Source organism: Carlito syrichta, unplaced genomic scaffold (genome assembly GCF_000164805.1).
Source record: "Carlito syrichta isolate Samal-C Ts95f unplaced genomic scaffold, Tarsius_syrichta-2.0.1 Scaffold154493, whole genome shotgun sequence".
NCBI classification, from domain to species: domain Eukaryota; kingdom Metazoa; phylum Chordata; class Mammalia; order Primates; family Tarsiidae; genus Carlito; species Carlito syrichta.
The window spans coordinates 150,077-222,165 of record NW_007098589.1 but is presented as its reverse complement, the minus strand read 5'-3'; positions in this window follow the sequence as shown (position 1 = coordinate 222,165).

Sequence of the window (72,089 nt, the reverse complement as noted above, 5' to 3'; positions counted from 1 at the left end):
GACCTAGGAAACATTGATCCATATAGCTTCTCTACAATTGAAACTTTTTTTTTGAGTCAGAGTCTTGCTCTGTCATCCAGACTGGAGGGCAGTGGCACAATCATGGTTCACCACAGCCTCAACCTCCTGGGCTCAGGCAATCCTTCCACCTCCGCCTCCTGAGTAGCTGAGTAGTACGGGCAAGCCCATCACACCTGGCTAGTTTTTTTTGTTTTTTTTAATAGCGATGAGGTCTTGCTATGTTGCCCAGACTGGTCTTGAACTCAGGCTTAAAGAATCTCTGGCCTTGGCTTCCCAAAGTGCTAGGATTATAGGCGTGAGTCAATACACTTGGCCAGTTGCAACTTTTTTAATTGAGGAAAAAAATGTACATTGAGTAAAACGCACATATCTTACGTTTGCAATTTAATGAGTTTTGCTCAATGAATATACCTGTGCAATCACCACCTTCAAGATACAGAACATTTCCCTTACCCCAGAAAGTTTGCTTTTTTCCAGTTTTATTGAGGTTTACTTGACAAAAATTGCATAGATTTAAGGTGTACAACATGATGTTTCGATTACCTCAGAAAGTTCTTGTGTCTGCTTCCCAGTCATCCCCTACCCCATCCCCAAAGGCACCCACTGTTATGATTTCTTGCATCGTGTAATGTTTTGCCAGTACTTCAACTTTATAAAGTGGAATCATGCATGTGAATTCTGTCTAGCTTATTTTATCAGTACATGTTTGAGATCTACCTATGTTATATGTTTGCTCTTTTTTTTATTGCTGAGCAGTTTTCCATTGTATGACTATGCCACAATTTGTGAATCCATCTCCTGTTGACAGACATGTAGGCTGTCTTCAGATTTTGGTTATTATTAATAAAGATGCCATAAATATTCTTCTACAAATATTCTTATATTGTCTGTTATAAACTTATGATTTTATTTCTTTTGGGTAACTACCTAGGAGTGGAATTGCTGATTCATAGGGTAAGTATGTGTTTAACTTTTTAAGATACAGACAAAAAACTTTCCAAAGCTAATGCCACATGATATTTCCACTTGCATTTATAGTGTTACAATTATAATTCCAGTTGTTCTACATATTTTTCAACATTTATGTTGCCTTTAATTTTAGCCATCTAGTAATGTGATATCTCACTGTACTTTTAATTTGCATTTTGTGATGACTGATAATAATGAACATCTTTTCATGTGCTTAGTAGCCATTCTCATAAGCTTTTTTATGGAATGTCTGTTAAAGTCTTTTGCTTATTTTTATTGCATAATTTTTATTTTGTTGTGGATTTGAAAGATTTTTAAAATATCTGGATATATGTACTTTATCACATATATCTCCAGATCTTTTTATTTCTTCTTCTTCTTTTCTTTCTTTCTTTCTTTTTTTTTTTTTTTTTTTTTGCGTTGGAGTCCCACTCTGTCGCCCAGACCGGAGTGCAGTGGCTGCTCCCGGCCACCGCAGCCTCGACCTACTGGGCTCAGGCGATCCCTCCACTTCAGCCTTCCGAGTAGCTGGAACTACAGGTGCGTGCTACCACGCCCAGCTAATTTTTTTTTATTTATTGTAGAGATGAGGTCTTGCCAAGTTGCCCAGTCAGGTCTCGAACCCGCGGGCTCAGGCAATCCACTCACCTTGGCCTCCCCAAGCGAGGGATTACAGGCTGAGCCACCGAGCCCGGTTCTTTCTTTTTTTGTGTGAAGAAAAGGTCTCACTCTGTTGCCTAGGATGCAACAGATTCTGCTGTCTTGAATGCCTGGCTTCAAGCAATCCTCCCACTTCAGCCTCCCAAAGTACTAGGATTACAGGCATGAGCCACCAAGACCAGCCTGCTTTTCCTTTCCTTTTTTTTTTTTTGAGTTAGAGTCTCACTCTCTCGCCCTGGCCAGATGCAGCATCACGCTCACAGCCACCCCAGCATCAACCTGCAATCCTTCTGCCTCAGCCTTCCAAGTAGCTGGAACTATGCACCCGGCTAATTTTTTTTATTTATTTATTGTCGAGACAAGGTCTCGTCAAGTTGCCTGGGCTGGTCTCAAACCCGCAGGCTCAGGCAATCCACTCACCTTGACCTCCCAAAGTGCTGGGATTACAGGCCACCAAGCCCGGTCCCTTTCATTTTCTTAATGGTACTTTTACCAAGCAGAATTTGTAAAAATTTGATGCTCTCCAACACATCGAGTTTCTCTTTTATATTTGATGTTTTTTATGTTTTTTCTAAGAAATGTTTACCTACCCAAGTTTGAGAAGACCAATATTTTTTTTTTTTTTTTTGAGTTGGAGTCTCACTTTATCGCCCAGACTGGAGTGCAATGGCTGCTCCCGGCCACTGCAGCCTCAACCTGCTGGGCTCCAGTGATCCTTCCGCCTCAGCCTTCCAAGTAGCTGGAACTACAGGTGAGTGCTACCACGCCCAGCTAGTTTTTTTTTATTTATTGTAGAGATGAGGTCTTGCCAAGTTGCCCAGGCGGGTCTCGAACCCGCAGGCTCAGGCAATCCACTCACCTCAGCCTCCCAAAGGCACGGGATTACAGGCTGAGCCACCGAACCCGGCCTCCTATTTTTTAAACAAAAAACTTTATAGCTGTAGCATTTACAACTAGTCTCTTATTCATCTGGAATTTTTATGTGTAGTATGAGATGGGATTTGAGATGTATTTTTTAATACACTATCCTGTTGTTTGAACATCATTTGTTGAGAATATTATTCTTTCTTTACTGAACTATCTTGACACCTCTGTATTTATTTATTTGTCTATTTTTAGAGATAGGCTGGAGTGTGGTGACATGATCATAGCTCACAGCAGCCTCAAACTCCTGAGCTCCTGCAAGCCACTCACCTCAGCACCCTGATTAGCTGGGACTACACCATCTCTGGACAATTATTGATTTTTTTTTTTGTAAAGATAGGTTCTCACTGTATTGCCCAGGCTGGTCTTGAACTGCTGGCCTCAAGTGATCCTCCCACCCCAGCCTCCCAAAGTGCTGGAATTACAGGTGTGAGCCACTGTGCCCAGCCAGTTGGCACCTTTGTAAAACTCAATTAGCCACGTATGCATAGGTCTGTTTCCAAACTCTGTTCTGTTACATCGACCCATGTCTATTCTTATGCCAATACCACACAAAGTTAAAGAACACTTTCTAATCAGGTAGTGTGAGCCTTTCCACTCTTTTCTTTTTCTTTTTCAAGATTCTTTTTTTTTTGAGTTGGAGTCTCACTCTGTTGCCCAGACTGGAGTGCAGTGGCCGCTCCCGGCCACCGCAGCCTCGACCTGCTGGGCTCCGGTGATCCTTCCGCCTCAGCCTTCCAAGTAGCCGGAACTACAGGCGTGTGCTGCCACACCCAGCTGATTCTTTTTTTTTTTTTTTTTTTTTTATTGTAGAGATGAGGTCTCGCTGCCCAGGTGGGTCTCGAACCCGTGGGCTCAGGCAATCCACTCACCTCAGCCTCCCAAAGGCGCAGGATTACAGGCTGAGCCACCAAGCCTGGCTTCAAGATTCTTTAGGATATTCTAGGTCTTTAAATTTTCACCTCAATCTTAGAACATCACTTGCTGTATAGTATTAGTCAAAGCACCCACAAAGCCAGTCCAGATTCTAGGGGAAGAGAAACAAATTCACCTCTTACTGGAGGGATGGTAAGAACACAAAGGGAGAAAAGGAATTGATGGAAACTTTTTAAGACATTCAATCATTAGCCACAATAATTTGCATCACTGTTAAATGCAAAATCCACTCACCCCCTCCCAAGAGCTCCAAAATCTCATCTCATTATAGCACCCATTCAAAGTCCATGGCCTCATCACCTGACCCCAGACAAAGACAGGACTCCACAAGTGCAGCTCCTTGGATACAGTTCTTCTCTATCAGGGCCATGAGCCATGTGACAAGTTATCTGCTACTCAAACTCCAAACATACAATATCAGTGCAAGGATAAGATAACCACAACAGATACTAATGTTAAGAAAGAAGGGTGCTGGCGCGGTGGCTCAAGCCTGTAATCCCAGCATTTTGGGAGGCTGAGGTGAGGGGATTGCCTGAGCCCACGGGCTCGAAAATAGCCTGGGCAACTTGGCGAGACCTCATCTCTACAATAAATCAAAAAATTAGCCGGGCGTGGTAGTGCATGCCTGTAGTTATGGCTACCTGGAAGGCTGAGACGGAAGGATCGCCTGAGCCCAACAGGTCGATGCTGGGGTGGCCGTGAGCATGCCACTGCACTCCAGCCTGGGCGATGGAGTGAGCCGAGGGACTCCAACTCAAAAAAGAAAAGAAAGAAATAAGAGAAATGAGAAGCCCTTAGAGGTCATGGTTCACAGACATTAGCCCTATGCAATTCACTCTCTGTGCCCTCCTGTCCATTTCCCATCACACACTGTCCCCAAATGCTCATGGCCAACTTAGAGCAGAGCCTTACTACGGTGGGTGTGCCAAAGTGTGACCCATGACCGGGTCACGGTGTGCTGCTGGCCACCTCTGACTTGGGATGACCTGGTCTGGAGTCTAGAGCTTCTCAAGGGGCATCCCCAGGGGGTGTGGGCTCTGATACGGTAAAACAATGTGAGACAGAGACACCCAGACTCCTTCTTCCATTGTGAAAGGATGCAAGAGACCAGGAGTTGCCCCACCATCGGGCTATACCTGTCCTGTGTGTATATAGCACATTCCTGTAAACAGGGGCGCTGCAGCCGCTGGGGAAGAGGGAGTAGGTCTGGGAAGGCTGAGCTGAGGCTGCTGGCACAGTGTGGCCCAGTCTTTATCTTCACCTTTGTCCTGCACTTCTGCCCATTTGTGGCTACTGTGCCCTTTTCATGGTGTCCAAGCACTAACAAAGCTTCATCATTACCATGAAACATTTGCTTCTGTAGGACTGATACAGAGACCCTCTAATGTCTGTCCATATTGTCACAGTCCCTAGAGAAGGGCATGGCCAGGGTGCAAGCACTCCTGTACATTCCTGAATAATATTCCATGAGCTAATAAAAGGTGTGTTTCCCCTTATCTCCTATGCATTCCCAGTGAGTAGCTTCATAGTCTACGACCCATCAAGTGAAAGATGCAAATGTCCTTTTACTCCCTTTTTCTGAGTGGTTATAAGTTTGAATAATATAGTATCAAAGTAATTGAAAACCTTGTGAATGATATAACTTTTGTATCAATGTAATCTTAAGCTTTGTGTTTTGTGTAACTTTTGAGTAATGCATGATGTCTTAGACCCTTTACGGCAAACTTGATTGCTGCTTCTGCCGGCCCCTACTGATGAAAGCTATGAGATACCTCTGATACCTGGCACCAGGAAGTCTGGACAGAAAAATGTCACTATGGATAAATGCGACTGAAACGCAAGTTCTATACAATGCTCCCCTGGTCACATGGCTAATGTATAGGTACTGACAACTCTACTACAAAAGTGAACTGTAAAAGCCTAGAGGGTAAGCAGAATTGTTTTAGACAGGCCTCAAGTCTGGCTCTGCTCCCTGGATTTGAACTCAGAAATAAATTTCTTTCTACCAGTTCCCTGTCCCTTTAATTTATTGGTATCAAGGGAAGCAGCCGAGCGTTACTTGGACCATAACAGGACTTGAAATCTATTCACATTATCACAGGAATTTCCAATATCACATTTGTCAATAAGCAAAGAATGAGCTATTAGATTCTTTAAATAGAATTTTAATTGTAAATCTTAGAATGGCTTAAACATCAAGCCATTAGAGTAAGATAGATTCAAGATTTTTAATCCAAGGCTTGTACAAAGCACCAATGGCAACTACCAATATTTTGAAAAGACTGCCATTTAAAAAAATCTTGACCAGGATTTGCTCACAGACATTTTAAGTTTTTAAGTTAATATTACAAAGTTATATTCTTACTCAGCAATAACAAGAATGAAGTACTGACACATGTTACAACATGGATGAACCTTGAAAACATTATGCTAACTGAAAGAAGCCAAACACAAAAGACCATAGGATTCTATTTACATGAAATGCCCAGACAAGGCAAATCTAAAGAGATGAAAGTAGATTAGTGGTTGCCTTGGGTTTATGGGGTGGGGTGAGATGGAGGGAATAGGAGTGATACTAATAGATATATTTGGGGGGGTGATAAAATGTTTTAATATTGACTGTGGTGATGGATGCACAACTCTGTAAATATACTGAAAGCCTTTAAATTGTATGCTTTAAATGGGTGAATTGTACGGTATGTGTGTTAATTTCCTCCAGCTGCTGCAACAAATTACCACAAACCTGATGACTTAAAATAACAAAAATTTATTCTCTCACAGTTCTGGAAGCCAGAAATCCCAAGGCAACATCATTAGTTGAAATTAAGTTATTGGCAGGGCCACACTCCCTCTGAAGAATCCATTCCTGCCTCTTCCAGCTTCTGGTGTCTGCTGGCAATCCTCGGCTTTTGGCTACAACACCCCAGTCAGCCAGTATCCCCAACTCTCTCTCTGCTCCATGTCCTCATAGCCTTCAGTGTGTCAAATCTCCCTGTCTTCTCTGTCTTCTGGAAGGATACAAGTGACTGTATTTAGGGTCCAGTCTGATAACCCATAATCCTTCCCATCTCAAGATCCTTAACTTCGAAACATCTGTAAAGACTTTCAATATAAGGTAACATTTACAAATTCCAGGGATTAGGATCTGATATCTTGAGAGTGGGTTATTTTTCAGTCTAAGCATAGTTTGTGGAGTATATCTCCATAAAGCTGTTTATTTGTTTGTTTGTTTGTTTTGAGTCGGCGTCTCTGTCACCCAGGCTGGCATGCCTCATGGCCACCCCAGCGTCGACTTGCTAGGCTCCGGCAATCCTTTCCACCTCAGTCTTCCAAGTAGCCATAACTACAGGGGCACGCTACCACACCCAGCTAATTTTTTTTTTTTAATTTATTGTGGAGACAAACTCTCGCCAAGTTGCCCAGGCTGGTCTCGAACCTGTGGGCTCAGGCAATCCACTCGCCTCGGCCTCCCAAAGTGCTGGGATTACAGGCTGAGCCACCTAGCCAGGCCTAAAGCTATTTTTTTTTTAAATAGGCAGGGTACAACTTGTGAATACATAAAATTCAGTGTACATGTATAAAGTTATATACATGTTATACATTCAAGAAGGCTTAAAAGACATAGCAAGCAATCACAAACTTTGTTTTGATCTCAATTCAAATGGATCAACAATAAAAAGACATATTTGAGACAAATAAAGAAAATAATATTGGATGTTAGATAATACTGAGAAATTATTTTGAATTTATTGAAAATGATCATATTATTGTGAGTATTCTTAAGTTCTATCAGTTAGAGATTCATACTGAAGTATTTTCAGATGAAATAAAGTGATGCCTGGGATGTATATTTTAAAATTCGAGCCAAAAGGAAGAATGGATAAGATGAAATCTGAAAGGTAGATGTTGATAACTGTTTCATCTAGGTCCTAGGTATGTGAGAGAGGTAATTTGGTTATTATACCATTCTCTTTATCCATGTATGTTTGAAATTTTTCCATAATACAACTTACATTCATGGAAACAGCTCGATTTTCTCATTTAAAATTCTGAACAGATTTTATCTGGAAGTTTTAAAAAATACAAAGGCAAATATGTATAATGTTTTCTACATATTTTCCTATAATTCTATAACATTAAAATCCCGGATTTAATTTTTTTTATAACCCTCATAGAGACACTCTCAAACTCCCTCCGGTTTTACCCCCAAATGCTCTTCAAATAATGTCATTTTCTGTATGCCCTGACTTAAAAGGTCAGGAAGCCTTGCGTTAGAGAAATTAGTTTGTTTGCGAAAGGCGGATAAATACAGGCTTTCAAAATCCTCCATCTCCAGAAATGCTCAGGGTTCTCTCTCTCTCTCTCCCCCTCTCTCCTCAGCATCTTTTAAAGCACTCTCAGAAGATGAAATGCTGGAGACTGAAGCAGCCCCGCAGCTGCAGCAGGCTTTCAAACGCCCCACTATTTTGAGAGAAGACCCATACACATGCTCTTTGTGCTGTTTTTTCGTTGTTGCTGTTTCCCGAAGGAAAAGCTAAATCCACCCCAGTGTTTTCACAAACGTAAAATGAAAGACTCGAGGACCCGTCATGGAGCAGGACGGAAGAAGACATTTGGCAGAGCAGGCCTCTTGGGGGATCTAGTCCCCCCCCCCCCAGCTATCAGCACCCTGCTCAAAGGAAGCAGAACACTCTGGTCCAGGGGGAGCCCTGCCCTGGGCGCGAGGGGTGAAGCTGGGGCGCAGTGGAGGGGAGGAGTGTGGCTTCTTTGAGGCAACAAAACCAACTGGGGGCGGGTAGCTGCAGCCGGCTGGGATCACTCCCTCTCCAGCCTCTCCCCCGTCCCCACCACCCACCGGCTCACTTTCGTGGCCTGTCACTCTTCCCTAGTGTTGGAGTATTTGCTCATCTCTGAATTTGTCTGGTTGGCTGCCCGGTTGTTTGTTTATTTCACTCTGTAATACACAAGTAAAAAAAACAAAATTCAGAGAACAAAAATGTATTGGTGAAAAGACGGTCTCTCTAGGTCCCAAGGCTAATTCTCCCATAGAGGCAACCAGCGCTACTACATCCTTTTGCATCCTTCCAGAGACTTCTGTGCCCACACATATGTGCATACACGTGTGTTCAAGTGATCACATACATTCTGCCCTCTTTTTCCAAATGTCATACACCCTGTCCTCATTGTCTTGTGCTTCTTGCCTTGTTTTTTTACCCCAACTTTGTTTTGGAGATTATGTCCTATCAATAGAGAGATGCCTTGCACCGTCTTTTGTTTATTCAGTGTCGTTGTGACTTTTTTCGAGGCTCTGTATTCTTCAGTATGGATGTACAATAATTTATCTGAGCAATTCCATATTCCTGTGTATCTGGGTTGTTTCCAGGGTTGTGCTATTCCAAGCAAAGCCGCAATGGATTTTGCACGCCCTCCAAGATTTTATGCACGGCTACTCTGGTTTAAAAGAAAGACATACACACCATGTTGACATAAAAAGAGAAGGCGGTAACAAAAATGCCCGTTCCAAAACGGTTAGAAACTGACATTGTTTTAACAGAAGTAGCTGCTCCCCTGACAAAATCAAAACAACACAGGAAGATTTCTGGCTGTAGAGCTGGCTCTCTTCTCATAATTCCTACTCCCATCCCAACAGATGGCTCTGTGACAAACCACTGAGGCTCCAGGGTATAAGGATTTTGATCAAGGATATGTGTTCCCTTCACCTCCGACCCTGAGCCGGTCCATAGAAAACCCAGCTCCATTGTTGTTGCAACATTTCACCCCTCAACAAACACCAAGGCTTTGCCTCCATTCCAGGAGGGCATTTCTTCCAGCAAACTGCCCCAACATATCTCACACTTGCCTGGCAATGGATGCACGAGAAATTGCAAGCAAAGACCTCTTGACAGTAGAAACCAAGCTGCCAGGGGACAGAAGAACAGGAAAGAGACTACTCTCAAAGGAAGCAAAAGCTCTGGGCTGCGCATGTCCTTTGTCCAAATCACCTTTTGCCAATATTTGACCAAGCCAAAAGGAGTCATAAGTTTCTCTCAGCAACAACCCAAATAAACTTCTCTAACAATCATATTCCTCCAGCAGCAAGTAGGAATATCTCATGGTTTAAAAAAAAATGCTTAATTCATTTCGACAGATTTGGGAGAAAGCAACCTTAAATTAATCAAAAGTCAAGATGATAGACTACTTAAGGAATGTAAAATGCAATCCTGTGAGCACTGAACTAGGGCAAGTGTGCCATCCGCAGAGCTGACCTGAAGAAATTATGCTTCATATGAAAACTGACATGTCTAAGGTCTTTAAATAGTTTATCCTATCAAATGGATTGAACATCCCCATGTGAAGTCCTTTCTGTTCATTTGAACCACTCAACATACTTCCTGCCCAATTTTATATTAATTAACTTGTGTTTCAAATATGAAAATGCATGCAGTTTTATTTTAATAGTTCAATACAGCAGAAACCTTCAAGCTTCCTAGAAACAGTGTTTTACTTTTGGGGGGATGTTTTTGTGTGAAAAATAAGTACAGTCATGCGTTGTTTAACGATGGGACTAGGTGCTGAGAAATGCATTATTAAGCAATTTCGTTGTCATGGGAACATCACAGAGTGTACTTATACAGACCTAGATAATGTAGCCTACTACGCACCTAGGCTATTTGGTATAGCCTATTGGTTCTAGGCTACAAACCTGTACAGCGTGTTACTGTACTGAGTACTGCAGACAATTGTAATACAGTGGTATTTGTTTATCTAAATATATCTAAACATAGAAAAAGTAAACATAGAAACAATAAAAACACAGTATTATAATCTTATGAGCCCACTGTCATATATGTAGTCTGTCATTGACCAAAATGTCCTTTACCTAAAGGCTACTCAGGACAAGGGCTTTGTTTTTAGACAGTGCTGTCTAACTGGATGTACTTTTCCCAGATTGCTCAAGGCTTAATTCATAATAAGATGGTATACACTGGGCTCTCCAGAGTTTAGGGACATGGAATGATGTCATATCCTCAACACACTGTCCCTCTGCAGGTGTTCACACCAGCTTGCAGGGGAGGGCAGAGGGCAGCAGAGGTAAGGAGCTCAGGAACCTCAGAGGCCCTGAGACCCACACTTCTCAGAAGCCTTCTGAAATAGCAGAGCAAGTCTGGACCTGCCAAAGTAAGACTCAGAAATATAGCACCCCAGAACTGGCAAGAAACTTGTCACTAACCCACCAGCTCCCCCCAACCCATCCCCTGAAGCCCGGTGGTTTTTTTTTAGAGACAGGGTCTCACTGTGCTGCCCAGGCTGACATGCAGTGGCTATTCTCAGGCTTGGCCAAAGCACACTGCAGCCTCAAACTCCTGGCCTCAAGGGATTCTCCTGCCTTGGCCTCCCAAGAAGATGGGACTACAGTCATGCGCCAGCACACCCGGCTAAACTCAGGTATCTCGACCACCAGATTGGCAGTCTGTCTCTTACAGCAGTGGTCTCCAGTTTTAATGTGTTTACGAATCATCTGGGGAGCTTGTTAAATGTAATTCTGATTAAAATCTGGGGTAAGGAATGAATTTTGCATTTCTAATCAGCTTTCCTGTGATGCCAATGTGGCTAGACTAATTCTCTGAGATGCACATTATTACATCTCCGTTCTCAACGTCTCTCAATTACAGAAAAGTCCAGAAAAAAGTCCTTCCTGCACTGCTTGGAATCTGATGAAAAGGTCCCTTGCTTAATTTCCTCTTCATCAGACTTACCTCAAACAATTAAGGCCCAGTTTTCAGACTTCTGCTCCCCTGGAGACTTCCCTGAAGCACTGCCCAGTCACTTAGTGGGAAGGGAAAAGGATACCTTAAGTTCAGTGTTCCCATCTTTTCTATCAGGTGGGTTTTAGCTAAAGCAGTTGTTCTCAAAGTGGAGTTCCCCAGAACAACAGCATCAGCATTACCTGAAATCTTATTATAAATGGAATTTTAAAAACTTCAGGAGCAGGACCCAGCAATGGGGTTTTCACAAGCCCTCCAAGGCTCAAGTTCAAGATATAGACTCAAGTTCAGGAATTACTGAGGTTGGATGCATAGCCAACAGAAACCAATTGGCACTCGCCATCTGTATCAAGGAATGGCATTTTGTTCAAAAAGTGCCCAAAACACAATCATTTCCGGCTGTAAGACATGGATCACTTGTTGGAGCAAGAAATCATAATCATCGCTCGAACCAATGAATCTTCAGGGTTAAGGGGCCCATACATGGCATCTGTCTTCATGGAACTCAAAGAGAAGATTTCCTCAAGCAAGAGTCCCCTCAAACTTTCCTACCCTTTGTGACCACATGTGTGGTCACGGTCCTCTCTGCCTACACTCCTGAGTGAATGATCTGTATACCTGACTCTTTCGACCAGAAAAGAAGATGGCTTCTTGCCATATTCATCGTGTGTGTGTGCACGCCTGTGTGCTCGCACTCACGTAAACTCCTCAACTACATGTTCTGGAACAGAGACCACTTCCGTCCCGTCAAATGCTGGGACAGTAGCAGGCGAGGCTGAGGAAACAGACCTGTGCCCCATTATGCTAATATTATGGAAATGCTGGAGATATGAAAAGATAATCCACACTTGCTACCTTCCTATGCCCATCCCACATTTTTTAATGAGAAACAATCAGAAAGCCTCATTAAAATGTTTGCTGTAATTTTTAAGCTTAATAAAATCAGTCCTAATAGAAGAACATTTGCTTCTTTGTCTTGCATATAGTCATGATTCATCTGTATGCAATTTTGCCTTGTTTGTTACACTGTTGCCATGGCAACATTTTTCCTTTCAAGTATGAAGTACATTGTAGACGAGCACATACAAACAGCACGCTCCTATAGGTAAATACTTCATTACTGTCTACACAAACATTTCATTCACTGCTCTCACTCTCTCCTACCTCGATAAACCCAGCTCCATTAAAATCCAATTTTTGAATTCTTTCCTCCCAAGGACATATGAAAGCCTTGCCCCATCAGAAAAGATTCAAATCAAAGAGGATTTGGGTTTGAATATTTTAAAACATTTTTTCTTTTTCCACGATTCTTCTGGAAGGGCGATTGACATAATAGAAGTTTTTAGAAAGTCGAACCAAGAAGTTAATATCCAAATCCCTCCCCATCCCAAATAGCAGAAATCCCTGCCTATCATCTCCATGCAAGTAGCACAACTCCTGAACACCAGCGCTGGACTTGGAGCGTTGATGTCACGGCAGTTTATATCTTTGTTGAGCATTTATGTGCTCATCTGATAGCCTCACTAAGTCCCAAGTGGGCAGGATGTCTGTATCCTCTCTGAAGATGTGCTGAGATAGATGTCTGTAACTCATCCTCACCTGTCCTATATCAACCAGCACAATGGTTCCTGAATACCCAACTGTGCACAGATGCATTGGAGTCATCCTGGAGCTTTCAAAAAATACAGATTCCTGGGTGCTGTGCTTGAGAATTATGATTCTGAGTAGGTCTATAAAATGGCCATAAAAATAGTCTTAACTCAGAGGACTATTGTGAGAATTATAGGAGTTTAAAATGCACATAAAGTCTGTAGTCTACGGCCTGGCATTATAAGAATTAATAACTGGCAGCTATATATATTGACAATAAAACATTAATGATAATACTATGGAGGACTAGATGGACAGGATCATAATGATGTATGATGAATGGCCCCTGCTTGACTGTAAAAAACTCTCCAGAATACATACCCCAAACCAGGACACTTCTGAGAGTGAAAGGGAATGCTGTTAATAATTATATAGCAGGCATAAAGCAGAAGGTCCCTAGCAAACAGGATGTATGATGTTCCCACCACTAATCCTTCGTTACACTTAATATAACACAACTGGTTAGGTTTTCACTGATGAGGCTGGCTGCTTGTTTAGGCTAACACATGATCTTATTAGGTTAACACCCTTTGCATATGTTGATGCAAACATGAATTCCTGACATGAGCTTTTATACGTTGCAAAATGTATACACAGTCACCAACACAAGATGTTCAGACAGAACTGAGTTTATGGCTTACTGAGGTAAGAGGGAATGCCAGCTCTACATTACTTTATGTCAAGTTAGGAGACGGCAAGATTGGAATTACTGAAATTTGGCCCGGGTTGGGTCTTTTGACTGGCGAAGTGAAGACGGCATGACTAAGATTGGGTAAGGATCATGACACAACAGTCCAGGGTTGGTGGAAACAGCAAGGTGAGGCATTTTGAAGCAAGAAATTCTGGAATCTTAGGGTGCTTTCCATGGAAGAGTTGGTAAGTCTTTCAGGAAGTTCCTGTAATAAGCAATGAACTCTGCCTGGGAGTCTCTTGGAATTGTCAAAATCATGCTTATGACAGTAAGTATAAAAGGGAAGTTGATGAGATAGAAAGAGAGGCGTTTGATTTTTTTTAATGCTGTGAAATCTGTATTTTACAAACTGTGATTAAACAAGTTAAATTACTATGAAAAAATCATGCTAATGTTAGTAAAGTCATGCTCAGGTAGACAGTAAGTTGTTGGGAAATCATTTCAGTGTACACACTGTGTGTGGAGGGGGGAAGTAAATGGTTTTGGTTCTTGGCCTTTCTAGAGACAAATTTGGCAACTTATATAATGATTCTTAAAAACATCCCCACCTTTTTACATTGTAATTCTATTCCCAAGAATCTAAGTAAATAATCTGAAACATGTACAAAAATGTATGTGATGCTCATTATGTAAAACTGGCCTCAAAATGGAAATAAGCCACATTTCCAATAATGGGTAAATAAACTGTGGCATATCCAGGTGGCATAATTTTATGAAGCTATTAAAAGTTCATGAAAAAATATATTAGGAATGGAAAGTGCCTGTGCTATGTTTGATAAGGGAAAAAGCAGATTAGAGATCAAATAAACAAAGAAAAGAATTGCTGGAAGAAAATATGCCAAGCTTATCAAATATAGTACACCAAAATGATACTTCTGAGTAGTTTATTGACAGTTTCAGTGTTCTTCCTTATACTTTACAGTGTTTTATGTATATTTTAATAGAGACTGTATTACTTTTATATATATTGGAATTTTTTGCATAAGCAATAATATTATGATAGAAAAAACAGAAAATATTTTTCTCTGCTTTGTCAAAGATCAGTTTGCTGTAGGTATTTGGGTTTATTTTTGGAGTCTCTGTTCTGTTCCATTGGTCCATGTGTCTGCTCTGGCACCAGTATCATACTGTTTTGGTTATTACAGCCTCTCAGTATAATTTGAAGTCTGCCTCCAGCTTTGTTCTGTGTGCTTAGAATTGCTTTGGCTATTAGGCTTTTTTGGATCCACCTGAATTTAAAAATTTTTTTTCTAACTCTATGAAAAATGTCACTGGTAGTTTGACAAGGATTGCATTGAATCTATAGATTACTTTGGGTAATATGGTCACTTTAGTAATGTTGATTCTTCCAATCCATGAGTAGGGTATGTTTCCCCATTTGTTTGTGTCCTCTGCAGCTTCCTTCATCAGGGTTTTATAGTTCTCTTTGTAGAGATATTTCAACTCCTTGGTTAAGTATATCCCTAGGTATTTTAGCTTTTTGGATGCTTTTGTAAATGGGATTGATACAGACAAGCACAAAAGCAAAAAAATGTAAATGAAAATTCATTGTAATCTTACCTCTGAGCGGTAGTTATATCTAACCTTGTGATGTATAGTCTTTCAGATTTGTTTCTATGTGTTTGAGAAAGTGGCACTTTGCTATTAGGAGTTAATGTGGAGATGAAAAAAGCACTTTGCCCCTGAGATAAACAAATAATCAGAATCACTCTATCTAACAACAGTCTCCAAAATAGATAAAGTTTTTATTCCTTTCCTGTGTTCTGAATTCTTACAGTCCTAACTTTATTCCTGCCTTTTGTGATGCTGACATCTACAAATATACAATGTTCCTAGCAGATATGATAAATGTGTGAGAAGATTTTTTCTCACCATGACTAGACTATCTACAACTTTGGTCACCTTGTGGGGAATTTTCTTTCAATATCTAGCCTATTTTTTATTCAATAGGCCAATTTGTCTAAAGTCTGAACTCCTCTGCAAAAATTTTACAAATAAAAGTTACCTTTCTTTTTTTTCTGTTTTTTCATGTATACCTAATGCATGTAATTATTTAGAAAAAAAGGGATCTATTGTCACTACTTTTTATTTTTTAAACTTATTTTAGAGTTGTGGGATACATGCGAGGATTTGCTACATAAGTAAATTGCGTGAAGGTGAGGTGTTTGCGCTTCTTCTAGCAAGCCATCTCCTCGCTAGTGGACATGGTACCCGGTGGGCAGCTGTGTGCCCCTTACTTCCCCCCTCGTTTCCTCCCCCACTGGCAGTGCCCAGTGTTTGTTGTTCCCACCTTCATGCTCATGTACCCAGTGTTTAGGACCCACTTATGAGTGAGAACATGCAGTATTCAGTTTTTCGTCTCTGTGATAGTTCGCTTGGAATGATGGTGTCCAGCTACATTGATGTTGCTGCAAAAGACATGAATTTGCTTTTCTTTATGGCTGCGTAGTATTCTGTCAAGTATATATACCATTTTCCTTAACCAGTCCACTTCCAACGGGCATCTAGGTTAGGTCCACGTTTTTGCTACTGTGACTAGTGCTGCAGTAAGCATATGTACGTAGGTGTCTTTTTGGTAAAGTGATTTGTGTTCCTCTGGGTATATTCCCGAGAGTGAGATTGCTGGATCAGATGGTAGTTTGATTTTTAGTTCTTTGAGAAAACGCCACACTGCTTTTCCTGAAGGTTGAACTAGCTTACATTCCCATAATCAGTATAGAAACATTCACTTCTCTCTGCAGCCTTGCCAACACCTGTTGCCTTTTTGACTTCTTAATGACAGCCATCCTGGCCGGTGTGAGGTATTGTCACCTTTTTAAAATTAATATTTTTTCAAGATTATCTTTTATGTATATAAATAGAAAGCAGAAGTGCCTTTTTAATGATTGCATAGTATTCCAATATTTGGATATTGGACACTCTATAGAACTGAGCCCTACTATTGAGTTGTTATGTTGTTTTGTGTTGTTAGCATTATAAAGCCAAAATAAACAGACATTCATACATTTTTGTGTCCTTTTTCTAGAACAAGTTCCTTGAATCAGACTTCTAACTGTAAGGATATATGTATTTTAAGGTTTTCAGTATACATTGCAAAATTGTTCTCCAGAAGGGCACACTTAACAGTTCTACCAGCAATGAGTAAACACTTAGTGCCCTCCCTATCACTGGGTACTGGTGTTTATTTTAGCATTGATCAATGACATAAGTTTAAATAGTATTTTATTTAAATATGTACTTATTAAAAATAAATATGTACTTATTTATTAGAAACATTATTTCTGCATCTCTTAGCTAGCCATTTGTATTATTTTATTTTGTGAATTGAATGTCTGTGACTTTTTCCCATTTTGTTCACTGAGATATTTATCTTATTCTCATGTACTTGTAAGTATTCTTTATATTTTAAAGATATTTGTTATCTATTGTTACCCCATTTTTGAAAGTTTTTGTTTTTTAAAATGTTATTTATAATGTTTTAGGTGTGTCTTATGATTAAAAAGAAGTTTTAAATCTATTCATTGCTTCTTTTACAGCTTTCTTCCATGGTGCCATATTTAGAAAGGTTTTTACACCTCCAAATACTTGAGCTTTTATTGAAGATTCTGTGAATCTTAAGGTTTAATTTGTGGGCTTGTACATCTTTATTTCGAAATAACATGCATATCCTACCTTTTTCTCGATTCTTCAATTTCAGATGTGTCGTTTACAAATTTTATGTACCTCCTCGGTCGCTTGGCCACCTCTCTGCCTTAGCTACCACCATTGACCCGTCCTGCTACTTGAAGCCAACTAGTCCCTTGCCCTGGAAATGTCAGACCCTCCCCTGTGGCCACAATTGCACTGCTAGGCCAGAGTCTCTGGCTCCTACCTCCACCTTAGGACATAGATGAAGCACGATGCTGTTGAACGAGCAAGGGTCCCGCCAACCCAGACAGCTTCCAAAGAGGCCAAATGGTATCCCCAGGATATGCAGAAGAGTAAACTCCCTTGGGGTGAAATTTGACCAATAAGAAACAAGAGATGGAAGAGATCTGGAGAGATAAATTCCCTCTCCTGCCTCCTCCTCAGAGATTGCTGGAAAATATGGTTGCTCCTTGCAGATCATCTGGAAAAAGTCTCGCATGCTATATGGACCTACCCACCCAACAACCTGCTTTGTCTTTGTCTCTGGCACGTCATGAAGTGGCAACCAGACTGGTGATACGTCACTTCTCTTGATCTGTCCTCCTCTTTCACATTTCTTTTGTCCTAGCCCTTATTTCCTGAGATGTATGGCTCTCAAATAATAATACCAATAATAATACCAATGTTTCTGTTTTGCTTCAAGCCTAGTTTCTAAGGGAGCCTCCCACTGTTTCTCCTCTTCCTCCTTTTCTGTGACCTTCTTCTTCCTAAAAGATTCATCAGCTTTTTCTCCCAACTTTTCTTCCTTATAGCAGCATCCTGCCTTTATTTCACGAATGCAATATTTTTTAATCTCTCTGATGATATTAAATATAGCCTTTTAATTTTTTAAAATTTATTTTTAGTGGGAAGAAAGATGGTATCACAGTGTAGTTTCGATACTTATCTCTACATTTGTTTTTCTTTCTTTTTTTTTTTTTTGAGGCGGAGTCTCACTGTCGCCGCCCAGACTGGACCTGCTGGCCTCTGGCGATCCCTCCGCCTCAGTCTTCCGAGTAGCCGGAATTACAGGCGCGCGCTACCACGCCCGGCTGATTTTTTGATTTATTGTAGAGATGAGGTCTCGCCAAGTTGCCCAGGCGGGTCTCGAACCCGCGGGCTCAGGCAGTCCACTCACCTCAGCTTCCCAAAGGTGCGGGATTACAGGCTGAGCCACCAAGCCTGGCTGTTTTTCTTTTTTTTTAATTTATATATTTTTTAAAGATGTGGGATACAATTCAGGGATAGTTATAAAAATGTTCATTATGCAGGCACCCTTGCTGATGATGTGTGCCCCTCCCTCCCCTGGCGGTTTCCCTCAACTGCCAATCCCACTCCCCACCCCCGGCAGTTTCCCACTACTGCCAATCCTTTTCTTATAGTATTATGATAATTGTTCAAGGTCCACTTATGAGTGAGAACATATCGTACTCTGTTCTTTGTTTCTGTGATAGAGTATGATAGACTCTAAATCCATTCAAGTTGAAATCCATATGTTTGTCCTTCTGTATGGCTGCATAATATTCCATTGTGTATATGTACCACATTTTTTTTTTTAATCCAGTCCAGTTTCAATGGGCAGCATGGTTGGTTCCAGGTTTTTGGTATTGTGAATAGAGCTGCAAAAAACATGCATGTGCAGGTATCTTTTTTGTAGAATGATTTGAGTTCCTCCAGGTATCGTCCCAATAGGGGGATTGCTGGGTCATATGGAAGGTCAGTTTCTAGTTCTTTCAGAAATCACCACACTGTCTTTCAAAGAGGTTGCACTAGTTTGTATTCCCACCAGCAGTGTAGAAGCATTCCTTTTTCTCCGCATGCTCGCCAGCATCTGTTGTTGCTTGTTTTATTATGGCCATTCCTACTGGGGTTAGGTGGTTTCTCAATGTGGTTTTGATTTGCAGTTCTCTGATGATGAAAGAGGCTGAGCACTTTTTTATGTGTCTGTTGGCTGCCCATATATCTTCTTTTGAGAAGTGTCTATTCGTGTCTTTTGCCCACTTTTTAATGGGATTGTTTGCTTTTTGTCTTTTCAGTGCATTCGAATTCCTTGTAGTCCTATATTTTAGGCCTTTGTCAGATATACAGTTGGCAAATATATTTTTCCCATTCTGTGGGCTGTATCCCTCTCTCTTGATGGTTGCTTTTGCTTTGCAGAAGCTCGTCAATTTGATGAGGTCCCACTTGTCTATCTTATTTCTTATGGTATGGGCACTCAGGGTTTTGACCAGGAATTGGTTGCCAGTTCCAATTTCCATAAGGGTGTCTCCTGCATTTTCTAAGGTTCTTATAGTTTGAGGTTTTATGTTTAGGTCTTTGATCCATTTAGAATTAATTTTTGTTTATGGTGATAGGTAGGGGTCCTGTTTCAATTTCTGCATGTGATCAGCAGTTTTCCCAGCACCATTTACTGAATAGGTTCTCTTCTCCCCAGTGGCTGTTGTTGGAGGCTTTGTCAAAGATGAGTCGGTTGAGAAATTGAGGCTTTGCTTCCAAAATCTCTATCCCGTTCTGTTGGTCTATGTGCCTGTTCTTGTAACAATACCAGGCTGTTTTGATTACTATAGCTTTATAGTAAGGTTTGAAGTGGAAGTATGATACTTCCTATATTGTTTGGTTTTTTTTGGTTTTTTTTTTGCTAAAGATTGATTTGGCTATTCGTGGTCGTTTGTGTTTCCATATGAATTTCTACATTGTCATTTCCAGGTCTGAGAAGAATGATGTTGAGAAGAATGGGTATTGAGTTGAATCTGTAGATTGCCTTTGGTAGGATGGACATCTTAATTATGTTGATTCTTCCAATCAGTGAGCATGGAATATTTTTTTGAGCAGTGTTTTGTAGTTCTCATTGTAAAGGTCTTTCATTTCTCTGGTTAGGAAGATGCCGAGGTATTTCATTTTGTGTGTGTGTGTGGCTATTGTGAATGGGATTGTGCTTTTTATTGGCTTCTCTGTCTGCTTTTTGTTGGTGTATAAGAATGCAAATGTCTTTTGCACATTTTAAATATAGCCTTTTAAAAGTTTTATTCTGCTTTCTGCCTTATCTCTGTTGCCTGCATTTCTTTTTTGACTTATTTTAACATCTGACTTTTACATTATATATTTTCCCAATAAAATATTTCCGTAAATATATAATGATTCTTAATTGCTCATTAATATTTTTACTCTCAAAAAAAGCAGATTGGAAGTCTTGTGTTTGCGGATGAGGCTTGTAGAATGATGGCCCTCACCACGTGACCCAGCCATGCCATTGGGAGCATGAATGTCTATTCCTATAGGTCTTTTCTCTTGGCCTAGTCACTATTCCCAGAGAGAAATGCTCTACCTTCCTGAGGGACTTAAGCCTGGCTGCTCACCTCCTGGACACTAAACAGGAAAAAGGATCTGGGTCTTATAATTCTTTTTTTTTTTTTGAGTTGGACTCTCACTCCGTCACCCAGACTGGAGTGCAGTGGCCACTCCACCCGGCCACTGCAGACTCGACCTGCTGGGCTCTGGCGATCCTTCTGCCTCTGCCTTCCAAGTAGCTGGAACTACAGGCGGGCACTACCACGCCTGGCTAATTTTTTGATTTATTGTAGACATGAGGTCTCGCCAACTTGCCCAGGTGGGTCTCGAACTCGGGCTCAGGCAATCCACTCAACTTGGCCTCCCAAAGCACTGGGATTACAGGCTGAGCCATAGAGCCCAGCCTCATAATTCTTAAGTTAATAACTCTGTTTACAGTAGGGCATCCCTGCCCTCAGCTGCCTCTGGTGTCCAGTTTACGTCTCTCTGGCTTGACATCTCCAGAGAATAAAACTTATGCCAAGGTCAGAGAGAGAGAGTTGTTTGGCCATGGGAAGTGAGGAGAGAATCTAAGAGTCTAACTGTTCTTGGTAAACTTTCAGCAGAATGCCATGTTTTCAGACCACCCATATCTGGACCTTGGGGTACTCATCTCATAAGTGGTTCTGAGCATCAGTGGTGCACACTGATTTGCTTCTGGTTGACACCCTCTCTGCTCTTTCCTGTACTTTCTTCCTACCAGAACTACACTGACTTCTCCAGCCTCTCATGGTCTTCTCTCTAGTTTTCTTTCTCCAGTACGGTTTCTACATGTTTGCATTCCCTAACCATTATTTTAGAGGTGGTTTAAGAGTTTTTGAGCTGCGATGCATGCCCCCATTTTTATATTTATCTGAAATCCTCTAATGCCTATCCTATCACATCTATCAAGATAATCAAGTAGTATTTTAATCTATTGAGATAATGAATTACATTGGTCATCTAAAAAATATTCAGCTATCCTTGCAATCCTGGGATAGACTCTATTTGGTTATGAGGTATTATTTTTTATTAGGCATATGGAGTCAGTTTAATATTGTATTCAGGCTTTTGGCATGCAAAAGTGAAATACATTTTCTTCCTTTTTGAGTGTTATATTGATTGATTTGGGTGTTGAAATTCTGGTAGCTTAGTGAAACAATTTGAACAGTTTTTTAATCTATATCTATGCTATGAAATAATTGAAACTGCATGGAAATTTTCTGTTTGTTGGTAGCTTGAAAGCACTTTTCCCCAAGACCTCTAGACCCCCATTTGTTAAGGTAAATATCTGAGTCTTTTCAAGCTTATTATCTGAGATTTCCCCTAAGAAACTCTTCATACAACTTTCAGTTAAGTCTCAAGAGTATTATGCGGAATGAAAGACATTTTATACAAGAAAGGACATATTATATGAGTCCACTTACACAGGACAGGCAAAACTAATGTGGGGAAAAATAGAACAATGATTTCAGTGGGGAGGGAGGAGCAGAAAATGACCAGGAAAGGATATGAGGGAATTTAATGGGGTGATGATAATGCTCGACAATTATCATGATGGGGGTTTGGGTTACACAGGTGTATGCATTTGTCAAAACTCAGTGAACATATACCAAGATGTTACACATCATTGTATATAAATTTTACATCAAAAGAGAAAACTATTAAGAAATATTGAACCATAGTTAATGATATGAGTGCTAAAAGATTTAGGGGCAAGTATACAGGTGTCATAATTTACTTTGAAATCCCCAAGAAATAAGACATTGATAGCTAGCTAGTGGAATGGATAGATAATATGATAAAACAAATACAGTAAAATCTTAATGGTAGACTCTAAGTGGTAGATATTCACATCATAAACATCTTTCAACTTTGCTGTGTGTTTGAGGAATTTTATAGCAAAAATAAAAAACCTGGTGGCTCATGCCTGTAATCCCAGCACTGTGAGAGGCCAAGATGAGAGAATAGTTTGAGGCCAGGAGTTCAAGACCAGCCTGGGCAACATAGCAGGACTCCATCTCTACAAAAAGTTAAAATTGGCTGGGCTCAGTGGTTCAGCCTGTAATCCTAGCACTTTGGGAGGCCGAGGCAAGTGGATTGCCTGAGCCCACAGGTTTGAGACCAGCCCGGGCAACTTGGTAAGACTTTGTCTCTCCAATAAATAAAAAATTACCTGGGCGTGGTAGCATGCACCTGTAGTTCCAGCTATTTGAAAGGCTGAGGCGAAAGGATCACTGGAGCCCAGCAAGTAGATGCTGGGGTGGCCGTGAGTGTGCTACTGCACTCCATCCTGTGCGACGCAGTGAAACTTCAACTCAAAAAAAAAAAAAATTAAATTAAATTCTTAAAAAATCTTTAAAAGTAAAAAAAAAAAAAAAACTTCACATAGAAATGTATGTAGCAATTATATCAGTTTTCTATTACTATGTAACAAATGACCACAGATTTAGCATCCTAAAGCAACATGCATGTTTTTAAAATCCCACAGCTTCTGTGATCGAGAGTTCAAGTACACGTTAGCTGAGTCCTCCACTCAAGATCACACAAAGCTGCAGTCCAAAGTATTGCCTGGGCTGCATTCTCACCTCCATGTTCAACTTAGTAAAGGTCTGCTTCTAAGCTCATTCAGGCTCTTGGCAGAATGCATTTTCTTGCAGCTTTATGACTGAGCACCCTCGTTTCCTACTGGCAGTTGCTGGAGGACATCTTCAGCCCCTAGAGGTCACCCATTGTTCCCTACCACATGGACCTCTCCAAAGGCAGTCCACAACATGACTGTTGGTGCCAAGATCAGCAGGAGGATCTCTCTCTCTCTCTCTCTCTCTCTCTCTCTCTCTGTCTCTTCCCCCCCCCAAGATGGAATCTTTTATCATAACCTAATCAAGGTAATGACAGTTGATCACCTTTGCCATATTCTATCAGTTAGAAGCAAGTCATAGATTGCACATGTTCAAGGGGAAGGGGTTATACAAGGATATGACTCACTGAAGAGGTCACCTTTGGGTGTGTTCTGTAAAGATCAACAAAGCTGACACTAGGAATCGAGGTAAGGACAGATTTTAATCGGCAATATACTATTGCACTGGGGGAAAGAATCCAGCATGAACAGAACTCAACTTCGATTTGTACAGAGGTGAGTGGACATTTTAAAGGGAGACTGAGGGGGTAGGGAGTAGGAAGAACCAGGGTTCGGTAGTCAGGGAGGTGAAAAATCACAAAGGGTTGGGCAGTGTAAATGCTGATGGGGCCAGCTGCTTCTACTTGCTGGCAATTATGGAAAGTAGAGTTCTATCTTCTCACAGAGGCTGGGAGACAGAGGCCCTGTCCTTCCTGATAATCCCATTTTAAGGGAATGGCTTTCAGGTCCGGGGAAGAGGTACTCCTGAGTTGTAGGAGATACATACATCTCCAAAATGGACAGAGGAAGGACTCACAATTGTAAACCCTTTTTACTAAATGCTCTAAGAAAGGGCGGTCGGGGGTATGGTCAGATGTCAGCTGGAACAAACAGTACGTTCTTTTTTGGCAGCCCTGAGCTTTCTTGGGCTGGCACTTTAAGGTCACAGAGTGATGTGGCCTTGAATTGTTAGAAAGTAGGCTCATGTTCGTTTAAGACTTTTAATGTGAGGGAGAGATGGATGAAATCGTTTGTGTTGAGCATCTGTAGGTCAAGGCCAAGGTAGAGGCCTAGCTGAGAAGGGGGCTCAGAGGAGGCTGGAGATTGCTCAAGGAGAGAACATTCATCAGTTTACCACACTAACTTTCTCTCTACCATTCAATCTCCTTATCGGTGGTTATATTTCCTTTCTCTTTCTCAATGGGACATATTTTCTACCTTATCTCTCTTATCCATCTTTTTGGCACTCACCAAGATTTATGGTTTTCTCAGAAAAAAAGGAAACTGAAATAAAAAGCTGGCCATTAAAATAAAAGTTAAAGAAGGAAGGTAAAGAAACAGAAACCTCAGTTATAAACACAGAAGACAGTTTATTCAATGCTGCAGTTCTCCTTCTTGATTGTTCTTTAATGTTTTGAAGGTTTTTTTTAAATAATGAAAAGCAACTTTGATGGCACAGAGTATCATAAAGGCTAAGGCGTGTTTATTTTAAAAAGCATAAAGAAGAACTTAGGTACAAAAAAGAATGAAAGTAAGCAAACCAAAGTACTTGAAGCACTAACGAAATCAATCAGTGCCTGAAGTCTTCCACGAAATATGCTCAGCCCTTGGGAAATGTTCATTCTAGGGCCATCAATAATTAATTTAATTATTCCTATCTTGAGTTAAAAGGACAGCAAGGCAATGTTTAAATAATCTATTTATTGAGCACAACAAACAGGATCAAAGTTACATTTACCAATCTCAGAATTAAATTTCTAATCTATCAAATATGAGTTCGCGATGTAGTAAAGGAAACATACAAGACGGGGATCAAAAAAATCAGAATTTATTTATTAAAAAATTGTGTATTTATTCTTACATGTTTAAACTTCAGTCAATCTTCAAATTGCTTTTCATTTGATGCAATTCACCCATCGAGATGCTTTTTCCACTGCTCAGAACAATTTTGAACTTGTGCATCTTGATGCCTTTTAGTGATTCCATTTAGTGATGCCTTTTAGTGATGCCATGTGTTGTCTCACCTCTTCCACATCCCCGAAACATTTCCCTTTGAGGTCTTTTTCATCCAGGGAAACCAAAAAAAAGTCGCTTAGGGTTTGATCATGTGGATAGGGAGGGTAGGGCACAGGCGTCACGCCATTTTTAGCCAACAACTGCTGAACACTCAGTGCAGTGTGGGCAGGTGTGTTGTCATGGTGGAAGAACCAGTCACCTGTCTGCCACCAAATTCACTGAAGCCGAACACAGCCTCTCACAACAATGTTAGCTGGTACACTGATACCTATGGGTTCCTAGAACACTTACTTAGCACGGGAAGCCTGTACCACAAGGATTTTTTTCTAGTCCCCCTTTGTATATAAGACAGGTTTCTTCTCTGTGACAATGAAGCTCATGGGAGATACAAGGCGAAATTCAGCAATGAACATAGCTTTCAGTTTAGGCTGTTCCAAATCAGAGCACTGCTCTTGGGGCAGTAACCTGCATACAGTCAGCACTCAAATGTTTGTTGACAATAATGATTATGAAATAAAAGCTTATATCCCCTAACAAAAATGTTAGTTAGGGAACCTTAGAGTTTGCCAAGTCCTCCTTGAATAGTACGTTAACTCTGTAAAGCACCTATCAGTAGCACCACCTTTTACAATAGAAACTGACCCCTAGAAGGTATGGGCTTGTCTGAATCACAGCTGGTGATTCATGCAAACTCCAATCTCCTTCCAACTTCTATTCTCTTCCCAGTGGACCATCTGTCTCCTACCTTCTCATACATTCTTCAATATTAATTATAAGTGTAACTTTCTTGTCTCTTTCATTTCTGTAACAAGAAAGTCAAAGAATGATCTCAGCTGGGGACAGTGGCTCATGCCTGTAATCCCAGCATTTTGGGAGGTCAAGACTAGAGGGTTGCTTGAGCCCAGGAGTTCAAGACCAGCCTGGGCAACATAGAGAGACCCTGTCTTTACAAAAATTTTAAAAATTAGCCGGGTGTGATGGCAAGTACTTGTAGTCCTAGCTACTCGGAAGCTGAGGCAGAAGGATCACTTGAGCCCAAGAGGTCGAGGCTGTGGTGAGCCATGATTTCACCACCTCTCTCCAGCCTGGGTAACAGAGTGAGAACTTGACTTAAAAAAAAATGTCTACGAGCCACTAGAGTTTTAAAATAATATCAAAGTCACTTCCCACTAGAAAGGAATTTTCACATTAGATGCCAAGAGAACTCCTAAAACAGGCTTCTGGCCACAATGGAGAGAGAGAGAGAGAGTGTGTGTGTGTGTGTGTGTGTGTGTGTGTGTGTGTGTGTGTGTGTGTGCAAGTACATTAAAAGAAACACAGCAAATACTTCTACACTGTTGGTGGGAGTGTAAACTAGTACAGCCTCTGTGGAAAACAGTGTGGCAATTCCTAAAATATCTAAAATTTGACCTTCCATATGGCCCCGCAATCCCCCTACTGGGAATATACCCAGAAGAACTCAAATCACTCTATGAAAAAGATACCTGCACACGTATGTTTATCGCAGCATTGCTCACAATAGCAAGAGCATGGAACCAACCATGCTGCCCATCAAAAGAGGACTGGATAAAAAAAATGTGGTACATATACATGATGGAATATTATGCAGCCATAAAGAGGGATAAAATCATGAACTTCACAGCAACCTGGATGAACTTAGAGTCTATAATACTGACTGAAACAAAGAACTGGGTATCACATGCTCTCACTCAAAAGTGGACCCTGAACAACTATCGTAATACTATAAGAAAAGGATTGGCAGTAGTGGGAAACTGCCAGGACATGGCGGGGGTGGGGAAGTGGGATTGGCAGTAGCGGGAAACTGCCTGGGGAAGGGTGTCACACCTCATCAACAAGGGTATGTGGACAATGAATATGTATTTGTCTACCTCACCCTGAATGGTACCCCACAATTTTAAAATTAAAAAATTAAAAAAGAAACCCAGCAGCGGCCCAATAGAAAAATATGAATGACAGAGCACACACATCAAAGTAATAACTAATTTCCAACTCTAACTCTCTGGACTATTGTGTTCACCTGTTGCTTTCATGTAAAATCCTTCTAGCACACCTCATCCCTGTCAGTACTCATCCTTAACACCACGCCCCAGAAGGGGGCCTCTTTCAGGAAACTGAATTGGTCATTCATTATTGGTCTCAGAGAAGGGTTATAAACAAACTCACCATATAGTATTATGAGTTTAGTAAACTCGGTATAGTTAGGAATTCATTTTGGTTAACTTCTACTCGGGTTCTGTCCAGTAGAAATACAATACAAGCCACCTATGCAAATTTCTATTTTCTAGTAGCCACATTAAAAAAGCAAAAAGAACCAGGTGCAGTGGCTCATGCCGATAATCCCAGCACTTTGGGAGGGTGAGGCAAGAGGATTGCTTGAGCCCAGAAATTCAAGAACAGCCTGGGCAACATAGCAAAACCTTGTCTCTGCAAAAAAATGAAGAAAATTATCCAGGCATGGTGGTGCACACCTGTAGTCCCAGCTATTCAGGTGGCTGAGGCAGAAGGATCACCTGAGCCCAGGAGGTTGAGGCTATGGTGAGCTGTGATTGTTCCATAGTACTGCAGCCTGGGTGACAGAGTGAAACGCTGACCCAAATAAAAAATTAAAGTAAAAGTAAAAAGAAACAAACAAGTGTAATTAATAATATATCTTATTTACCCTAACATCTCAAAAATATTATTTCAATATAAGAAAGTATCAATGAGACATTAAGTATTAATAATGTATTTTCTTTAGCCCAATATTGTAAAAATGTTATTTCAATATGAGAAAGTATGAATGAGATCACTTACATTATGTTTGTGCTAAGTGTTTGACATTCAGTGTGCATTTTACTATCACAGCACAACTCAATCCACACTAGCCACATTTCAAATGTTCAGTAGCCACAGGTGACTAACAATTACCATTCTGGACCACACTGGTCTAGAATCAAAGTGAAGAATAACCTACATGTAAACTATAATACTGAAAAACATTTTCCAGGTAAAAGAAAACACTGGAAACTCAAAAGTCTGTTTCCTGCTGCCTGCGGTAAAATTTATATAGGAAGCAGTGTTACAAATCACCCAAGTAGCTAGAATGCATTAATTGCAGAAGAAAGTATTCTATGGCCCATATCGTGAACATCAACAGCTTAAAAAACAAAACATTTTCTGTGTTTGAAGCAAAGTCTCTGACTGTGGCCCGAGCCGGGGGGGGGGGGGGGGGGGGGCGGGATGAAACAAGTGTTGCAAGCTAAATGCATTCAGGAGCCAGGAAAGTCATATAAATGAGTGGGAACCAGTGTGTTCTGTGTAAGACAACAAGGAGTGGTGGCAACCGTGCCACACTGGAAAGTGCATGCTTTGTCTACGCAAGCTCGAATTGAAAAACTGTGTAAATACCACCTGGGTCAAACAAAACATCTGTGAGTCAGATTTGGCCTGTGAGCTACCAGTTCGCAACTCCTGATTCAACGGGACGAAAAAAAGAGAGCATCACCAAGAAAGGTCTGTTTTATTCCCTAAGGGGGTAAGTCTGTCTCCCTGGTTACACTGCCAAAAACAATATTTCCTCTTCCAAATGACAGAGCTTTTTGTAGTGTAAACATGCTTCCCACTTAAAGTTTTCCATTAGAAGTTCAGTCTTTGGGACGTTCAAGAAACAGGCAAATGATCAAACTCAAATTCTCCGTTGGAATATTACAAAGCCAGGCCAGGAACAATGACTTATGCCTGTAATCGCAGCACTTTGGGAGGCCAAGGCAGGAGGAATGCTTGAGTCCAGGAGTTTGAGACCAGCCTAAGCAACATAGTAAGACTTCATCTCTACCAAAAAATAAAAATAAAAAAATTAGCCGGGCATGGTGACATACACCTGTAGTCTCAGCTACTCGGGAGGCCAAGGCAGAAGGATTGCCTGAGCCCAGGAGATTGAGGCTGCAGTGAGCAGTGATTATGCTACTGCACTCCAGCCTGGGTGACAAAGTAAAATCCCTACTCAAAAAAAGAAAAAAATGATGAGGCCACTTTAAGAACATGAGCCTAATGTGTCACTGCTATGAAGCCAAAAGCAGCTTGAGTGCTGGTCACTATTATGCTGTCCCTCCTGACCCATCAGGCCACGTTCAGCTGCACAACTGTGCCCTTTGAGACAATGGGTCCTTTGCCTGCCATCAATCTTTCCTAACTAGAAGCACTCTTTTAAAGATAAGGAATATTTTCCACACCAACAAAACTGTTAAGCCAGTTATCTGGAAAAAAAAATTAGTTCTGAAATGTCTTGAGACTGTGTTATAAGGTTTGCATTATAACAATTGTATTTGCATCTTAGAAGGATTATTAAGCAGGTAATCAAAACATACTTCTCCCCAAAGCACAAATATGTAGCAGAAGCATCCTCAATAAGAGAAAGTAATTCTCTTTTAAAAACTCATCGTACCATTCTCTGAATGTTCATGAGATAGTTCCTTTTAATGGAGGGGCTCTAATCTGGATGTTGTCATCAGAGCAAAAAGAACAGCCTCCTAATTTTCTTAAATACTTTGGACATCATTAGGAACATTCTTTTTAGGGGGTGGATCATTCTGCTAGGGCTGCCATACAAAACAGCACAAGCTGGGTGACTTAAACAACAGAGTTTAATTTTAAAAATGTGGGTTACAATTCAGCGTTAGGTATACAAATGTTCATTATGTAGGCACCCTTGTTGATGAGGTATGCCTCCCCTCCCCTGGCAGTTTCCCACTACTGCCAATCCCGCCCCGCCCCTAGTAGTTTCCCACTACTGACGATCCTTTTCTTATAGTATTATGATAATTGTTCAAGGTCTGCCTATGTGTGAGAACATGTGATATTCAGTTCTTGGTTTCTGTAATAGATCACTAAGTATTAAAGACTCTAAGCGCATCTAAGTTGCTACGAAGTTCATAATTTTGTCCTTCTTTGTGGCTGTGTAATATTCCATCGTGTATATATGTACCACATTTTTTTAAATCCAGTCCTCTTTTAATGGGCAGCACAGTTGGTTCCATGTTTTTGCTATTGTGAACAATGCTGCAATAGACATGCATGTGCAGGTGAGATTTTTTTTTTTTAAGTTGAAGTCTCACTCTGTCACCCAGGCTGGGGCGCAGTGGCACAATCACAGCTCACCACAGCCTTGATCTCCGGGACTCAGGCAATCCTTCCGATCCTTTCACCCCAGCCTCTCAAGTAGCTGGGACTACAGGTGTGCACCACCATGTCCAGCTAATTTATTTTTATTTTTTTAATTTAATTTTTTATTCTTGTTGAAACAGGGTTTCACTCTGTTGCCTAGGCTAGTCTTGAACCTCCTGGCTTAAGCAGTCCTCTTGCCTCGGCCTCCCAAAGTGCTGGGATTATAGAGTAAGCCACCATGCCTGGCTGAGATTTATATTTGCATAGTTCTGTAGACTAGAAGTTCAAGATCAGGGTGCTGGCAGGATTGGGTTCTTCTGAGGCCTCTCTCCCTGGTCTGCAGATGGCTATCCTCTTGCTGCTTCTCCACATGGTTGTCCCTCTGTGCATGCATGCCCCTGGTGTCTCTCCCTTTTCTTATAAGGACACCAGTCACGTTGGATTAGGGCTACATGCCCTAACAGTTTATTCTAATGTGCTATTTATGTGCTATAAAACTTTACATGGGCCGGGCTCGGTGGCTCAGCCTGTAATCCCAGCACTTTGGGAGGCCGAGGCAAGTGGATTGCCTGAGCTTGCGGGTTCGAGACCCACCCGGCCAACTTGGGGAGACCTCGTCTCTATAATAAATCAAAAATCAGCCAGGTGTGGTAGCACATGCCTGTAGTTCCAGCTACTTGGAAGGCTGAGGCGGAAGGATCTCTGGAGCCCAGCAGGACGAGGCTGCGGTGGCCGGGAGTATGCCAACTGCACTCCAGTCTGGGCAACAGAGTGAGACTCCAACTCAAAAAAAACTTGACATGTTTTAACTCATTATATCCTCATAACACCCCCATGAGCTAGATCCTTCATAATCCCCATTCTGCAGATGCAAAGACTGAGGCAGAAAGAACGTGAGCAACTTGCACTAGGTCTCAAAACTGCTACTAAGTGGCAAAGTGAGGGTATAAATGCAGACAGCTTAACTGCAAAAACCAAGCACTTAGCCTCTTTATAACAGATTTAAATGTTTTCTCAGCACACAATCTGCTACTCTGAAATGGTTGCCAATGGTTCAGTATTTTGTCTGTTATAGATCGAATTGTACCTCTTCCTCAAATTTAAAGTTGGAGCCCTATTTGGAAGTAGGGTCTTTAAAGAAATGATTCAAGTTGAATGGGGTCATAACAATGCAACCATAATCCGGTAAGACTGTATTCTCATAAGGAGGGAAGAGACACCAGGAATTCAAGTGCACAGAGGAGAGGCCACAGAGAGAAGGCAGCCATCTGCCCGGCAAGAAGAGAGGCCTCAGGAGAAACAAAATCTGCCGACACCTTGATTTTGGACTTCAGCCTCCAGAGCTGTGAGAAAATAAATCTCTGCAGTTTAAACCACCTGGCCTGTGGTATTTTGTGATGGCAGCCCAAGCTGTCCTTAATCCCTTTGTCAAGAGCTAGTGTGGGGAGGATCTCTGATGAGCACAGATAACCCCTAAGATTTTGCTCACAAGGGATTGTCAAGTCAGTAAAAAGTCTTGAGGAAGTTGGCTTCTCAGGGTACTGGATGGTGGAGGCTGAAACAATTTATAGCAATCTTTAAGCTCCGCTTTCTATATCCACATAATGATAGAGGGTTTTAGGTTCTGCATTTGGATTAAGAGCTAGGAGAACTTAATGTTTATAAATTTAATGGAAGGAGAAGCCCATGATCAGGAGTGTGTAGTTTCTGAGGATTTGTAAAAAGTCATGACAAAGCAAGAATTGAGCTTTTCAGACTTGGTAAGATCCTACATCTCAGGAACTGCATCCCTAAGATTCCAGTTTTTCTTGCAACCAAGCCAATTTGTTGGAGCTCACGGGGAGCTGTGGGGCGAGAAACTGCATCTATCTCACCCAATAGGGTGGTCTCACTTCTCGTAAGATTTATAAGACTTCACTGGTTAAGTTGGACATTCACTCTAAAACTTAAAATGCTTGTGGGTTGTCGTCTCTTCTGACCGCTAAGAACCTACTCAACACCCTGTGGAATGGAACTATGAGTGTTTATGTGTATTTTAAACTCTATAAGCCTCACAATTTTTAGGAAGCAAACAGTAAATGTTTGAAAAACAAAAAATTAATACCAAGTTGCATAACCAATTGTAATATAAAAATGGCATATACATTATTATCTCTAAACTTCTAATATCAATATATTGCTTTTTCAGCAATTTTTATCAAAGGCATCTGATATCTTTGTTTAAACAGTCTAGTGACCTGACTCCCATTGAAAAAATAATTAAACCAGAAAAAGACTCAGTGTAGACCAAGGAGAAAGACTGCAACCTTAAGTAAAAGAGCCCTCATTCAATGCCTTTATTCAGCGAGCTTTATTAACAGCCGGTTACGTGCCTCTGTGCTGGGTACAGCCAGCCTACGCTGAATAAGCCATGGAAATAGGAAAAAAAAAAGAAAGAAAAGAAAGTAAGATCCTAAGATACAAGAGCAAGAGCAACAAGTCCTAGAGCAAAAGAAGCAGCTAGACATGACGTACTTGAAAAGAATGTCCTTGCAAACTGTTTAACAGCCCAAAGAAATTAAAAGCAAGAGCAGACAGCTGGGCTTGCGGAATGCAGAGGACAATGTGGAAGAAAATCGGTCCAGGCAAAAAGAGAAAAATGGGCGTGACATACCTAACCCTTCAGGCTTGAAAGCCTTACTAAACTGTGGGCAAAATAGAATGGACATATCTACTTTGTCGTTCACGATTATGTTAATTACCTAGAGATCTTTGTGATGAGTTCTACAGGTTTCTTTCAGCTACTTTATCAATCCCTACAGATGCTCCCGGACTTACAATGGGGTTAAGTCCCAATCAACCCATCTTAAGTTGAAAATAAAGTAAGTTGAAAATGCATTTAACACACCTTGCCTACTGAACATCATAGCTTATCCTAGTCTACCTTAAACGGATTCAGGATACTTACATAAGCCTTCAGCTGGGTAAAATCATCTGGCAACACAGAACACTGGAGCAGGCATGTCCAACCTAAGACCCAGGACAGCTAGTAATGCAGCCCCACAAAATTTTTTAACAGCATGTGTTTTTTAGCTTTTATTTTCTTCGTGACCCTGTGCATGGTTCCCTTTCTGAAGTTCACAATCACGCCTTATTCAAAACATTGCTTTTTGGCAGCACATACATTTGTGAGCAGCTGTTTTCAATTATGAAGTACATGAAGAGCAAAATTTGAACAAACATTCCTGATAAGCACCTCGAGAACTCACTAAGAATTACGACCGCTTCCATTGAACGCAGACATTGATGGATTGGTTTTACTAAGGTTAAATTTTCCAGTAGTTTTATAATACTGTCATTTTTCTAAACCTTATAATGAAAACATTAAAAATAAAAGAAGTCTTATTATTCATATACACTCTATTATACAACTTATGTGTGGCCCAAGACAATTACTTTGCTCCGCGCAGCCCAGGGAAGCCAAAAGTTTGGACACCCCTGCTGTAGAGTATTTGTTATTTACCATGGTGGTCCTGTGGCTGCCCGAGACCTGTAGTTCACTGCCCTTACTCAGCATTGCGAGAGAGTGCAGCACTTCATATTGCTACCCCAGGAAAAGATCAAAATTCAAAATCTGAAGTACAGTTTCTACTGAACGCATACCATTTTTTCCCACCATCATAAAGTCAATATCACGATATCATGAACCCTCATAAGTCAGGAACCATCTATACTGTGTTTCGAGCAGATCAATAATTTGCTCCCTGTGCCCCCCAAAGAACATTGCATTGCTTCTCAAGAAAATATGTAAATCCAGCTGAGTCTTAACATCATCCACATGGCTATCCTGAGTGTGTGTATTAGGGTGGGCTGTTGACTGGGTGGCATTAGGTGCGCCTGCAATGAAAATATGAACTACACATGGGAGCACATGCATCGTGTCTGTGCGGACAGGAGAAATCATGCCTTGTATGATGCTGACAAGCCACGAGTCACTGAGTACACCCAGGAAGATAATAAGCTTCTGGAGGCAAGAAAGCACTTGAGAGAGAAAACTGCTTCTACCTCAGCCTGGCTAATTGGCCTGTTCGAAAGGCAGGCACATTACCCAGGCAGGCACATTACCCGGCCCAGGAGTCCGGCAGCTGTTCGTGCCTCACTCTACCTTCTGAGCAGGCAGTAAATGACCACAAGGCTGGTTGACATCAGGGACAGGTCAAGAAAACAAATTCCAGGGCCTCTGGGACCAGCACTCCATTGTTTCCAGTCCCCAAAACTCATGTCTGGCAGGCACAGCATGACCGGAAGCTGTGTAACAGCTCTGTGTTACAGCCCTGAGGTAAACTTGTAGGGAAGGACCCAGACTGACCTGCAGAAACAATGAACAAACAAGGGTACAATAGGAGTCTGATATCTTCGTCTAGAGAAGAATAAGTTTACGTATTTTTAAAAGACAAAAAGAATAATTATTTAATCAACTGCCCCTATAACCAGTCGTAATGGTTGGTTGGATGGTTGGATGGTTGGATGGTTGGTTGGCTGTTTGGTTGGTTGGTTGGGTGGTAGGTTGGTTTGGTTGGTTTTGCTCTTTGTTTTTCTGGACTTAGCAAAGGATGTATCACTTTCACATCAATGACAGTAATTCTAAAATGGGCAGGGAAGATAAATAAGCAGAGCGTGAAGGAGCCTTGCTCTCCCCCTGGGTCCCTGTTCACCCACACTTCCACTACCACTGAGACCCACAGCTGTAAACCAAGAAGCATTGAACTTGTCATAAGGAACATGTCCATCCAACAGAGTTCGACAATAACAATCACATACATTTGACTTTATGCATTTAAGAGAAGTTTGGAGAAGATGTGATGTGGGCTGAGGAGAGGAACTCTGGGGTGTGGGTTCAGAGTCTGAAAGAGGTATGAGAGAGGGAGGCTGGCCCTCCAAAGCTTGGGAAGGTGTTGTACCACAGCGCATCAGAAAGCCAATAGATCAGCCGGGCTCAGTGGCTGAGCCTGTAATCCCGCGCTTTTGGGAGGCCTGGGCAACTTGGCGAGACCCCCATCTCTACAATAAATCAAAAAATCAGCCGGGCGTGGTAGCGTGCACCTGTAGTTCCGGCTCCTTGGAAGGCTGAGGCGGAAGGATCGCCGGAGCCCAGCAGGTCGAGGCTGCGGTGGCCGGGAGCGGCCACTGCACTCCAGTCTGGGTGACAGAGTGAGACTCCGACTCAAAAAAATAAAATAAAACAGTAGATCAAGCTAGAATAAACTAATAAAGATATGGGAGCATTAACTAAGAACGGAGAAAATGAACTGCTTCGAGTGGAGGATGCCCCAAGAACAAGCAGGCACAGATTCATCAGGATGTGTCTTCTCAATCTGAATTTTTTTAACAGTTAAAATTAGGAATTGGCTAAATGCAATGTGGTATCCTAGATTTTATCCTGGAACAGAAAAAGAACATGGAAAAACTGGTGAAATCCAAATAAAATCTGGAGTTTAGTTAATAAGCTTGATTTCTTAGTTTGGACAAACGTACTATGTGTTGGTTTCTTAGTTTGAATAAATGTTGGTTTGTTAGTTTGGAGAAATGTGCTATAGAAATAACATAAGACCTTGGCATCAGAGGAAGCAAGGCCAAGGATATTGGAGACTGTAACATCTTTGTAATTTTTCTGTAAATCTAACATTATTCCAAAATTAAAAATTTACTTAAAAAAAATTAATATTTGTCATTTTTAATGGTTAACTCCCAAAGCTATTGGATAAACATTCCCAAGAAAAAAATCATTCACAGCCTCCTAAGTCTTACTTTCAACATTATAAAGAGTTCTGGAATATTTGTACTAGGCATACAAAACCAACAATCTTATAATGAAAACTCCAATAATTTTCTGGCAAACTTCTCACCTTTACCACTCTTACCAAAATCTTAGCATCCTGGAGTAGACTGTAAAAATGGTCACAATTCTTCACCCTTCCCTAGTTCATATCCTTTTGCAATGCAACTTAGTCGTTCCAGAAATTGGTTTGCACAAAGTAGATGTACTTAGCACTACTGAACTGTGCACTTAGAAATGGTGAAGATGGTACATTTTATGTTATATTTTATGCAATTAAAAGAAAAAGACTATTCATACATTCTGTTCAGTATTCTCACCCCATCTTACCCAAACTTAACATCATAATATGAAGAGTTTGTCCTGAATTCCTCAGAAAAAACTATACTATGGTAATAACTTTAGTTTAAAATAGAAAAAATGATACATAAAATCATCCATCATCATTTTATAGACTAACTGGATGGCAAGAAATTAAAGTTATTCTAGAAGCTTGCCCCCGGTTTATTTCACCACTCCTGGAAAACCACACCCCCATAGAATCTTCTTCACTACAAACTCCTGAATTACATCTTTTTCCTCTTCTCTTTTGCCCAACTGCCTCATAGAAACCTCATCAGGCTTATATGAGTACTGAAAAATGTACTGAATTCTAAAAGACTGATTAAATGCAGTCTTTTCTAAAGTCAAAATAAAATTGTACAACCCAAAAACTCTCCAGTTCCCTATAGTTCAGTGCGCCATAGAGTCGCATTTCCAGAAACGAGGTCCATTAAAAAAGAAAGAAATTTTATAAAACATAACTAAAATCTTCATGGGTTTTTATCCCAAAGACGAAAGGTCCCAGGAATGGACAAGAGTACCTTCTTATGGATAGCAAAACATCTTTAAAATCTGTTCTCTCCATTTCTGTCATATCTTCCCCATAAGTGGCAACTGCCAAATCCCAGACAAAAACTTTCTGTACATTCCCAAGCAGCATGTTGTCCCCAACTCTATCCATTTCCAGGTCTTTTTTTCTTTAACTTCTAGTAGTTGGGTTTTTTGTTTATGTGTTTGCTTTTACCTTTTCCAATATAAATCTTACAGCCTCAACTGTTGCTTCTTCTCTTCTTGCTCAGATTTGTAAAATAAGTTCCAGGATGGAAAGAGAGGCAGAGGAAATTTTTCAGGAGCTAAGGCCCCAGTTTTCCTGTTTAAGCAGATAGAGGCTGTGCTTTCATGTGCACAAATAACCTGATTAAAAGTCTGATTCTGGCCGGGCTCGGTGGCTCAGCTTGTAATCCCAGCACTTTGGGAGGCCAAGGTGAGAAGATTGCCTGAGCCCACGGGTTTGAGACCCACCCGGGCAACCTGGCGAGACCTCATCTCTACAATAAATCAAAAATTAACCGGGCATAGTAGCATGTGCCTGTAGTTCCGGCTACTTGGAAGGCTGAGGTAGAAGGATCACCAAAGCCCAGCAGGTTGAGGCTGCGGTGGCCGGGAGCATGCCACTGCACTCCAGTGTGGGCGACAAAGTGAGACTCCAACTAAAAAAAAAAGTCTGATTCTAAGAAAAGAGACATATATAGGAAAGTGGACAGAAATATTTAAACTTCATGGTTCTTATGAAATAACTTTTAGATGAAATTTATATTTAAACTGTACCAATTCTATTTCCCAGAAAGCATAGTTCTTAGAATTAAAGCCCAAATAAGTTTAAGTAAATGTGTTTTCAACAGAGCAGGGTTTGACATGTCTCTTCACACAGAAGAAAATGAAGAGTGGAACTGTCTCCATCCATGGAAACAATTTCTGACACTTGTTCAATCATATTCTCACCATCTGACTGCAACAAGAAACAACACCCAAGACGACAAGAAAAGCTCTTTCTACGACATACCAAGAGGGCAAGAGAAAAGCTCCATCTGTACCTTACCTCCTGGAGGAGAGGCTAGCCATCTCACAATATTTGTAGGAAATATTGGCTAAGCAAACATAACTGTTTCTGCATTTGCATCCTGCAGTGATCTCATTTCGTGCGTTAAAGTAATTCCTCAGGAGTTGACGCCTGTCTCACACTCCCAGTTCTGCAACCTTGTTCTCGGCCTCTTCCAGTTACCAAGAACAGCTAATGCACCCCTAACCAGAGCACACCAACCTGTGTGCCACCAAATGGACTGCAGTTTCCAGAAGGATTGAGTCCCCTCCACTTCAGTGGCCTGGGCTGTCTCCAGCTATGAAGAGCTGTCCATTTGCCCCAGGGTGCCGCACTAACGTTACCTTTTTCCAAGAGCTAGCACTTGCCAAAAGTTGGCAAGCACTGCCCTTCACACAGTTTCTGGACTCAGCTGCCCTTTCTGTCTGGAAAACCTTTTATCTCTGTGGTTTATGCCCTTCTGATTTCCTCCTGCAGGAAGTCTTCCCTGATTTGCCCTAACCTACTATTTGGTATAGGTTAGGTACTTCCCTTCTGTGCTTTGAAGTACCACCCACACCTAGATTCCACATCCATGTGTAGTACTATCTGTAGCCACTAATAAGTAGTTCCCTCACTGGATCTGGTTTTGAGGGCAAAGTCCTCAAAACTGTTGTTACTCTACCCCTAAATGAAATGAGTCTGAATTTTTCAACAAGCCTCTGCTAACCATCTTTTCCGTCTAGGGCAAGTCTCTTTATTCTTCAAGGCACCACTCAGGTCTCACCCTGCTGACAGCCTTTCAGCTCCAGCAAGAGCCGAATGCATGCTCCGTCATCATCCTGTGTGCACTGTGATGGGCTCATCTCTTCCTTCTCATTAGACTGCAACCTCATTGGCACCGGCACCATGTCTTATTTATATGTCCAACACCTAGAAGTGCCTGGAATACAGAAGCCCCTCAATGAACAGCTTCTTTCTCAAGAAGACAAACCATAATTTTAGATAAATCACCAGGGAGTAAAGACATGTCAATATTTTTGCTGCTCTTATAAACCTTTTTTTAAAAGTTTCTCACTCCGTGCTCTAAACCAGTGGTTCTCAATCTTAGGGAGCATCAGTATCACCTGTAAGCTTGTTTAAACCGATTGCTGGGCCTATGCCCACAGAGTCTGATTTATTGATCTGAGGTGGGGTCCAAGAATTTGCCTTTTTAAGAAGCTTCCAGATGATCTTGATGCTGCAAATCCAAAAATCATATTTCGAAGAGCCCTGCACAAAGAAGTCGTCAGATAGTACAAACAGATCTCTGTCATGTCTTATCAAACACACACAGCCAGGCATGGTGGCTCACACCTATAATCTCAGCACTTTGGGAGGCCGAGGTGGAAGGATCACTTGAGGTCAGAGTTCAAGATCAGCCTGGGCAACATAGCAAGACCCCACCTACTAAATAAAATAAAATAGGATAAAATAAGAAAAAAAGAACTACAACCACACACATCTGATATTGGACTGAATGAATAATCTCAAAGAGAAATACACCCAGAATATAGTGCTAACATATTCTGGGTCAAAAGGAAAATGCTCTCATTATTTTCCTCCCAGTATTTTTATCTGCTTTGGTTGCCGTTGTTTTTAACACGTGGTCCAAAGGGAATTAAAGTAAGTCTATACTGACACTGAAAGACAGCTGGGCACAGAGTTAAATCGCGTAACCCTGGGGCCAGATTCCCTGATACCACGTCCTGGTTCAGCCTAACCTCTACTCCAGCCTCAGCCACAGTAAATTGGGAACAATGATAGCCCTCGTTTACATGGGTGCTGTGAAGCTTCAATTCATTTATTACATGGAAAGTTTATACAATGTCTGGCACACAGTAAGTGTTCAAAAAGTATTAGCTTTCAGTATCACCCATACTCTTAAACATTACTGTTTTTATACACAATACCTAATTTAATCTTCACTGCAGCTCTATAAACAGCTTGCCTGTAGTCATTTAACTAAAAAAAGTAAGACTGGGATTGAAATCAAGGATTAATTCCAAAATGCATGTTCTTTTTTCTAATTCATTCATATACTTGAGAGTTTATTAGAAGACAGTGTCTCAGTTCTCATCTGATTGCCCGGATTCTTATCCCAGTCCATGGGATTTCCGGAAGTCTACATTTTAAGCTAGCACACCAGGGAATTTTAACTCTGACGCTGGTGGTCTGGGATCTTTTCTACACACTGATGTGCAGGATGGATGTTAGAGTTAGTGAGAACAAGTGTAGGACGGGGCTTTAGGAACTATGTAATAAGCCGGGCTCGGTGGCTCAGCCTGTAATCCCGCGTCTTTGGGAAGCTGAGGTGAGTGGATTGCCTGAGCCCATGGGTTCGAGACCCGCCTGGGCAGTGAGACCTCATCTCTACAATAAATCAAAAAATCAGCTGGGCGTGGTAGCACGCGCCTGTAATTCCGGCTACTTGGAAGGCTGAGGTGGAAGGATCGCCGGAACCCAGCAGGTGGAGGCTGCGGTGGCCGGGAGCGGCCACTGCACTCCAGTCTGGGCGACAGAGTGAGACTCCAACTAAAAAAAAAAAAAAAAAAGAAACTACGTAATAAATAAACAAATACTAAACACATGTCTGCTGTCATGGAAATCAATTGCCTTTCCTCAAATGTTAGGGTTATATCAAAATACAGAAGAAATCTTGTTAGAACACAATTGAGAAGTAAAAGCTCTTGCTCTAATTTAGCCAGGTAAATGAAAACTAAAAATTCTCTGGAATCAAGTGATTTAACTAAGATTAAGACTCAGTTTCTAGAGCCGGATAGACTTAAGTGTGATTTCCAATTCTGCTTCTTGCGACCGTGGGATCTTGGGCAATTTATTTTACCTCTCTGAACCTAACTGGCTTATTTGTAAATGAAAAGATCTATCTCAGAGAATTGTCCATAATACTAAAGAAAGTAATGCAGTTAAAGTGCTTGGCCCTGGATGTGGGACAAAAAAGACCCTCCATAAGTTGGGCCCTTATTATTTCTATAAATGCTGATAGCCAGTTATGGGAGTCACACGGGACACGGAAGTATTTGACAACAGAACAGCTTTATCCACAGGCATTACAAGATAAAGAAGAGGAGTTGAACAGTATTTTAAAATTTAATCATATTTAGGAATTTTGAGTGTTCACCATGACCCCTCACATGTGTGTTGATCTTTCTAATACCTGAGAAAGACCATGAATGTGTGCACTCAAGTGGCCCTGACCGAAAGAGCTATTCATGGTCCCCGGTCTAAGGCAGAAATGGACATGGGCGCTTGTCGGCAATTGCAGAGAAATGAGAAACCTTCTGAGAAAGTCTTTCCACGTTGCAGATTTCTTCTCGTTATAGCCCCTTCCCACAACCACCATCACAAACCCATCCACTCTCAAATGTCACATAAATCATTGGAAGCAGCCTTACCTCAGTGTCTCCTTTCCACCGACACAGGGAACACCATCTATTAAGAAATTCTGATCCCCTGATTTGTGTATGTGTTTCCTTGAAAAACAGAAGTGTGGAGGTTAAAATTAATTCAAAATGCTTAAAGAGCATGAGTTGAAGTTGCCATCGCGTTATATACTGCTGGCATGTCATGAAAGTGATCTGGCATGAAATAATTCTTAGAAAACACTCCAATTCAGAAAGAAGAGAAATGCGCTGCTTCTTGAATAGAAGGCAAAGAATTGCATTGTGAGATCAGCTCATCTGTCAAGTGAGAGAGTCGGGCTGCTTGTTGAGTTCTAATATTCTACAGTTCTAAGAATATTTATTCATATGCATTTATATAATGGGTGCACACAGATGCACACATATACAAAAAAGACCAAAAAAAAACACGAGAATTCTCTTTTAGTATTAGTATTCTTTAGTATTTAGAATTATAAAAGATTTCTTTTTTATAATTCCCTTGAAGTACAGGCTTCCTTCATTAGGTAAGTGTATCAGCGTACCAGCTAGGGTTGTGATGAGACGCTGCATTCAGCTTCAGGGAATTTTTTTTGTGGCAAACAGTTGCCTGGTTCTTCCACCATGACAACACACCTGTCCACACCTCGCTGTTCAGAAACAGCATGACCCCCATGCTCCACCCACCCTATTCACCCAATCTCACCCCCAGGGACTTTCTGTTGGTTTGTTTCTCCGATGAAAAAAGTCCTCAAAGGGAAACGTTTTTGCCGATATGGAAGAGGTGAAACAAAAAGACATCAGAAGCACTAAAAGGCATCAAAATTGACACGTTCAAAAACTGTTTTGAGCAGTGGAAACAGCGTCTTGATAGGCCTACTGCATCAAACGGAGAGTACTTTGAAGGTGACTGAAGTTTAAACATGTAAGAATAAACACACAATTTTTAATAAATAAATTCCAGTTTTTTTGCCCTCTCCAAAAAAATGATACTTGGTTCCAGGCATATAATAGAATGCTGTGATACTATTTTAAACATACCACAATTCTCTATCCTTAGTGTTAAACTCATTTATAAACACCAAGAAACGTCCTACTAAATGGAAAAAGAAATTTTTTCAAAAGTAAAAGTATCTCCAAAAAGTATCACAACATTTTGATAGGTTACAGTTTGGGCTAAAATCCTGCAAGAGCAGCTATTGAGAAACCTGGAAAGTGTGATCAGATTCTAAAAATTAAATGTAACGTATCATTTGTACCTAGTCGTCCCTCGGTATCCACGGGGGATGGGTTCCAGGACACATCCTCTGCCCCCCAAAAAAGAGATGCTCACGTCCCTTATGTAAGATGTGGGACTATTTACATAGAACCTAGGCATATCCTCCCGTGTGCTTTAAATCATCTCTAGATTACCTATAATACCTAAAGTAGTGTGATGGTATGTAAAGAGTTGTTACACTAGATTGTTTCTTATTTATATTATTTTTATTGCTGAATTGTTGTTTTCCCCGGAATATTTTCTATCTGCCATTGGTTAGAATTCGTTGGGGTTTGTGTTTATGTGTGTGTGTGTGTTTTAAAGATGTGCCTCTTTTTTTTTTTTTTTTTTTTTTTTTTTTTTAGACTAGAGGGTTTTATTTCTTTGGTCCACAGGGTGGGGGGGCACACCCCTATAGAAGATGTCCCTCTTCTAAAACCACACAAAAGAAGTTCCAAATTGGAAGTGTCTGTGGAACAAAAAAAGGAGGAAGGCGCTGGATCTACTTTCCAAAAACGACCGTTTGTCTGTAAAAAACAAGCCCTCTCTTCCCCCAAAGCCCAGCCCCTCCCTCAGTCACCATTAAATATGTAAGGTCTTCTTTAAACCTTAGAAGGGACTGGGTGAGCGTTGGATCGCTCGACCCTTTTCCTCCTGGCCCTGCGTGGCTGTGCTCCCGCCTCTCAAGGAGGGCACACCCCGTGTGGGAAGGGGAGGTTTCTCCCTCCCCCTTCCCCTCCTCACTGTCCCTAACATTGAAAGAAAGAAAGAGGGGCTGGGCACGGTGGCTCACGCCAGTCATCAAAGCACACCAGTAGCCCCCGGAGTGAGGATTGCTTGAGCCCGGGAGTTTGAGACTAGCCAGGGCAACATAGCAAGATCATGTCTATGTTTAAAAATCAAAATAGAAAGTCCGCTAGCACCTCGAAGTAGCTAGGACTACAGATGTGCGCCCCGCACCCAATTAATCTTTTGATTTTTTTTGTAAAGGAAGGCGAGGTCTCCCTATGTTGCCCAGACTGGTTTTTGTAAAGAGGATGTCTCCCTATGTGGCCCAGGCTGGTCTCAAATACCTGGACTCAAGGGATCGTCCTGCTTTGGCCATCCAAAGTGCTGGGATAGCAGGCGTGAGCCATCGCACCAGGCCAGGAACTGTTTTAATGTTTGTATTAACCTAATAGAAATACAAAATAAACCTTTAATGTGGGGATGGGGTGAAGTTAATTCCCAAGGCAAATATTGTACTCTTTTTTTCAATGATCTGCACTGAAATGCAGACCAGCTTTCTGACAGGTGCCTAGGTATTTGCTGCCAGAGATACTTTCTGAAAAAGAAGAAGACAGCCGGGCTGGTGGCTCAGCCTATAATCCCAGCACTTTGGGAGGCCGAGGTGAGTCGATTGCCTCAGCCTGCGGGTTCGAGACCCGCCTGGGCAACTTGGTGAGACCTCATCTCTACAATAAATCAAAAATTAGCCGGGCATGGTAGTGTGCGCCTGCAGTACCAGCTACTTGGAAGGCTGAGGCGGAAGGATCGCCAGAGACCAGCAGGTCGAGGCTGCGGTGGCAGGGAGTGGCCACTACACTCCAGTCTGGGTGACAGAGTGAGACTCCAACTCAAAAAAAAAAAAGAAGAAAGGAGGAGGAGGAGGAACCTACAAAACAAACAGAAGTTAGCTGTAGTCTCTCTTAGAAGGTGAATGGCACAAAAATCTTGGTTTTACATTTGGTGTGTTTTCCCATAAAACCTTCCATAACTCCGAACTTCTCAACAAACAAAATATCTGAGTAAGGATTTGAAAATGAACAGTCATTTTCTAATGTGGGAAACCGGTTTATTTATGAATATCAGCAGTACATCCTTGCCCTGGGGGATGCTTGTGTCTGAAATGTTTAAGGAGAGCTAACCAGGTCTTTGGGCAGAACTTACTTGGTGCAAATAAAATTTGAACTCCATGTGTACACAGGCTTAAAAAAGGGATGTTAAAGAAAAAATATACTATTGTGTTCTATATGGATTGGGAACTTTCTTTTCATTCCTGATTATCCAAACTTTGTGTTTTCCAGAATATACTTGATGGGATTGGAGAACATTTGCAGGATTATTTCAAATATTAGCCCTGGAAGGGACTTCAGAAAGTCATCCATTAGCCAACATTCTCATCTTTGTAATTGGGGAACCAAAACCCTGAGAAGTTGCAACTTAGAACTAAATTCAAAATATAAGACCACGCAGAGTGGTTCACACCAGTAATCCCAGCACCTTGGGAAGTTGAAGCAGGAGGACTGCTTGAGCCCAGGAGATTAAGACCATCTGGGCAACAGAGGGAGACCGCATCTCTAGAAAATAAAATAAAATAGCCAGGTATGGTGGTGCACGTCTATAGTCCCAGCTATTCAAGAAGCTCAGACAGGAAGATCGCCTGAGCCCGGGAGTTCGAGGCTGCAGTGAGCTGTGATCCTGCCTGTAACAGAGTAAGACCCTGATGGATGGACAGAAGGAAGGAAGGAAGGAAGGAAGGAAGGAAGGAAGGAAGGAAGGAAGGAAGGAAGGAAGGAAGGAAGGAAGGGAGGGAAGGAGGGATGGGAAGAAAGAAAGAAAGAGAGAAGAAAGAAAGAAAAAGAAAGAAAGAGAGAGAGAGAGAGAGAGAGAGAGAGAAAGAGAGAAAGAAAGAAAGAAATAGAAAAGAAAGAAAAAGAAAGAAAGAAATAGAAAAGAAGAAAGAAAGAAAGAATATGTATACAAACAACCTTTGAAGACAGGGAATTTTAGCCTGGAAGCCAACACTGAGGTCCAACCAGTCAGGGGCAGCCCTGGCAAAGTAAAAATCCTCCAGGCAGACCTCCTTCCACATCATCAGGGATGAGGTTTCCCAAAAGTACTACATCCATATAAAACATTGCAGTGGGAGTCCTTCTGGGTCCTTTCTCTCTTCTTTCTGAATAGGAGTCTTTCTGTTTTCTAAAGAAGTCCTTCTGGGTGGGAGTGGGAGACTAAAGCGATGGGATGCTGTGGCTCAGGCAGTCTCATATGCACCATATACACAATGTCCACTTCAGCTTAACCCTCTTAACTTGCAAGAGGTAGGAAGCTTTGTTTGAGTGTTAATAACATATTTGGCCCTGGTAATGAGAGGCGAACTGAGTGCGGGTAATAGAGAGCAAACTCAAATCAAAGAAAAAGCCAGCTGCCTCTTCCTCTGTAGACAGAAGCCAGCTCATAAATAGACCCAATTTGGGACAGAAGGGAATGGAGAGAGAGCACAAAAGAGGATGCTTCTCCAATGGAGTTCTATTTGGTTTTTTTTTCCACGAAGGTTAAAGGGCTTCTTTTGAAATGGAAGCCTAGAATTTAAACCTTTACACCAAATAAGACATGACATTGTCTGCAGATATTGCCTAATAACCCACTATGTAACCAATATTCATCTTAAAGAGGTGACTATTCTCTTTTAAATAACTGATTGTTTTTCATTTAGATCATTTTGGTTTAACCAATGAGGAGAATTAGAACTCATCAAAAATATGGTCTCAACAGATTTTTTGTTCTTCTCTGTTAAGATTTTTGTCGTTCAGATATTTGGACTCCTATTGTATAGGAAATCTTTTGTTTTTGAGGAGCCAGAAAATATTTATCTGATGTGGAGCTGTGACTGAGGTTTCTTTTCCTCAAATGAGGCCAAAGTTTCTCAGGCTGCAACACCCTAATTCCCAGCACAGACTGCCTGAATCTCATAAGCCCTAGCCAGCAGACCACCCCCACCACTGCTTCTGCTTCCCACCCCCCCACCTTTCCCACCCCGCCTCTGCTGGCTCTTTCTTCTCCTTCCCCCTCGACAGAGACTAGGTTTACTCCTAATGAAGCCAACTATGTTAATGCACAGTTAAAAGGAGTCTACTCTTGTAATCTGCACTATCACAAATTCATGATTGTAATTCATGATTGTAATTCATTTAGAAGTGTGATCCATTCATTCACTCTTTTTTAAGTCATTGGCTGTGCTGATGGGCAAAGTGGAAATTCGTAAAATCGCCCTATACCTCACGTCAATTCTGTTCATCTATGCTTTGAGAAAACTAAAGCATAATAAACTTTTATCCAGGCATCTCAAATGTTACACCCTAGGGTAGTTACAAAGCAGGGGGATTGACCACCATGTGAATCAAATGCAAAGATTACAAAGGTTCAAAATTAATAATGTTCTAAAAAACAAACCAAAAAATCATGTTCTATTTGGGAGGAAAATCTGTCTCTTTTAAGCATGATGATCCTAAAGCGGTACGTTTCTGATGTAGTTAACAAGAGTCCAATTATATTTGAAATGTAGATTAATTACCCTAAAAGCATTAATCAATTTCGCAACGACACCTCAGTAATGATGCAGTCTCTTTATTGCGTCCATAGTAAGATTGTGCCCCAATCAGCTTATTGATACAAATACTTCTTCCTTTCAGTTAATTCAGGTAGAACATTTATTCGGTACTTTCCGCTGATGGAATGGTAAATAATTTTTAGACTGAAAGTTGAAGTGGATTGATTAGAAGCAATTTTTTCTGTTTTGCACAATAAAAAGATGAACTACATGGTTCGCCAAGCCAATTTGCAGAGCAACCTCTCTTCTCTAATTGCTGCCAGACTAATGTAGTAGAAGCTGAGTCCTAGGAAGTAGAGAAATCCATTTACCCAGCCGTGACATTTAAGTAGCGAGCACAAGTGGTGGATTTTTCCATTACTCTTCATTTCAGCCCTGCTACATTCCACCTGTGACCCTTATGTGCCGAGGGCAATGTGCTTTCATACAATTTGGTAGCTATAATAAAGGTCCACTTCAAAATGTTTGAGAGCAGACTAAAAACATTTTTTAGAAAAGCCTAATTAAGTCCATAACCAATCTCACTAATTCCTGATAATGTATTGGAAAACCAAATTATTTGGTAAATGCTCTAATAAATACCCATTGTACAAGAGGAAAAAATAGTATATTTCCTCTATCACAAATAACACCCTGTTTGTCGCCAGTGGTCCCAGTTTTACGCAGTGCTTTACTTTGTGTCAGACTTTCAACAACAAGAAGGAGGCAAGTTCTCTGAAATGGCATGGGCGCCATTGTATGTCTTCCCAAAAAGAAACAGAAAAGCATCCTTAAGTAGAATCCATATTGAAATGCATATTAGAAAACAGAAAGAACTCTGTGCCCTTAATTTCTACAAATCTTTTGTGACATTTTAGTCTCAGCCAAAGTTTTCCCAGGTAAATTATCATCAAACTGATACAGAAAAATTCCTCAGAATGTATTTTTCTTTGGTAGAGACCTCGTCTCTATTTTTAAAAATTGCTTTGATAAAAGATTTATCTGCTGAAGGACTCCCTGGTGCAAATTGAATAGCCTGAATATTAAAACCATCAAGTTTGAGGTTAGAGAGAAAAATGCCAACCTTACTTCTTAATGACAGCGGTCCACCCACATAAATACAGTCAACAATATTCTTGATGATTTAACAGGTATATTTAAAAAGCAATTAGGTTTGCCAGTCGCAGGCTGAAAGCGGGTTTAAAATAACGTAACTCAATACAAGCTCTTTCTTGACAGAGTAGTGATGTGAATGGACATGATTTAAATACTGTGATTGTTTCTGCGAAATAATTTCCACAAGTCAAGGAGTGTGTGTGCTTAGGAAGATTCATGTTATGGTAAGCTCATTTTTTTTTTTCTCCCCTATTAAAAAACAAAACTTCATTTAATAGACTCTACTGGTTTTGAGTAACTACCCAAAGCTCCACCTCTATAGGAAGTATTGATATTAGTTTCTATGCACTAAAACTTAATTTTTTTTATGTTTAGATGGCACACTTCCATTGAGATTGTACCAAAAATCACAGATGGGTCAAACACCACTAAGTTCTCAGTAACGGTAATTGGGAAAGATGAGTTGCAACTAAGTCCAGGATGTTGAACTGGGAAAACAATGGTTTCCATTGAGGGCTACCACCTGGACAGCTGAGCCTGTGCAGTAGGTGGGTTGTAAGGCTCTCCAAGAGCTACTTCTCATCCTGGGACAGAGGCATCAGTCATGGCCGATTGAAGACCTAAACTTGAAGGATCGTTTAGCAGGAGATAATACAAGGCAAGGAAAGCCAGGGTAAACAGGAAAGTGCAACTCTGGGTGGACAGCTCCATAACTAGGTCCTTTGGTCAAGCCAAGTCCACGTTGATGTATAAGGGTATCCCAAGATTTTACACTTGTTGTGATTGAGTGTGTCTGGGAAATCATCAAAGTCTGGGGTTCCACTTGTTTTTTCAAAACTGTTCTGGTAAGATGAATACAACCCTTTCCTCAGATGGATAATTTGACATTAACAAGGCCCGGTTCTTTTACATTCAATTATTACCCCAGACTCTGAGATCCAGATGTTTTTTCTAGAGAGCAACCATAGCTGTATAGTTTTTCATAATCAACAAAATCACAGGTAGCCGGGAAAAAGGTGTTTAGAACACAAGCATAAGAGCCACACAAGCTGGCTTCGAGGGATGTGTCTGCCATGTACTAGCTGTGTGACTTCAGGCAAGGTAATTAACCTCTCTGAGCCTTATGTGTATAATAGGGACAGCAAGTAACTAGAGGATTAAATGAAAGAAACCATTCAAGTATTAAGCCCGGTGCTTGACCCACAGTGGGCCATCCTTGAATGATTACTATTGTGGTTATTATCAGACAGCAAAATGCTATCCTAGACAAAGAGCTAGAATACTAATTTGGGCCTCAAAAGGCCTAATGCTGCCAGTTTGGAACTATAGCCACTGTTCCTCCTCAAAATCTTTTTTGCAGTATGGCTAGATATAAATAAATAATTGCCTGAATATGGAGTCTCCTAGTTCTGAAAATTCTTCCATTGCTCTCTGGTTTCTGCCTATGTCCCAACTATTTCTACATTGCCCCTGCTTAGAAGCAGTTTGTAGTGTACTCTAGGGATATATTTATTTTAAAACTGGTCCAAACCAAATGTAATTAGTAAAATAAACTTCTGGGGGGAAAATCATATTGCACATTCCAATGCCAAATATGTTCAAATTGTTTATACCTCTTATGCAGATAACTGAGAAATAACTGCTGTAACAGTGCAGACATTCAGGAATTAAAATGTGTACACTGTTTATTCAAATGAGTCAATACCCCTTAAAAAAAAGTCACACTACTGAAATACAACTATTTTAAACTAGGCCGTTCCCACTGATGTTATCAAAGGCTGGTTCTATTAAAATGTGGGGGGTTTATTTCCCCCCAGTTTAAGATGGTATGCAATTGGGGTCTTAGAGGAAACGTAAATTTTGTATAAGACAATAAAGGTAGAGAGGAGAAGACGATCAAAAGCACAGAGAAAAGAAACAGTAGAAGATGAAGGAGAGGAAGAAGGCTAGACTATGCCTAGGTACCCAGCTGGGAGAAGCAGCAAGCTATTTACCACGAATGCTTTTACAACTAGCTGTACCTGGTTCCTGAACAGTCAAGTAAAATAAGTCCTAGAGGTCCAGATCCCAGAAGGGTTATTTCTTGAATGGCCCTTGATACTCCAGGTTTAGAGACAGTTCTACGATAATTATCCAAGAAACTGAATATATATTGTTGCCCCAGGACTTGAGTACTTCATTCTTTCAGACTTTGACCTTGGGTCTTCACTGTCTCTGGGTTCAGCTGCAGAGGGGTTTAGGTGAAAGCGAAAGAAAGCTTGGCTACAGCTTCTGAAGATGTAGTTAGAGAGGTGGAGGGGTAGAAGAGTAGGAGGAAGGTAATCTGAAGGGTTTCTAAATTTCAGTGTTCAGGGACAAAGCTCCAGTTATGCTTTTTCCATTGCACATTATTTTAATAAGTTTCAAAAGATGATTATATTTCAAGAGTGCCATGGAAACAAAACATGCCCTTTCTCAGTGATGTTACATATAGGTAGAAAGGACATCTATTTTTAAATGTTCAATCACAAGTTATCTTGAGTCCCAGGCTTTAATTTTGAAGGAAAATTAGATTGAATCTAAATAATTGAGACAAATGGAGAAACAGGTTTTAATAAACCTTCATAATTTGATTCACAGTTCCTTGAGCCATTAAAGCTCACTCTTTTCAAATGCATCATGACCAGGTGGTTGGTGAGTATCAGTTAATAGCCTGAATACTTGTGGGGCCTTTTAACCTAGCTGAAAGCTCATTATGTTTATTAGGAAAAAGCAGTTTTCTAACCTCAACAGCCTATTTATCTTCTATGTCAATTTCTACATTTTTTCAATATTACAATGCACGATGAAAAATAACAATACCACACATTTTGTGTGGTTTCATTTCACAGAGAATGTCCATGATTATTATTGAATTTACATTGTATAGCTTCAATTTAAAGTAAACATTTTATTGTAAATGCCTAGATTACAGTGGCTGAATATATGTAAATTCTCTTGGCCCAGCTCATAATCAATGATACTTTTTTATAATGATTATTTTAGATAATGATGAAGCCGATTTTTTAAAAATACCATGAGCAAAATCTTTGTCAACTCTGTTCACGAGATAAATGTGAAAGACAATGACACAGTTACACAGGGAATATTTAATATTAATGAATGAAACATGCAAAGGCTGCAAGACTGTTCAATATATGCAATTCCATACATTCTATTTGTTAACAAATTTAATTATTTTGATGAATAAGTGAGCTGTGAAAGAGTTGCCTTGTAATTATTGATATATTGAATTGATCCAACACGAAATAAGAAGACAAGGCACTTTGCATCAAAACAGAAGCTTTGCTAAAATAATTTTATGTGCACTGTAGCCTAAAAAGAGGAACAAAATCACCTTAACCCTAACTACTCCAGAGAAGCTTTCTGAATGAGATGACATCAACCAAGGAAATTCAGAATATATAAGGAATTCAAAGCCAGGCTCGGTGGCTCAGCCTGTAATCCTGCGCATTTGGGAGGCTGAGGTGAGTGGATTGCCTGAGCCCGCGGGTTCGAGACCCGCCTGGGCAGCGAGACCTCATCTCTACAATAAATCAAAAAATCAGCCGGGCGTGGCAGCGCATGCCTGTAATTCCGGCTACTCGGAAGGCTGAGGCGGAAGGATCGCCGGGGCCCAGCAGGTCGAGGCTGCGGTGGCCAGGAGCGGCCACTGCACTCCAGTCTGGGCGACAGAGTGAGACTCCAACTCAAAACAAAACAAAAAACAAAAAAAACAAGGAACTCAACTCAATAGGAACAAAAAAAAATTGACTTAAAAATAATGGGCAAGCCAGGCTTGGTGGCTCAGCCTGTAATCCTAGTGCTTTCGGAGGCTGAGGTGAGTGGATTACCTGAGCCCACAGGTTCGAGACCCGCCTGGGCAACTTGGTGAGACCTCATCTCTACAATAAATCAAAAATTAGCTGGGTGTGGTAGCGCGCCTGTAGTTCCAGCTACTCGGAAGGCTGATGCGGAAGGATCACCGGAGCCCAGTAGGTCGAGGCTTCAGTGACCGGGAGCAGCCACTATGAAAAACGGTGTGGAGGTTTCTCAAAATCTAAAAAAAAAAAAAAAAGCAATTCTACTGCTGAGTGTATATTCAAAGGAAAGGGAGTTGCATATCAAAGAGATATCTGAACTCCCATGTTTATTGCATAAATAAATAGCCAAGATATGGAATCAACACAAGTGTCCATCAACAGATGAATGGATAATGAAAATAGGGCACATATACACAACGGAATATTATCCAGTCACAAAAAAGAATGAAATTCTGTCGTTTGCAGCAGCACAGATGGAATTGGAGGACATTAAGTGAAATAAGCCAGACATAAAAAGCCAGGCAGCGCCTGTTTTCACTCTTACGTGGGAGCTAAAAAAGTTGATCTCACGGAGGTAGAGAGTAAAATGGTGGATACCAGATGTTGGGAAGGGTGGGAAGAAGGGATGAAGAAATGTTGGTTAATGGATACAAAAATACAGTTAGAAAAAAGGAATAAGTTTTAGAGTTCAAGAGCACAGTAAGGTGATGAGAGCTATCAATAATTCATTGTATATTTCAAAATAGCTAGAAGAGAAGATTTGGGATATTCTCAACCGAAGAAATGATAAATGTTTGAGGTGATGAAGATTTCAATTACCGTTTGATCATTACACATTGTATGCACATATCAAAATATCACAGATATTCCATAAATAGATACAGCTATTATGTATCAATTTTAAAAAGAAACAAACGATATATAAAAAGTAGAGTGAAAATTCTCATACTCAGCACATCCCATCACCATTCCAACAGGCAACGACTCTTATTACTTTCTTATAATTCTTTTAGTTTCTTTATGCATTTGGAAACAAATATCAATATGCATGCTTATTTCCTTTCCTTTTCCAACAAAAGGATGCATAATATGTAGTCTGTTCTGTGCTTTATTTTTTAACTAAAACAGTGCAATTATTTGTGTGCAAGTTCTATTTTTCCTGTTTATGTTCATACATCCAGTTGAGAAGCCTCAATATTATGAAGATGTTCATTCTCAAAAAAATTAACTCATGCAAATTTAGGCAATTCTACTCAAACTGTCAACAATTTTTTTAAGAATATTACTGATTATCCGGAATGAAAATATACTACTGTAATTAAAAATAGCTACCGTATTTAGAACAGTACACTACGGATGAAGACATAAATTGGTTCTTATATAAGAACATAAGGTCCATGAACGTTCTAATATGAATAAGAGAACTTAATATAAAAGTGACTTTGGATTCGAAAACAGCCTGGCAACTTGGCGAGACCTCATCTATACAATAAATCAAAAATTTAGCTGGGCATGCTAGTGGGCAGCTGTAGTTCCGGCTGCTTGGAAGGCTGAGGCAGAAGGATTGTCTGAGCCCAGCAGGCCAACGCATGCCACTGCACTCCAGCCAGGGCAACCGAGTGAGACTCCAACTCAAAATAAAAATTAAAATAAAATAAAAAGTGACTTGTAGCTGGGCTTGGTGGCTCAGCCTGTAATCTCGCGCTTTGGGAGGCCGAGGTGAGTGGACTGCCTGAGCCTGAGGGTTCGAGACCTGCCTGGGCAACTTGGCGAGACCTCATCTCTACAATAAGTCAAAAAATAGCCGGGTGTGGTAGTGCGCGCATTATTTTTAAGAAGTGACTTGTGAAACTAAAAAAGATAAAAAATAGTTGAAAATTGGCCATTGTGTATGGTACAACTAAATATATGATAAGGGTAACTTTGTATATAGGTAGATAAAAGACAAATTGTCCCCCAAAATTCACTACTTGGAGAGAAAAAATTAGGTTAGAGATTTTATGTTTGCTATGAGATTCTTATCTCATAGCAAACAAAAATCAGTTATTTAATCAATTGTATTAAAGATGTAAATATTAGAAATATAGGCACACCTCATTTTATTGTGCCTGACTTTATTGCACTTTGTAGATGTGTGTTTTTTACAAACCGAAGGTTTGTGACAGCCCTGTTTTGAGCATGTCTATTGGGGCCATTTTTCCAACATGTTCTCACTTCTCGTCTCTTTTGTCACATGTGATCATTCTCACACTAACTCAGACTTCTTCACTGTTTTTATATCTGTCATAGTGATCTGTAATCCATGATCTTTGGTGTTGCTATTGTAATTGTTTTGGGCAACACAAACCACGCCCACATAAGATGGCAAACATAATAAACATTGTGTGTGCTTACCGCTCAACCATCCCCCCATCTCTCCCCTTCTCCTCGAGCCTCCCTTTTCCCTGAAAAACAACGATATTAAAATTATGTCACTTTGTAGCCCTATAAGTGTTCAAGTAAAAGGAATAGTTGTACATCTCTCACTTTAAATCAAAAACTGGAAATGATTAAGCTCGGTAAGGAAGGCATGTTGAATGCCAAGATAAGCCAAAAGCTAGGCCTCTTGGGCCAAACTGTTAACCAAGCTGTAAAAGCAAAGGAAAAGTTCTTGGAGGAAATTAAAGGTGCTACTCCAGTGAACACACAAATGATAAGAAAGCAAAACAGCCTTATTGCTGATATGGAGAGAGCTTTAGGGGTCTGGGTAGAAGATCAAAACAGCCATAACATTCCATTAAGTCAAACCCTAAGCCAGAGCAAGGACCTAACTCTTTAATTCCTGTGAAGGCCGAGAGAGGTGAGGATGCTGCAGAAGGAAAGTCTTAAGCTAACAGAGGTTGTTCCATGAAGTTTAAGGAAAGAAACCATTGCCATAACAGAAAAGTACAAGGTGAAGCAGCAAGTGCTGATGTCAAAGCTGCAACAAGTTATCCAGAAAATCTAGCTAAAATAATTGATTAAGGTGGCTACATCACACAACAAATTTTTCATGTAGACAAAATAGCCTTATATTGGAAGCAGGTGCCATCTGGGACTTTCATAGCTGGAGAGAAGTCAAATGCCTGGTTTTAAGACTTGAAGAGACAGATTGACTCTCTTGTTAGGAGATAATAATACTAGTGACTTTAAGTTGTAGAATGCTCGTTTACCATTTTGAAAATCCTAAGGCCCTTAAGAATTATGCTAAATCTACTCTGCATGTGCTAAAAGTGAAACAGCAAAGCCTAGATGACAGCACATCTGTTTACAACACAGTTTACTAAAAATTTTAAGCCCACTATTGAGATCTACTGCTCAGGAAAAAAAGATGCTTTTCAAAATATTACTGCTCCTTGATAATGCACCTGGTAATCCAGAGCTCTGATGGAGATGTACCAAGGAGATTAATGTTTTCATGTGTGCTAAAACAATATCCATTCTGCAGCCTATGGATCAAGGAGTAATTTTGACACTAAAACCTTATTATTTAAGAAATACATTTTGTAAGCCTATAAATGCCACAGCTAGTGATTCCTCTGATGGATCTGGGCAAAGTAAACTGGAAATCTTCTGGTTCACCTTTCTAGATGCCATTAAGAATATTTGTGATTCATTGAAGGAGGTCAAAATATCAAAATTAACAGGAGTTTGGAAAAAGTTGATTCCAACCCTCGTGGTTGAGGGGTTTAGGACTTTAGTGGAGGACTACAGAAGTTGTGAAAATAGCAAAAGAACTAGAAATAGAAGTAGAGCCTGAAAATGTGGCTAAAATGCTGAAGTCTTATAATAAAATTTAAACAAATGAGGACTTGCGTCTCTGGATGAGCAAAAAAAGTGGTGTCCTGAAATGAACTGTACTCTTGGTGAGGATGATATAGATATTGTTGAAATGACAAAACAATAATTTACAATATGACAGAAACATATTTGACAAAGTAGGGTTTGAGAGGATTGACTCAAATTTTGAAAATTCTACTGTGGGTAAAATGGCTATCAAACAGCATCACATACTACAGAGATGTCTTTCATGAAAGGTAGAGTCAATCAATATGGCAAATGTCATTGCTGTCTTATTTTAAGAAATTGCCACAACCACTCCAACCTTCGGCAACCACTACCCTGATCAGTCAGCAGCCATCACCACTGAGGAAAGACCCGCCACCAGCAAAAACATTACAACTCACTGAAAGGCTCAGATAATTGGTAGCCTCATTTATATACTTTCATGCAGAAGAAAAGTAGAAGAATATATTTGCAAGCTTGTGATAAAGAAGATTTTCTTAAGCCAAAAATGAAAAATTGGCAAACTTGTTTCGAAAAACTTAGCCACAAAAGATACCCCAAACAAAGTTTTTAGGGCAAATGAGAAACAGGGAGAAAACACATACAGCAAAAGATTACTATTGCAAAACTAAATTGATATTCCAGAACATGAAAGATACAAATGGCCCAAAAATAAATGAAAAAAAGCTCAATCATACTAGAAATCAGTGAAAGATTGAAAGAATAAATAAAAATATTTTTCACCCATCAGATTATTTTAAAAATTTAAGGTTTAAAGTATTTGATAATTCTGAAAAATATTTCCACATATATTCAAAGCAGAATGAAACATTTTTTACAGTATTGTCTGAAATAACCAAAAACTGGAAACAATATCTATGCCTATAGAGGAAATAATGGTAAAATAAACTCTAATACATCAATATAATGGAAACTCATACAGCAATTTTTTTCAGGTAGATTGAGATACACACATGGAAATTTCTCCTAATGTACACTTAAGTGAAAATAGTAAGTTATAGACTACTATACACAGTATGATTATTTTTGCATAAATACATATGTGATTTCTAAGTGAATATTCAAATGTAAATTTGGAAAATTAAATATCTCAAGGCTACACACCAGGTTGACAGATACAGTAGGGGCTTTTTTCCTCAAAGAGAGAAGTGAAATGACCTCACAGGAAGGTTAAAATGGGGATATTTTTCTTATACAATCTGTACCCTTTGAATCTGTGTAGGAATACATAAGGTATTGCATATACAAATAAAGCTCATGTGCTGAAATAATTAAGAAGTGCAAAGTAATATAACTTTCATACATATTTTTTCAAAAGACAAAAGGCAGACTTGGAAAAGTATTTGTAACAAATTAAAAATGGGATTAATGTTCATATGCAAAGAACACCTATACATCAGTTAAAAAGAAGCCCAAGAGAAAAATCAGCAACATATTAGCATGAAAAACCCACAAAAGAATAAACAGAAATGACAAATAAGTGCAACATATAAAATAATACTCAGCCTCATGAGTAATAAAAAAAATGACTTCCCAAGTTAAGGTTTTTCAGACCAAACTCTCCAAGTACCTAAATGAAGTCTAAGGGATGAGAAGTCACCAAGGAGGACATAAGAGCAGATACAAATTGGGGCCATCAGGAAATGTCTTTTAAAAAATCATCCAAGAAATTAGGATTTAGAAAGAAGGAGGAGAGAGGAAGCATCCAGGAGCAGCTTCAATAACAAATGTCAGAGAGGACAGGGGAAATGAGATAAACCGATACAGCATGAGATAAACCCAGAAAGCAGGTTAGCTATATTCCTGGGTCCATTTTGTTGATTCTGTTTGTTTTCCTTTCTTCTTTCATTCCTGGTTTTCATAGGCCATTTCGTTGTGTTTTATACAGCTTGTAAACTGTGTTTTGCATCTGGAACATTTTTGAGAACAAATAATTAAATGAATACATGATTTTATTGACCCAATAGGCAAATGAATGAGTAGTTGAATGTGATTGTTTTCAAGAAGGAAAATGTCCTCAAAGTGATTTAGCGGGATGCAAATACCAGATATTCTGAGGAAAAACTACTTTAACATCACTGGACAATAACCTAGACCTCAGATTTCCAGAAAAGGGGATATACGAGGATTAAGAATTACACCAAGCCGGGCTCAGTGGTTCAGCCTGTCATTCCAGCACTTTGGGAGGCCGAGGCGAGTGGATTGCCGAGCCTGTGGGTTCAAGACCCGCCCAGGCAACTTGGCGAGACCTCTTCTCTACGATAAATCAAAAATGAGCTGGTCGTGGTAGCGCGCACCTGTAGTTCCAGCTACTTGGAAGGCTGAGGCAGAAGGATTGCTGGAGCCCAGCCGGTTGAGGCTGCGGTGGCTGGGAGCGGCCACTGCACTCCAGTCTGGGTGACAGAGTGAGACTCCAACTCAAAAAAAAAAAAAGAATTACACCAGATCAAAAATCTCTTTAAGGGGAGATTGTTCTGAGTAGTCTTGTGCTTTGATAAAGGGACATCGGTCCTTTGTCAGTAGAACTCATAGCCCTGTTAAAATGTACAGATTGTGACTGAAAGTATACGAAACTATTATTATAATGGGAATTTTATTAATTAGGATAGCCTAACTACTAGAGCAAAAAATAAAAGTTTAATCCCAATAAAAGTTTATTTCTTGCTCATGAAAGTGAATAGATTGTGAGTAGCAAGTTAATAAATTGGCAGAATAGTCACTCAGGGAACTCAAGCTGATGGAGACACTGCCATCTTCAACATGTGACTTTCAAGGTTGCCCTGGGAATCACCTCATCCCAACCAGTTGGAAGTAGAAAAGAGGAAGGTACATGTGGGAGGTTTTTATGGTCCAAGTTGGAAGTAGCACATATCAGTTTTGAATTAAACTCAAGCATGTGACCATACCTAACTATAAGAAAGGCAGGGAAATGTAGTCTTGTCCAGAATGAAGAGAAGAATAAGGATTTGAGTATTTCCTGCCACAGACCATTAGCAGACCTAGACTTAGACTTAAACAAGGGACCTCAATAAATTCAAAGCTCCATACTGTGATTCCCCTTCGCAGGAGCCTGGGGAAATGTACCAAACACCTGTTCGGGAGTTACTTTGTTAATACATTCCAGATGAGAATTCCACCTTCCAAAATGCCATGCCACAGGCTTTTTCAGAGGACTCTCCTATACCAATATAGATGGAGGAAAAGGTGAAAGAAAAAAAAAAAAAAAGCAGCCCACCCATGCAATGCATTTTAAGAGGGTCACAGCAGTCTCCAGGAGAAATCAGAGATGAAAGATTAACTGTGCTTATAAAGAGGGGAGATTTTTCTGAGTGGCCTTGTGCATTGATAGAGAGAATGTCATGCTGATGTGAATCTTTATTAAACCACTGATCAATCCTTTGCAGAGGCACATTTTTAAAAAATATTGTTTCTATTGTTCACGTCTGTCTTGCTCAGGTAAGGCTATTTCCACACAGAGTGGGAGAAAGAAAAGAACAGCTGCACCATATCTCTTAACCATGAACCTTAGTAGCACCCATTTTGCTAAAAAAAAGAAATCAATTTTTAGTTTTACAAGAGAGAAATGAAGCCCATTTAAAAGAAAATATTTAGAATACCTATTTAAATGCAAATTGAACTATAGCATTTACAAGTGTCAATTAAAGTCCCTCCAAGAATTTTCTTGAAATATTAGCATTTGCTTATGTGAACTTTTCATCTTAAAGAAAGAGACTCACAATTAAAAATTGTTCTGAATTTCATGGCAGTTGCTAAAGAAAAAGTAGATCATTATTAGCTCTGGAAATATTTGACTTGAGGGACTAATTTATTTTCAGCATGGAAAACATAATGGCTTCTTTACCCATCTTTGAAAGTGCGCAACTTTCAATTTCATGGGAACTCCCATGATTTTACCCCTGCTTCCACCCTCTTAGAAAAGCCAAGATGAATAGTGATCATTTGACACCCACAACACAATCTAAGAATAATAAAGAACATTTGCTGAGTGCCAACGGCATATGTCAGTCATTTTTTTCTTCAGATTATGTGTGTTAGCCTCCATAATTATCCAAAGAAGGAAGTGGGCAAACATTATTATCCTATTTACACATGAGGAAACTGAGGATCAAAGAAGTAACAGCCTGCTCTCAGTCTCATGACTAATAAGTTATAAGTTCAGGATTCAAAGTCAAGTGGGTGTTATTTCAAAGCCCACAGCCCTAGTCACTCTTCTAAGCTAGTTCACACATGTCTGGGTCAGTTAGGCTCTTCCCAGTCAGATGCTTTTCCCCTGCCTGAATGGAGGCCAAGTGCTCCTAGACTCTAAGAGACTCTACCTAATGGTTGGCATCGTGCCATTTTCCTGGCCTTCCCTTTAAGCCTATCCATCTACTCTTCAAACTGGGGACAGCTCCCATGTTATTACACAGAGATGGACATGATTGGCCTTATTGGATGTACAAGGAATCATGACAGTATTCAAGGAAAGTCTCCCTACCCACACTCACTGCTTTCCCCTCCCCAAAACTTCTTGCGCCTGCTTCCTGGTCCTAGAAATTCCTTCAACAGGCAATCAAGCCTTCAGTCCACAATTAGGGAAGAGAATGATGGTAGAAGGAACCTGAGGTAAGGAAAGCAAATCATTTTAAATTTATATGAAAATTGTACCTGACAATAGCAGATCTTTTTGTAATTAGACTTTGATATAGGATGAGAGAAGTGTTGGCAAATAGCATAACAGCATGCCTACTGCCACTGATCTTTACCCAGACCATAACAGACATCACTAATGGAACCCAGCACAATTTCCTTCTTAACTTAGACATACTGATTCTCTCAACACAGCACTGTAACCATAATTAAACATGCGATTGGCCCTAATTTACCCATTTCAGGAATAAAGGGATGCAAGAATACCTCTGGGAAAAAAAATCCTTCTGCATGAAGAAATGTCATGGAGCCACGGAGATTGGCAAAGGCTATGGAAAAGAAAGGATGGGTCCCCCATGCCTCATTTAACCAACTTCCCAATTTTGCTTGGAATCTAGCAGTATCTCAAAATTCACAACACTGTTCACAAAGGGCACCGTGGCAGGTACTGCAGGAGTGCAAATGTAGTTGAGGAAGAGGAAGGGACTCCTTTCTGAGTTTCTTTTGTAACAGCCCAGGTTTTCATGGCTATTGGAATAAAACCAATAGGTCATAAGTATTCCATATACCACAAAGACTATCGTAACAACACTCCCTGACTTGGGACCTCATAGATAAAACTAAAGAGTTACATATAAGGGTTCATGTAAGAGTACATAAAAGAGCTACATATAAGCCCACTCCACTCTGTCTTACTCACTGAATAAAAATATAAAAGCTGCAAATAATGCATAGAGAAGCTATTTGAGGACTCTGAAAAATAAAGAGTAGCAGACAGACGGGGGAAAAGATTAGAATTTGAAGGACCACCATACCAGTAGGAGAACGGGAAGATGGATTCCTATTTTTGTTTTTGAGTCAGTCTCACTCTGTCACCCATCCTGCAGTGCAGAAGCACAATCTCAGCTACCACAGTCTTAACCTACTGGGCTCAGGTGATCCTTCCACCTCAGACTTCTGAGTAGTTGGAACTATAGGCGCACACTACCATGCCTGGTTAATTTTTTTTTTTTTAATTGTAGAGATGAGGTCCCACCATGATACTTAGGCTGGTCTTGTACACCTGGACTCAGGCAATTCTCTCACCTCAGCCTCCCTAAGTGCTGGGATTATAAGCATGAGCCACTGTGCCCAGCAAGGGCTCCTATTTTTACACCAGAATCTCTCCACCTAGACAAGGCAAACCAAAACCCAGAAGTAGGTACCAGGGAATAAGCAAAGACAAAACCAGGAGAAGCCCTCTCGTTTGGGCTCAAGTAATGGAACAGAGACTTCCAATAATCAGAGAGAGAGAGTGGTAGAAATCTCTCATTTTTCTTTTTTTCTTTTACAATCTCCACCCTATCATGTTCTGACCCCCAGGAAATCCCCCACTGGTGGAGGAGGTGTTGATGGCAGAAACAGAAGCAGTAGCAGTGTCCCTGGCACTTAAAACTTTGTAGAATGGAAAATTTCTTCTCCCATCAGAGAAGCTATGGTCCCAAGAGGATGGGTGAACTTCTGTTGATTTTTTTCCCTCTCTTTCCTCCTGTTGCTTGGCCCCAGATGTGAGTGAAATTATGAAAATTATGAGACTATGATAACAAGCATCCCAGTTTTCAGGCTAGAAAGACAAAGATGGGGTGAGGGAACGAGAAAGGGCAACATAGATCACAGAAAGGAAGGAGCTCAGGAAAGTGACCACTTTAAGTAGTTTATGAACTCCTGGCTCAACTCCTGGGCACATGCAGCATGTCATAGCAATGTCAGTTCTGCTTTCAAAGGCTCTGAAGTGCTATTTGGGAACTAAACTGTAGGACAGACCACTGCTCAGCTCTCAGACCTATGGATGGTGTGCACATGAGACAGATCCAAATAGCACTTCAGAGCCTTTGAAAGCAGAACTGACATTGAAACCACAACCCACAGAAGAAAGGTCAAAATGTACAGCCTATATCCAAGTAAGTCAATTGCCTACTGAAACAAAAATATCAACATTCTCCATAGTATTTAAATAAGACCTAGAGCCTTATAACATAATATCCAGATTTTCCAGGATATAATCCAAAGTTAACTAGCATACAGTGAATCAGGGAAATCTCAACTTATGATAGAAAACATGATTAATGGACACCAATGTCAGGATGACACAGATATTGGAAGTATTTGAGAGAGACTTTAAAGCAGCTATTACAAAAGTGCTTGAAGAAGTAAGGCAAATGGAAAGGTAGATGGTCTCAGGAAAAGAAATATAAAGAAGAATCAAATAGAAATTTTAGAACTAATAATACAATAACCAAGATAAAAACCTCACTAAAAGATCTTAATAGCAAATGAAGATAACTAAGGAAAGGGTCAGTAAACTTGAAGACGAATCAGTAGAAATTTTTCAATATGAACAATAGAAAGAAAAACATTAAAAACATGATGGAATGGAGCCTCTGGGATCCATGGGACAATACCAAAAAGCCTAATATTTGTGTTATAGTAGTCTCATAAAGAAAAGGAAAAAAAGTGTGGGGCTGAAAAACAGCAGATAAATTTTCTTAAACTTGGCAAAAGACATAAACTTATAGATTCAAGAACCAGTAAGCCCCAGACTCAAAAGAAATTTATGCCCACACATCATAACAAGATTACTGAAAACTAAAAACAAAAAACTAGACAGAAGAAAGCAGTGCATTACTGCTTTACTATAGGGAAGCAATAATTCAAATAATTGCAGATTCCTCGTTACTATAGGGGAACAATAATTCAAATAATTGCAGATTTCTCATCAGAATCCATGGAGGTCAAAAGAAGTAAATTAAATTAGTTTAAAGTGCTAAAAGAAAAGAACTGTCAACACAGAGTTATATAACTAGTGTAAATATACTTCAGAAATGACAATTTAAGAGAAAAAAGCCATCTCGGGTAAGGAAAACCATAAGAATTGACTGCAAGCACACATACTCTAAAATAATAGCTAACAAAATTTTCAGACATAAGGGAAGTGATACAAGAATAAAATCTGGAGCATCAAGAATGAAGAAAAAGCAACAGAACTATTAAATATCTGGTTAACTATAATTTAAGAAAATCTTTTCGAGTTCTTTAAAATATGTGTGACAGCTAAAAGCAAAAATTATAATATCTGATGAGATTTTGTATGTAAATATATGACATAGAGTGAGAAGAGTAAAGAGATGCATATAGTGGAAAGAGTCTACATTTCACTTTGTACCAGGAGTCCCCAAGACCACATTTGGGTTCAATGATATGCTAGAAAGAATCACAGAACTCAGAAAGGCTGTTATGATCATGGTTATAACTTATTATAAAAGGATACAGAGCCGGGCTTGGTGGCTCAGCCTGTAATCCCGCGCCTTTGGGAGGCTGAGGTGAGTGGATTGCCTGAGCCCGCGGGTTCAAGACCCGCCTGGGCAGCGAGACCTCATCTCTACAATAAATCAAAAAATCAGCCGGGTGTGGTAGCTCATGCCTGTAATTCCGGCTACTTGGAAGGCTGAGGCGGAAGGATCGCCGGAGCCCAGCAGGTCGAGGCTGCGGTGGCCGGGAGTGGCCACTGCACTCCAGTCTGGGTGACAGAGTGAGACTTCAACTCAAAAAAAAAAAAGGATACAGATAAAATTACAAGAGCACAAATGCATAGGCAGAGTTCAGAAGAAATCAAGAGCAAGTTTCCTTCCAATTGTTCTCTTAATTCTCCTAGCAATGACATGTGACAACACATATGGAATATTCCCAACCAGTGAACTTTACACAAAATTTGGTTTCCAGGATTTGTACTGGGGGTTGGTCACATAATCATAAAGCATCCACATGACTAACCTTAGTTACTCAGTTTCCAGCCCCCACAGAGGTCAAACTAAAACAATGTCTAAGTCCCACTTCATAAATCACATTGTTGGCATAAGCTATCTGGCAAGGCCCAAGGCCCCAGTTATACAAAGATGCTTTTACGAAATAGGATATTCAATGGATTTAGAATTTATCTCCCAGAAGCTAGTCAAGGGCCAGTCATTTTTTGGAATATTCAGGGCTTGAATATCCCAAGCTTGCTGAGTTAATTCTTTACAGCACTTGGTAAAATATTGATTCTAAGTAGAATGTAACAAGTGATGTTATATTGTTATACATTATTATGTTGTTGTTATAGTCTGCACAGGAACTACTAAAAAGAAATACAAAAATAATAGCCAGTACCAACTGAATAAATAGGATACTAAAATTCATTCAAATAACCCCAAAAAAGGAAGCTGAAAGGGAAACACAGGAATAAAAATCCAAGGGGAAAAACAGAATGCATATTAAAAAATGGTAGGCTAGCCGGTCTCGGTGGCTCAGCCTGTAATCCCGCGCCTTTAGGAGGCTGAGGTGAGTGAACTGCCTGAGCCCACGCGTTCGAGACCTGCCTGGGCAACTAGGTGAGACCTCATCTCTACAATAAATCAAAATGAGCCGGGTGTGGTAGCGCACGCCTGTAGTTCCGGCTACTTAGAAGGCTGAGGCGGAAGGATCGCCGGAGCCCAGCAGGTTGAGGCTGTGGTGGCTGGGAGCGGCCACTGCACTCCAGTCTGGGTGACAGAGTGAGACTCCAACTCAAAAAAAAAAAAAAAAAATTGGTAGGCCAATGTACCTCAAAAATACCCATTCACAAACAGAAAAGAAAGGTAGGCCCCAATTCAAATATATCAATAATTTAAATGTATATGCTAAAGTAAATGTAAATGTTCTAAATATACCAATTAAAAGATAGAGCTCATAATGGATATAAATGGATTTAGAAATAAATAAAAGCCAGGTGTGGTGGCTCTTACCTGTAATCCCAGCAGTTTGGGAGCCTGAGGCAAGAGAATTACTTGCGCCCAGGAACTCATGACTAGCCTGGGCAACACAGTGAGATTATGTCTCTACAAAAAAATAGCCTGACATGGTGGCATGCACCTGTAGTTCTACTCAAGAGACTGAGGAAGAAAGATCACTTGAGCCCAGAATTTCAAGGCTGCAGTAAAATAATGGAAAGAATATACCATGCCATTACTAATTAAAAGAAAGCTGGCATGGCTTAACAGACCAGGAATAGAGACATTATATTATGATTAAAAGGTCAGTTCACCAAGAATATATAACAATCCTAAATGTGTATGCACCCAAAAATAAAGCTTTGGAAACTAAAAACTGGCCAGACATGGTGGCTCACACTTGTAATCCCAGTACTTTGAGAGATTGAGGCAGGAATATTACTTGAGCCCAAGAGTTCAAGTCTAGCCTGGTCAATACAGTGAGACGTGGTGGCAAGCACCTATAGGCCCAGCTACTCAGGAGGCTGAGGAGAATCACTTGAACACAGGAATTCAAGGCTGCCATGAACCATGATCACCCCACTGACCTCCAATCTAGGCAACAGACTCAAAAAAATAAATTTAAACAAAACTGAAAGAAGTATATATATTCAAAATTATAATTGGAGACTTCTATACTCTTCTCTCATTAATCAATAGAACTAGTAGACAGAAAATTAGAGACAGAACTGCACAACACCATCAACCAACACAATCTAATTTTATTTATAAAACATTCCATTCAACAATAGATTGTAATTCCTTTCAAATACTTATGAAACATTCACCAAGACAGAGTATATCCTGGGTCATAAAACAAACCTTAATAAATTTCAAATAATTGGCAAGGCTCTGTGGCTCAGCCTGTAATCCCAGCACTTTGGGAGGACGAGGTGAGTGGATTGCCAGAGCGTGTGGATTCAAGACCAGCCCAGGCAACTTGGCGAGACCTCGTCTCTATAATAAATCAAAAAAATTAACCGAGTGCGGTAGCACGTACCTGTAGTTCCAGCTACTTGGAAGGCTGAGGCAGAAGGATCGCCGGAGCCCAGCAGGTCAACACTGGGGTGGCGGTGAGCGTGCCCCTGCACTCCAGCCTGGGCTACAGAGTGAGACTCCAACTCAATAAATAAATAAATAAATAAATAAATTTCAAATAATTGAATCATGCAAACTGTGTTCTCGAATTGAAATGGAAGTAAACTAGAAATCAATAACAAAAAGATAACAAGCCGGGCTCCGTGGCTCAGCCTGTAAATCCTGCGCCTTTGGGAGGCTGAGGTGAGTGGATTGCCTGAGCCCGCGGGTTCGAGACCCGCCTGGGCAGCGAGACCACATCTCTACAATAAATCAAAAAATCAGCTGGGCGTGGTAGCGCATGCCTGTAATTCTGGCTACTTGGAAGGCTGAGGCAGAAGAATCGCTGGAGCCCAGCAGGTCGAGGCTGCGGTGGCCAGGAGCGGCCACTGCACTCCAGTCTGCATGACAGAGTGAGACTTCAACTCAAAAAAAAAAATAAAAAATAACAGAAAAATTCACAAACACTTGGAAATTAACAATACACTTCTAAATAATCCATGGATCAAAGAATTATCAAGGAAAATTTAAAAATATTTTCAACTAAACAAAACTAAAAGTACATCAAAAATTATGTAATGAAATTAAAGAAGTGCTTAGAAGGAAATTCAAAGCATTAAATTCTCATGTTGAAAAAGAAACTCTCACCCCACATCTTTAAAATTTTTTTAAAATGAAATTTAAAAAGAAAATATTAAATTAGTTAATCTAAGCTTCTACCTGAATTAATTCATTATAAACCCAAAGAAGAGGATGATAGGGTTAAAAGCAGCAATCAGTGACATTGAAAACAGAAAAAACAATAGAGAAAATCAGTGGAACAAAGAAGTAGTAGTTCCTTTAAAGATCAATAAAATTGATGTCTCTATCCTGATTCACCAAGAAGATCAAGACAATAGATGAACTTCTAGTAATAGTGACAAAGGAAAAAACAAAGAAGTCAGAAATTACCAATATCAGGAATAAAAAGAGGAACATTACTACAGACTGTAGAAATGAAAAGAACAATAAGAGGAAGCTACAAACAACTCTGCACACATAAATTAAATAACTTAGATGAAAGACAGCACTTCTGCAAACATCACAAACTACCAAACTCACTCAAGGTGAAAAATTTAACCTGTAAAGAAATTGAATTAGTAGTTGAAAACCACCTGAAAAATAAATCTCCAGACATACAATATCTCACTGATAAATTCTACCAAAACAATTAAAGAAGAAACAACACAGATTCTAAAAAACTTTTCCCCGAAAATAGAAGAGAAGGGAATACTTCTCAACTTATTTTATGAGATCAGCATTACTCTGATACTAAAACCAGACAAGGACTTTACAAGAAAAGGAAACAATATACCTTATGATAGTTTTGCTAAAATACTAAACAGAATATTAGCAAATTTTAATCCAACAATATATGAAAAGAATAATATACTGGTTCAATATGTAAAGGTCAATCAATGTAATCTATCATGATGACTGTCTAAAGAAGAAAAACCATATGATCCTGTCAACTAATGCAAAAATATAACTTGATAAAATTCAACATTCATTCATGGTTAAAAGTAAAAGCTTAACAAGTTAAAATACAATGGAACTTTTTTAACTTAATAATAGTACTGTTAGTGGACTGAACTGTGTCCCTCTCAAAATTTATATGAGTCCCTAATCACCAGTATCTCAGAATGTGACTGTATTTGGAGAAATAACCTTTAAAGAGGTGATAAAAGATAAAATGAGGCCATTTTAACCTATTCCAACCTGACTGGCATCCCGATAAGAGAAGGAAATTTGGACAAACAGAGGCACCAGGGATGGTTCCACACAGAGCAAAGACCATATGAAGACACAGTGAGGAGGCCATCTGCAAGCCAATGAGAAAGGCTTAGAAGAAAACAAACCTGCCTACACCTTGATCTTGTACTTCCAAGCTCCAAAAATGTAAGAATAAATTTCTGTTATTTAAGTCACCCAACTTGTGGTACTCTGCTATGGCAGTCTTAGTCAATTAATGCAAGTACCTACCTACAAACATCCACAACTAACATTATACTTAAGGGTGAAAGCATGAATGCTTCCCCCTTAAGATCAGGGTTAAGGCAGGAATGTCTCCTGTCATAATCTAATACCAATAGGCATATGAAGAGGACATTTTAAGCGATCTATCAAGGCAGTCCAGTCCACAGAAATTCCCTCACTTTAATACCCCCCAATACCAACTACACACATGTATGCACACACGCATGCACACATACACACATCTGTTAGATGTCTTAGTTAAAACTAATTGTCCACCTCATGACAGGGACAAACTCTCACATCTCCATAATTAGCCTGAATGTGAATGGACTAAATGCACCACTGAAAAGACAAAGAATAGCAAAATGGATAAAATATCATGAGGCTGCAATATATTGTCTCCAAGAAACTCATCTCACCAGAAAGGATACTCACAGACTCAAAATAAGAGAATGGGAAAAAAAATTTTAGACTAGTGGAAAACAAAAGAAAGCAGGAGTCACAATCTTAATATCAGACAAAATACCCTTTAAGTTATCAAAAATTTAAAAAGATATGGACGGTCACTACATAATGATGAAAGGTTCAATCCATCAACAAGAAATATCCATCCTAAACATATATGCACCCAACATAGGAGCACCAACTTTCATAAAGCAACTTCAAGGTAAACTTTAAAAAGATATTGACTCTATAATAGCTGGGGACTTAAATACCCCATTCACAACCCTAGATAGATCATCAAGACAAAAAATCAACAAGGAGATCCAGATCATCAAGACAAAAAAATCAACGTGATGCTTGACCAAATGGACTTAATTGATACCTACAGAATACTCCACCCAGCAACCACAGAATATACATTCTACTCATCAACACATGGAATGTATTATAAGATCGACCACATCCTCGGCCATAAATAAAACATAAACAAATTTCACAAGGTTGAAATCCTGCCATGTACCTTCTCAGACCACAGTGGAATAAAAATAAATATCAACACCAACAACGCTCCCCAAAAACCCACAAAGACATGGACACTAAACAGCATGATGCTAAGCAACTTCTGGATCAACATGGAAATCAAAACAGAGATTAAAAGATACCTGGCAACAAATGAAAATGAAGAAACGTCTTACCAAAACCTCTGGGATGCCATGAAATCAGTACTAAGAGGGGAATTCATATCTCTACAAACGCATATGAAGAAAATGGAAAGATCACAGGTTAACAACCTAACAAATCACCTAAGGGAGCTGGAAAAGCAAGACCACCAAAACCCTAATTTCAGCAGAAGAATCCAGATCACCAAAATAAAAGCCCAAATTAGGGACATAGAAGACAAAAATACAAAAAAAATCAATGAAACAAAAAGCTGGTTCTTTGAAAGGATAAACAAGATTTATGAAACCCCTAGCTAGACTGACCAAGAAAGAGAGAAAAATCCCAATCAGAAATGCAAAAGGTCAAGTCACAACTGATCCCAAAGAAATACAAAAGATTGTCACAGATTACTGTATACAATTATATGGAAACAAACTTGAAAACCTCAAGGAAATGGAGGATTTTCTGACATCACACAACCTCCCCGAGTTGAAACAAGAAGAAATCGAGACCCTTAACAGACCAATAACAATCCAGGAAATTGACTATGTCATAAGAAAATTACCTACAAAAAAAAAGCCCTGGACCAGATGGCTTTCCAGCAGAATTCTGCAAAACATAAAAGGAGGAACTGATACCAATCCTACTGAAAGTATTCCAGGCAATCAAGAAAGATAGAACTCTTCCCAAATCATTTTATGAAGCTAACATCCCATTGATACCCAAGCCAGGTAAAGATCCAACAAAGAGAACTACAGGCCCTCTTTGAACATTGAGGCTAAAATTCTCAACAAGATTCTAGCAAATTGGATTCAACAACACATCTCAAGAATCATTCACCACGACCAAGTAGGCTTCATACCTGGGAAGCAAGACTGGTTCAACAATTGTAAGACCATAAATGTAATTAAATACATTAACAGATGTAAAAACAAAAACCACATGATTATATCATTAGATGCAGAAAAAGCTTTTGATAAAATCCAGCACCCCTTCTTGATAAAAAAAACCCTCGAACATCTAGGCATAAATGGAACATACCTCAAAATAGTAAGCAACATCTACGAGAAACCCACAGCCAGCATACTGCTAAATAGACAGAAATTGGAACCATTTCCCCTGAAAACCGGAACAAGACAAGGATGCCCACTCTGACCCCTCCTTCTCAACATAGTTTTGGAAGTCCTAGCTAGAGCAATCAGACAAGAGAAGGAGGACAGCGGTATCCAAATAGGAAAAGAGGAAGTCAAGTTATCCCTCTTTGCAGATGACATGATTCTATACATTGAAAACCCAAGGGAATCTGTCAAAAACTTCCTTGCACTGATAAAGGACTTTGGCAAAGTTTCAGAGTATAAAATAAATGTGCAAAAGACACTCGTATTTCTATACACCAACAATAAACAAACAGAAACCCAAATAAAAAGCACAATCCCATTCACAATAGCCACAAAAAAATCAAATACCTTGGCATCTTCCTAACCAGACACGTGAAAGACTTTTACAATGAAAACTACAAATCACTGCTCAAAGAAATCAAAGATGACACAAACAAATGGGAAAAGATTCCATGCTCGTGGATTGGAAGAATTGACATTGTTAAGATGTCCTTCCTACCCAAGGTAATCTACAGATTTAACGCAATACCCATTAAATTGCCAGCAGCATTCTCCTCAGACCTGGATACACGAATTCATATGGAAACATAAATGACCACGAATCGCCAAAACAATCCTCAACAACAGCAAAAATAAAGCGGGACGTATCACACTCACAGACTTTAAACTTTATTATAAAGCTACAATAATGAAAACAGTCTGGTATCGGTACAAGAACAGACATATAGACCCATTGGTACAAGAACAGGCATATAGACCCAGAAGCAAAACCTCAATTTCTCAACCAACTCATCTTCAACAAAGCCTCCACCACCAATCACTAGAGAGGAGAACCTGTTCAGTAAATGGTGCTGGGAAAACTGGCTGACCACATGCAGAAGATTAAAACAAGATCCCTACCTATCACCATATACAAAAATCAACTCTAAATGGATCAAAGACCTAAATGTAAAACCTCAAACTATAAGAACCTTAGAAAATGCAGGAGACACTCTTATGGAAATTGGAACTGGCAAACAATTCCTGATCAAAACCGCAAGTGCCCATGCCATCAGAGATAAGATAGACAATTGGGACCTCATCAAACTGACAAGCTTCTGCAAAGCCAAAGAAACCAACAAGAGAGCAGGGAGATAGCCCACCGACTGGGAAAAAATATTTGCCAACTCCATGTCTGACAAAGGTCTAACATCTAGGATCTACAAGGAACTCAAATGCACCGAAAAGAAGAAAATAAACAGCCCGATTACAAAGTGGGCAAAAGATATGAATAGACACTTCTCAAAAGATGACATACAAGCAGCCAACAGAAACATGAAAAAAATGCTCAGCCTCACTAGTCATCAAAAAAATGCACATTAAAACT